Source organism: Pholis gunnellus (assembly GCF_910591455.1).
Source record: "Pholis gunnellus genome assembly, chromosome: 20".
Taxonomy (NCBI): Eukaryota; Metazoa; Chordata; class Actinopteri; order Perciformes; family Pholidae; genus Pholis; species Pholis gunnellus.
In genome coordinates, this window is record NC_136547.1 from 7,505,815 (window position 1) to 7,577,903 (window position 72,089).

The 72,089-nt window shown below is 40.5% G+C and overlaps 3 protein-coding genes across 3 annotated transcripts; all 3 read left to right on the plus strand.

Moving 5' to 3' along the window:
- Positions 1-1,604: 1,604 nt before the first annotated feature.
- Positions 1,605-10,893, plus strand: tfr1b (transferrin receptor 1b). The gene is made up of 19 exons (XM_079181812.1): positions 1,605-1,664; positions 3,093-3,136; positions 3,295-3,496; positions 3,680-3,890; positions 4,357-4,494; positions 4,849-4,933; positions 5,036-5,158; positions 5,257-5,346; positions 5,437-5,576; positions 5,706-5,875; positions 5,975-6,094; positions 6,378-6,463; positions 6,550-6,613; positions 6,689-6,756; positions 6,845-6,912; positions 7,688-7,778; positions 8,108-8,335; positions 8,455-8,604; positions 8,721-10,893. The coding sequence occupies exons 2-19, from the start codon at positions 3,104-3,106 to the stop codon at positions 8,931-8,933; spliced, it is 2,280 nt and encodes a 759-aa protein (XP_079037938.1). The 5' UTR covers positions 1,605-1,664; positions 3,093-3,103; the 3' UTR covers positions 8,934-10,893.
- Positions 10,894-15,364: 4,471 nt separating this feature from the next.
- tnk2a (tyrosine kinase, non-receptor, 2a) lies at positions 15,365-27,632 on the plus strand (the record flags this gene model as incomplete). The annotated part of the gene is made up of 19 exons (XM_079181631.1): positions 15,365-15,481; positions 16,626-16,788; positions 16,896-16,966; positions 17,298-17,504; positions 17,600-17,749; positions 17,846-17,941; positions 18,739-18,920; positions 19,028-19,154; positions 19,295-19,441; positions 19,896-19,990; positions 20,514-20,708; positions 21,592-21,683; positions 21,992-22,036; positions 22,140-22,378; positions 24,026-24,229; positions 24,311-24,939; positions 26,137-26,272; positions 26,848-26,943; positions 27,501-27,632. The coding sequence occupies 19 exons, from the start codon at positions 15,365-15,367 to the stop codon at positions 27,630-27,632; spliced, it is 3,123 nt and encodes a 1,040-aa protein (XP_079037757.1).
- A 20,361-nt stretch (positions 27,633-47,993) lies between these two features.
- tmtopsb (teleost multiple tissue opsin b) lies at positions 47,994-71,896 on the plus strand (the record flags this gene model as incomplete). The annotated part of the gene is made up of 4 exons (XM_079181126.1): positions 47,994-48,381; positions 57,043-57,371; positions 66,330-66,563; positions 71,582-71,896. The coding sequence occupies 4 exons, from the start codon at positions 47,994-47,996 to the stop codon at positions 71,894-71,896; spliced, it is 1,266 nt and encodes a 421-aa protein (XP_079037252.1).
- Between the last annotated feature and the right edge of the window lie 193 nt (positions 71,897-72,089).

The following is a 72,089-nucleotide window of genomic DNA, read 5'->3' on the forward strand; positions in this document are numbered from 1 at the left end:
GACCCGTAATGTGCTGTGCAAATTACAGCACACGTCTCACGGAAGGTTGATTGGGCATTTTCTGGTATTTAACTGTAACAGCAAAGGCTAAGAGCGTATAAACATGATTTCTGCAACGTTCACCAAATTGAATTCAATACATTAAATTGAACGATTTGTTGGTCGTACCGGCCAAAGTATGAAAATATGATGGAAACCAGCAGGTAAGATGTGACTTACAATGATCATTATATCAATATTAAGCAATGATTCCTAATTATTTAATGTATTAAATTCACTTGACCTGCAGCAGGATAAGTTACAGACAATGGATGGCTATAGATTTAGCAATGAAAATATGATCATTCATTTAAATTGAAAATGAAGTTTTCGCTTACATGCCTATTATGAGACGATTAGCTTCCTGATGCCCAAATGTCCCACACTTTAAAGTGTTACATTGGAGCCCTGCTATGTGCTGACTGGTGAGAAACCATCTGTGATGACGATGCAGAGTGAGATCATATTACCGTAAGTCTCTGAGATGTATCATTTCCCATCTGAGGGGATTATTCATACAGACCATAGCTGCACTGTAAAAGAGCCTCCTTCACCGATGAAGAACAACTTCAGATACATCCTAGTTAAATGTACACCACTGAACAAAAATGCATTACTGTGCTGAAGTAGCTCTTGGAAATGACAAGGTACAAAATGTAAGCCATACCTTGGTGTTTCAGTTTTACCTCTTTACTTAACACTGGCAATGAGGGAGATCTTGGGTTGACAATAATGAGAATAAATATGAAACAAAATGTAAATCAAACCCTGTGTACTAAAGAGAATTCAAATCAAACACCATTACTGAGCTTGTTTACAATATATTTAGCTCAGGCTGATCTGAGGGAACCACAAAGTGCATCTTTGGGAAAAACCACATTAATGGAAATGCTATTGACTCGTTCAGCCCATAAAGAATTCATGAACAGTTACTGATTGGTTTGGGAAACACTCAAAGGTGGCACCACCCCAATAGTGAAGAAAGTCACAAAGCCTAAAATAATTCAATCACATGTTTGTTTAGTGTTTAGAAGTCTTAAATATGCACTCTAAATTCATAACAGTGGCGATGTATCACAAAAATATCTCTCTTCCTTATTATTGTGTACCGTTAACTATATTATAATGGCTTGTACTGCAGAAGTGATATGCTCTTTTTTTTCTTTCTTTAATTTAACAAAACATAGTTACATGAACAGCTTGTACATTGAAGATGTTACTTTTTGTAGATTAAGGTTAGGACATTTATTTTCATAACAACATTGTTTTCTTTAAATTACAAAACTGTCATAAAGCCATGATGCTACATCTCCGGTACAGTAGATGGCGGCATTAACCGTAAACGTTGGTTTATGGTCACTATATTAAAGACGAAGAAGAAATAATGACGACGGGACGTTATGCGGAAGTGCCACCCCCTCAAGACCCGCCCTCTGAAGCTATCATGCGCTAGGATTGGCCAGACGTCCATGCTGAACGAGATACTGGTAACCTGATTGGTTCCCATCATATGGCCTGACCAATAGGCTGTCCTGTCCCTCACCGCGACGCGACAGGGCGGTTCATGAAGAGCAGTGACAGCAGCTCACAATCAAGGAGACACAAGGTGTCTGAGCGGCAATAAGGTAAGACAACTGACATTGACAGACCTTTTTATTCATTTATTCGTTACAAAGTCAACTTAGTTGTTTAGTTGCATTGCCTGTTTACGTGACTCTCCAGCTCAAACGAAATAAAAATGCAGGACACAAAACGTAAAGCTAACTAGCTTAATTTACAAATGATGCTGCAAATGTCACCTGTTTTGTGATGAGGAAGTATGGAGGAGTTTAGATGTGATGCAACCTTCTGTGACCACTCCCAAACGGTTTCTTTACACTCCACGTTCACCTGTAACAGTGTTTATTTAATTTAATTAAAACAACTGGAAGCTGATGCTCATAACCAAATGATTGGGTCGATATTCTCATGAACTGATGCAATAAAATAATACAATAACAACATGCAGCATACATATTTAAATGAGGCTTCCTCCTGACGTCGTGTCAGGAAATGAATCTGCAAACCTTTTGATAATTCAGTAATAATTGTAGTTATGTTTCACGCAAAGCTCAAAATGTTTCTGATGACAATTAGCTGAATATTTTAGTTTTATGACATTTAGTAAAATAAACTGCCAGAATAATTGGTAATTAAAATAATTGTATTCTGAGATGGACATTTTACAATTTACAAAACTGCAACTAATCATTTTAGTAGTTCCATTAATATATTACTTGATTGTCAAAAAGTTAATTGATATTGATTCAAAATTAATTTGTCAATCAAAAATGTCGATTTGTTCATTCTTGCATCTCAGAATCTGAGAATTTGCTGGTTTTCTGTGTTTTAAACGAAGGTTTGTTTTTTAAATCATTAAAAACACACCGTCAGATAGAGCTAATCAAGAAAATAATCAGCAGATTAATTGATAATGCTGCGATAGAAGCTGCATCTTAAATGAACTCAAACATAGTATTTGCATTCTTTATTGTCATTTCTTGGTACTGGGCTATAATTAGCAAAAAGCACAAGGAAGTGTTAGTGTTTATTGCACAACATCAGGACACTCTGAACGTTTATCTCTTGATATTGAACCATTAGCTGCTATTTCCTGGTTCAGCTCAGTAATGAGGAAGTGAGTTAAACCGATCAACGTGTTGCACCAGTCCCTGTGAGGAGGAAGAAGATATAAGTAACACCACAGGTGTTTCTGTCAGTTGGAACAGACACTTCTTCTTAAGCTCTGGCTGACGCCTTTGTGTAGTCTGCGTCTGACATGTTTATAAATGAAACGCCGTTGTGATGTGGAAACAATGACTGAAGGTCACTTCTTCCAGCTATTATCTGGCCTTCTGTTGGTTTCAGGGAAGAACAAATGGCCTGTTTTCAGAGAAAATGCGTCATCTGTCTGTTATAAACCCAACTCACTGCACATCCTATCCCCTCCTCCCTCTCTACTTTCTGCTTTTGTGTTTCTAATTTGTCTCTCCCACTCTCTGTCTTTGTAACAGCAGCAGCAGCGATGGATCGAGTGAGGTCTGCGTTCAACGGCATGGTAAGAGTTTACTTGTTACCTTCTTTACGTGAATGCAGGACGTTCACTTGAATATGAATGGTGATGACACAGCATCAAAGTCACACTTAAGTGGAGACCAGACAGAGTCTGGGCTTTAACACTGGTCTGGTGGGTCTCTCGTCTTCTCCTGCCTCTAGATCAAGAGCGAGCGCTACAGCAGGTTCACTCTGCAGCCGGCCGAAGACGGAGAGAGACACATCGAGGTGAAACTGTCGGACGAGGCCTCTGAGGCGGAGGACCCGTCGGGGGGATCCCCGAGCTTCAGACCGGCTCCTCCACGTCAGAGCCGAAGGACTGTCTGCTACCTGGCTCTGGGGACCCTGCTGATATTCGTCATCGGTAAGACACGCTCATCATCATCTGAATCATACAACAGATGACTAGGAATATATTAGGGGAGACATTGCTGTTCATGTTTTACTGCAGACCGGTGCTAACATCTGAGAGCCAGTAGAGTTGGAAAGCTGCGCTAAAACTTTCTTTTAATCCACTCCTCGTGTCTCTGTAATGTTTGTCCTCCAGGCTACTTGCTTGGTTACCTCAGCCACCGTGAAACTCAGGTGCAGCAAGTGAGCTGTGGCAAAGAGACGGAAACGGACGCTCCACTGGAAGTAACGCCAACTGCTGCTGCACCAGCGGTTGCACCAGTTCCGGAAGCTCAGATGGACTGGGAGGACGTCACCCAACTCCTCACGCAGAAACTCACCAGCCAGGCCTTTGACAAAACTCTGAGGTACGCTGAGTCCTTCCAAAGTACATCTTATGTTAATGTGTTGATGATTTGTGAGTCTCAACAGCCTTCCACTTCCTGTGAGGGGGAGAGGAATAATCCATATGAATGAACTGGAAGAGAGGGATCGGATTACATTTTATTTTTAGAGAATACAAATGAGACAGAGGAAGGTTACAGTGATTATGTGAGGGATGATACCCAACAAGCTGCGTGACTGTAATGGATGACGCTGATACCAAAGAAGTTCTCAAGCGTCTCAACTATTCATGATTTGAATCGTCACACAAAGTGCAGGAAGGGTAAACTCATACAATGCTGAACTACCCCTGCAAGATGTTTTGACTAACTAGAACACTACACTGTGAATTTTTGGAGAAGTCTCTGTTCGCTCTGTTGAAGAAGCAGCAGCAGATGTGCATCTATGACGGGCATGGAGAGTCATTTCATGCCATTTGTGTCTCTGCAGTGACTTTGATTTGCCCAGACGTTTGGCAGGAAGTGCAGAAGACAACCAGCTGGCGAGCCGCATCTTTGATCAATTCAAGGAAGTGGAGATGGATCCCTGGACTGACATCCACTACGTTCAACTGCAGACCCCAGACAGGTATTTCTTATTTTAGGGATCTATCTTTGAAATGGTGGGAGGATGATCAATCATAATTAAAGTATTAAGATTATTATTAATTATTATGTGGTTGATTAATGTATATTAATACTGCGCATCAGTAGTATCTCCTCTTTTTATTCTTGTTATTTATGGTGCATCCTGTTCTGTCCTCGTCTGTCTTGAGCCGCAGCTAAATCATTCAAAGTGTACTTTCTTAAACGAACGTCCACCCAGGAGCATGAATTATAAAAGGCAGGGAGCTTATAGAAAATAAGCTGCCGTAGAAAACACTCTTAACTTCTAAAAACAGATTCATGATACTGTAACAAGCTTTTGACTTCTTACCTGCAGCAAGCGTCCAAACCGTGTCCTGTTCGGTTCAGATGTCTTCGAGCCTACAGGGTATCTGGCCTACAGTGCTACTGGGAAAGTTCAGGTGAGTCTTCCTTAAATAATCAACTTCAATTAAAAGTCTTGTAAGGCTCAGTAAACTGGGGATTTGTCACCTTTCTTAGCTTACGGCTGTCTGTGTTCGTAGGGCAAGCTGGTGTATGGCAACTACGGCCGTCAGGAGGATCTGGATGTTCTGCACAGCAAGAACATTGAACTGAGCGAGTGTGTGTTGCTGCTCCGAGCCGGAAATATCAGTTTTGCAGAGCAGGTGACAGCAGATTTTGACGGCTTCTTCTTGCCCATCGTTTGTCTTTTCAGGAACTTCACTAAAAGCTTGTTGTCCCGTCTCTGACTGTGTTGCTTCAGGTGGATAATGCTGCTACGAAAGGAGCCGCTGCTGTTCTAATCTACCACGACACTACAGACTATGTAGCGGACACGGCCCTCTACGGGCATGTAAGTCTGCACCTGCTAGTTGTGTAGCATGCTGTCATTAGCCAAGTATTGGCAGTATTGTGCATTGACTTTGTCTCTGTCCTCATGCAGGTCCATCTGGGTTCAGGCGACCCCTACACCCCAGGATTCCCCTCCTTCAACCACACACAGTTCCCCCCAATCAAGTCCTCCGGTCTCCCCAAAATCCCAGCCCAGACCATCACCGCCAACATGGCTTTAGCTCTTCTACGGTAAGGACATACACTGAGGGGAACAGCTGTTCATAGAGCGCCTGGTTAAGCATTAGAACGAATATCATCAAGTATTAACCCTGATTTATAATGCTTACTAAGTAATTAATCATATATCTCTCTCTTTAGGAAAATCGAAGGTCCTAAACCGGATGCAAGCAGCGGTTTTAAAGGGGGCCTGGCGTCAGTGAGTTACAAACTGGGAGGCAGCGAGAACATCACTGTTGAGGTGAACAACGTTCTGGTCAACAAGGAGATCCACAACGTGTTTGGAGTCATCAAAGGATTCACTGATCCTGGTACCTCTCTCTCCTCTCTGTCGTCGTCCACAGTGGGATTATTTTATCTCCGTCGTACATGTAGGATAACGTTTTTGTTGTCTGTTTGTGAATCTGCAGATCGCTACGTTGTACTAGGAGCTCAGAGAGACACCTGGGAGACCGGTTACGCCAAAGCTACCGTTGGCACCTCCATATTGATGGAGCTGGCCAAGGCCATTCACGAGATGGTGGAGAAAGGTAACGAATACAAGGGATTCATTAATATGAGAATTAAGCAGTCTGTTTCCTCCATCACAAGGGATCTTTTAATAGCCGGTGTTAACAGGAGGAATGATCACAGCAAACAAAATCCTGTTTCAGTGTTCACCTGAGAGACTTGGAAGTTACATTTTAAAGGAGGCACACAGACGTAACCTCTTAAAGGGACAGTGTGTAGGACTCTTGTGGTTGCAGATTGCCATCGACAGAGTTACAGCTTCTTCTCCTGCAGAACATGAATGATGTGTTTTCTGTTTTCCAGATGGGTTCAAACCCAGGAGAAGCCTGGTGTTTGCAAGCTGGAGCGCTGGAGAGTACGGAAGTGTTGGCGCCACCGAGTGGTTGGAGGTAAGAACTGAAATAACAAGAACTAGACATACAAAATATATGTCTCCTGTACCAATGTTCTCTGTTATGTGTGTGTTTGCTCTTAGGGTTATATGTCCTCTATTGACAAACGTGTTATCAGCTACATAAGCCTGGATGGAGCGGTCATGGGTAAGTACAGGACACGCCTTCATTACATCTCGCATGTTTTAAGGTTTCCGGTGGCTGACTTTATCTCCTCTAAAGGTCGTGGGAGCTTTATAGCGTCAGCAAGTCCGCTGCTCTACAGCCTCCTGGAGAACACGATGAAAGGGGTAACGACACAACAACAGCTTAAATCTGATCAACTTCTGTACAAACTCGAGGTGTTTGCATTCATTTTAATTTGCCTCGTCCATGCAGGTGAAGAGCCCTCTTGGTTCTGGCACTGTGTACGATATGGGGGGAAAGAGTAACTGGATGGCCAAGACGTAAGTAGACAACCAGTTCTTATTCAGTCAGTCAGTCAGAACTTGAGGTTTCCTACTGGAACTATTTCAGTCATTTTGTCAGGACAGTTTTGTAGTCTTTAGAAGTTAAACTCTTTAGCGATTAACAGCCAGTTTAAAAGCCACAGAAGTCAAAGGCTGGGTACCGCTTGAAGAACTCTAGTGCCGATAAGATGCCAGAGTTTTGGTCCCAATACAGAATATGGAAAAGTCCAACATGCGTTTCTGTTCATCAAAAGAAACCACAATTCTCACATGTTGATTTGTCTAAACGTGAGCAGCCGGACAAGAGCTTTGCTTAAATAACAGCAGTCTTGGCACATTTGATTTATGCTGCAAAAATTGGAAATCGATAATTCAGTCTGTATTCCCGACTTCCAATCTAAATGCGTCCCATTGTATCTGCTCGGGAAAACATGAACGCCTCCAGATACCTGATCTTTGTACGTCAAGTCTCTGAGCTTCACCAGCATCTACAGAGGACCAATTACCACAGCATCACTAACCATTGAAGAGAAATGTGTACAAAGTAACCATCTTCAAATGAACAACTCCGTAACCCTGTCGGGAAATATTTCTGAAAATGATATTTAAGACATTCCTATGATCTGCGGTGACCCTGTTAATAGAGACGGGAGGACTAAACTAGTACCGCATGCTCTCAAAGAAGCACAAATCAACATAAAGAATATCTAGATTTGATCATCCATCTCTTTGCTGTAGAATAAAATAAGCTGTTTTACGTTACTGTGTGCAGACTGAGGCCAATGTCAACGGACGACCCCGCCTATCCCTTCCTGGCCTTCTCTGGAATTCCCTCCATCTCGTTCCACTTCATCTCTCCCAACGTGAGTCTCCATGCAGAACAATCGGTAGTTATAATAAGATGTACACAACCCTCCTGTTGGTAGAGCTTTGAAATGAACGAAACGGTAATCATCATAGAAGCAAACGTACAAGTTTTAACATCAAGATAATGGAAGAAGAAACCTTCCTCATATTATTATTATTAATCTGTTTTTCTAATGTAAAAGTAAGACTCCATCATTTTTCCTCATTTGCTCAAAACATTCACATGTGAAATGCAAAAATGTCCTAAATTCTGATCACAGAACAGTCAGTTAATCCACATATTTGTGCTGTTTTTGTGCACATTATATTGAATTTGCGTCTGAAGACTGAGTCCTACACTTACTACGGCACCAAGCTGGACACCATGGATCACCTGGATTACCAAACCAACCATCACACCAGTGACATGGCGGCGGTGGCGGCACAGTTTGCCGGCCAGATGGCTCTGCGGCTGGTCCACGACCACCTGCTCCGCCTGGATGTGAGCCGGTACAGCGGCGTCCTCACCAACGCCGTGCGCCGAGTCTACGGACGCATCAACCAGCTCCTGCAGGTCGGTTTCACATCCATACGCTGGTTGTTTCCTTTCCTGTTATTATGTTTTGTCACCTAGCTGTTAAGACCGGAATGTTTCCTCTTATAAATGTGTTTGTGTTAATGTTTGTTCTGTAGTCTGGGCAGCTGAAGGGAGTGAATCCCAACTGGCTGAACCGAGCACGCGGCTCCTTCAATCGCGCCGCCAGCAGCATCAACACCGACATCCTCAACACCGACGTCAACGACAAGGAGGCCTGTCGCATCCTCAACGACAGGATCATGAGTGTAAGACGCACGCTGTGACACCTCTACGTCGTCGCATGCATATTCATTCAATCTTCTATCATTAGAACATTTCCATCACCTCTCAGATGTATGATGGTCTGCGTTTATGGTTCCAGGTTGAGCACACCCTCCTCTCGCCGTACGTGTCCCCCGTTGAGACTCCCTTCCGTCACCTCCTGCTGGGTCGGGGCGCCCACACTTTGGCGTCCATCGCCGAGACCACCGACATGGAGGACCTCCGCACACAGCTGGCCCTGGCCACCTGGAACCTGCAAGGGTGTGCCAACGCCATGGTGGGAAACATCTGGGACATCGACGAGCAGATCTGAAGACGAGCCGGGGGAGGTGTGAGCGTGGGTGTCGTGTGTGTGTGTGTGTGTGTGTGTGTTGGCGTTCAATCCAAAGTAAGCAGAGGGAGGAGCTCCAATATCAGCACTTAAGCACATGCTGTCAATCAGAGGTCGAAGCCCCGCCCACAAAGAACCAGGAGGAGATAGAAAACTATAAAATACACTTTAATGACTTGAAGAAAAATGTACGCTACTGACCGATCTGCCGCCTCTCCTCCTGGCTGCACATTGAAACAACATGGCTGCGACCTCTCGCCAAAACACTGGGAAACCTTATTTATACTTAAGTTTTATTTATCAGTGGCAGTGCCCGCTATAAAGTTATCGTTTGTCTTTTTATACGACATTATCGGAAGCAGTGTCTTCCATAATTATGACGGTTATACCGTCTCATCCTCCGGCAGCATCTGCTACACAAATGACTCCTCAACTGTTGCTGACTAAATGAAGCCCCTGATGAAAGATATTTAAGGCCTTTATTCTCCTTTTTTGAGTGGAGATTTTTCTGGAATTACTTCAAGAAAATGGCGTATTTTCTGTCACCGTAATCTATATTTAAAACGCATTAAAATGAAGGGTAGAAAAGAGTTTTTTTGGATATTTCGAAATTCTCCAACAAGCCCAGAAATTAAGACTTGATTTAATCTGCACTTGGTGGCAGAATAAACAATAACAACATAGTTAAACCCCCTTCTTCTTTAGCAGAAAACTGAGCTGATTGGTTCCATGATTTGCAAGAAAGCCATTTATGTTGCACAGTGTTCTCTGGGGCAGTTTATAGTACGATAAAGTTATCGGGAGCAGTGTCTTCCATAATGACGACACGTTATCGGGAGCAGTGTCTTCCATAACGACAAGCAGTGATGGTAGTTTTTGCCTACCAGTGTATGTGTATGTGTGTGTGTGTGTGTGTGTGTGTGTGTGTGTGTGTGTGTGTGTGTGTGTGTGTGTGTGTGTGTGTGTGTGTGTGTGTGTGTGTGTGTATTTATCGGGAGCAGTGTCTCTCATATTTCACTTGGAAGAGTGGAACAACTTATCGGGGACAGTGTTTCCCAGAGTTTTATACTTGACATCTTCGTTTTGTCATGATTTTTGATTATGCGTGTGTGCTTCTCATTTGTTTTTCTGTATCATGCTACAACTCACCCACAACAGAGATTATTAGATTTCAGTTTTGTTTGCGCATCCAATCAATCGACCAAACACACAGAACAATATTACATATGATCGCTCATTATATCCACTAGAGTTAGAAACAACCTTGTGTTAGTGACTGTAAAGATACGAACATACACGACTCTCTTTGCATGCGTTTCCTCTTCACATTACTGTGTCGCTTTAATGTCAACACACTCGGACCGGATTATAAACTTTTCAAAGGATTTAGGGTTAAACTAATGTGTTTTGGTTCTTTTTGTTGTTGGTTTTTTAGGTACGAAACATTTTTGTATCCAAGCTGCTGATATTTATTTGAGCATTTTGTTCCTATAGAAGTCAGTCTGTACTTCCACCAGAATATAAAACAGAAAAATAACAACTGTAATTGCACAACAGTTTGTAAGTAAATGTGTTGAAAGAACAGTTTCAGTCCGTCAACCCAATTCAAACCATATAATGAACTCCAGGATAACATTAAAATCCACTTTCTTTATTTTATCATGCACTCGAGACCAAACAAAATGTTTCATATTTTACATTATTACATGTTTGAATACATTAAATCCTCTCCTGGTGTCACCTCTGTTGTGCTCGATACTGTTACAGCCCGCTTTTATTTTCCTACAAGAAGTTAAATGTTACTTAATCCTGAGACGGGAAACTGGGAGGTTAGGAAATAGATGTTCTGCTGACTGTGTAACTTAAACACTGTTTCAAAAACCTGTTCTTGAAATCGTATTTCTGTGATCTCCATGTTCAGTAGAAAAGTGTAATAAAACATTTCGGCTTAGCATCCAGCAAATCTGTGTCTGATTGTCTATCGTGCTGAAGAACAGGAAATCAGATCCCTTATTTATCATTCAATGCATTCTTGTCTGAAAGTTGTTTTTGATTTTGCTTAGTTTGTATCCTTCCTCTTTTAAACGGTTCAGCGAATAAGGAATCTAATGACAGTGATTCAGTCTGGATCTTCAAGCAGATGTGTCAACAGCAGTCCATGTGTGCCACTCTTATATTAAGCAACATCCTTTTAATACTTCTGGTGCTTTGCTTTTCAGATATAAAAGCACAATTTGCACCCAGTGGTTGTGTTTTCCAACCACCAGAGAAAGTGTAGTTTTGCTGAAGTCTACATGTATTGGGCTTCACTAAATCTAGAATATCAATAACCATGTGTGCCCCATCTAAAGTCCATTTTATTTAAATGCTTCACAAGTATCGAACACATGTATCTACTTAAAAATAAGAAATAACAAAACAACTGACAGCAGCATTAAAAGGCTTAGTACACATGAAACAAGAATAAAAACCGTGATATATCTGTATTAATAATTATAAAAATAAATATATTTGTTTAAATGATACGCTTAATGATCAGCCTGCGCTTTTATTTTGAAGCCTGAACCTGCCAACAGGAAGTACCAGAGCCAGCCGCTCTGTCCGTGCGTTGCTGTTGCGCACGGTGACGCTCTCACATCCCGACACAGGCGCACTGAGGAGCGTACCGGAATTAACGGAGGAGAGAGAAGAGCGATAACGGATTACCGCTGAATTTAACCGATTCCCCGATAAACAGCGCGGCTCCCCGCGGGGCTCCTGCAGGTGAGAGGTGGAGGACTGACCGGAGGAAGAGGGGCTGGTCTCCCGCAAAGCGCGCCTTCACAGGTTGGTATACCGGAGTTATTTATTTGATTTTTTTTCTTCTTTTTGGCAGCTTGTTCCTCTCTTAATGTGCAAGATGCGACATGTTGCACCAAAACACAATAAATGAATGAATGAAATAAAGTGAATGTGTTGAGTGACACTGTAACGGTGAGATGTTTACTGACGGACAGGCAGGTGGAGACTTAACGTGACTGAGGCTTATCAGCTCTAGCAGCAACCTGATCAATTAACATGGTAATAAACAAACTATACCTGTTGCTCTGCATGCAGAGCTGACCTGGAATCACATATAAATCATGCACTTTAAATTGTTACACCAGACTACAGACATCATTTTAGAAATGTTCCCATTTCCACCCAGGAGATGTTTAATTAACCACCTGACACACAGAAATAAAGCCTGTTTTGTTTATTCAGTTAATTGTTCAATTACATTGTTTTATTTTGCAACATGGAGCTTTTATGGAGTCTTCTGCACACACAAGTTGTCATGGGGGAATCCCACAAAGCTCCCAAATTTCAGAAAAGATAAAACAAAACAAAATCCTTTATTTGTTTTGTGTTGGTGTAAGAGTGACACAGTTTCAAAACCAGCTTCAAAAACATGTTAATGGTGAGCATTCACACCTGCAATTTCATTATGAAGACACTGAGCATTTATTTTTGGTTTCTTAGCAATTGAAGTGAAAATAATTCAGTTTGTGCTCTGTGTTTTCCACAACAGTTTATCTCATTTAACTATTCTTTATTTCTTTTCTGGAATAAAAGCAGACTCTGCTTCTCTTTGTGTGTGTGTAGATGTGGGGTCTCTCCATCCGTGGCCTCCTCCAGGTGAACTCCAGGTGACCTCAGTCACTCCTGACTGCAGCATTAAGCTCCTGATCCACCAGAAGACGTCTGCAGGGTGAGACCAGTTCAACTCACACACGGTTTGAGATTAGAGAGAAACGTGTTCGCAGCCGCTCCAAAACTTCCTCTTTTTCTTCCTCGTTTTACCAGCAAATTACAATTTTACTATAAAGAGGAACATATGTGCAATATTACTTTCATTATACTATGTGCAATATAAATTTGTACTACTTTTCAATAGCATTGACAATATAACTCTCAATATCATGCTCAATATTGCTTTTTATATTTTAGTTTGTATTAGGCACTGGTGCTAGTATTACTACTTATACATTTTTACTATCGTATTTAATCTTTGTTGTTTCTACTTTAGATGCCTTTTTATTTACCTTACTCTTATTGCTATTCTGTTCTATTTTGCACTGGTGTCAGTATTACTTATTGTTATTCTATTGTTCATATATTATATTTGTACTCTATTGTTTTTATGTTCTTCTGTTGTAATCTTTAATTAAACTCTGGCACAATCATTTCCTTCTGGATTAATACATTTCTATCTTATATGAACTAAATCTCGCCAAAGAATACAAACAAAACGTCCTTTCTTCTTTAAGTAACTGTGGAAATTAGCAACAATCATTTGATTAAATTAAGTAGTCGATTGACAGAAAATCAATCGGACTCTACCTTGATAATCTATTAATACTTTCAGTACATTTTCAAGCAAAAATATCAAAGTTGATCTGTTTCCAGCTTCTTAAATGGACAGTTTGCTGTTCTTCTTCATCATATATGACGGTTAATTACATAACTTAAGCTCTAAAAGGTTTAATTTAATACATTTCAACTCCTCTGTGTAATTCATCAGCATGTGTGCTGCTGTTGCATGTTCCCTCTCTCGCATTATTCTCCCTGCCTCTCTACTCTGATGTCCAGCAGGAAAGCTGCTCTGAGTCTGTCATTAATCACAGAAGCACAATAAATCATCTTCCTCATGGAAACGTCTGACTGAGTGTCGCTCCGCTTCACTCTCTATATCACTGAATCTAAGCTAAATTTAGCTTTCCTATTTTTAGAGCATCGCCCTCGATAAAAACACACACACACACACGGAGAGATGAAAGCTCTGATTTTGTGTTCTTTTAGGCCACACACACATACATGTGAAATGTACAGGCGCACATTGTACGTGTCTGTTAGCATGCCTTTGGTGTCAAATGTGGCTAATGGCGTTAGCTCAGAATCTTTCTCCTTCTCAATCTACACTATTAAATTAGTTGTGTTTTATTATCTAAAAGCTAAAGAATCATATTATCACAATACATAATTAAAATATGATTTGTTACAGTTGAGCTTATTCTATTTTGCATGAAGCTCACAGGAAAGCTCAGTGAATGAGCTTTTACTACACATACCGACATGAACTAATTTATTCCTTGATGTTATATAAATGGTGTGCTTCGGCTGCAACAATCTGTGTAATTAATATTCAGGAAAACAATTCAGTGAAGGTAGTATTTTCCTGTGCTCTGCTGAGGTGAATATAGTAGTAGGTGTAAAAGCTATTATCCATTATAAACGTAGAAAAGACGGATATTTTGAATTATTTAGACAGTTCAGATGTCACTAATATCAAATACAGCTGGACGACTACAGATGTTGCAATCATTACCCAAACATGGTCTTGAATCTTGGGGTTGGAGTCTGGATTCTAAAAATACTGACGTCAATTTTTTGCCTAAAAAAAACTCACATTTAAATGTATTTTTTCCTTGATTAATTTCTTAAACAGTGGATCTAGGCTTAAAACTAATTTATTTATTTATTATCATGTTTCTTTTTTTGTTTTCAATTAATTGATCAATTGTTTATTCTAAAAAAGGCCAGAAAATAATAGAAAATGGCAGTCATCATTTTCCAGATCTCAGAGTTATGTCTTAATATATATATATTTTTACGTGTATAATTGAATGAAACCATTTCTTTAAAAAATGGTCCTGAAATCAGTTCATAGCTGATTTTTCCAAAAGTACCACGTCATATTTTCATCCTCTAATGATGTGATGCTGGTTTTTGGTTGATGTGAAGCAAAGCTGCTGTACCAGCTGCATGTCTGCATCCATCAGATGCATGCTGGGAAGAGTCTCCCTATTATTTCTCTTTGGCCTGGCCATTCATCCATTCACCCATCCATCTGTCCACCTATTTGCATCTACGTTCTCTCCCCTCCTCTCCTCCCAAGATCTCTCCCCCTCCCTCCCTCCCATCCTCTCGTTGGAGCTGCTGAATTATTTATCGTCAGACGGTGCAGCTCGGGCGGCTGAGCCAGAAGGAGGTGGAGAGCTATAGAGCGAGGGAGAGATGGGGAGAGAAAGGGAGAGAAAAGGAAGTATGGAGGTGTCCGACGCTGCAGGGAGCCGTGAGTCAGCAGGGAGAGAAAGACCCAGTGGGAGGAAGGACAGAGGGAGTTTATAGATAGCTTTAGGTGATACGACTGGAGAGAGAGGCGTCAAATGCCTCCCGGTGTGTTCGTGAACGTGTGTGTGCATGCGCCTATCGATTGAGCAGAGAAGGTCATGGAGCAGAGAGGAGATTAGCAAACTAGAGTCGCAGCTAACGCCGCCTCTGAATAGCAGCTAGACAGAAAAAGGAGTGTGAGAGAGAGAGAGAGAGAGAGAGAGAGAGAGAGAGAGAGAGAGAGAGGGACAAGGCAGAGGACGAGAGGAGCTGCATACAGTATGGGGGAGAGCTATGTGTACCAGCGACTCCCCTACGCCAGAGGAGAGGAGGAGGGGGAGGATGAGGACGAAGAGGAGAGAGACGGGAGGATCAGAGAGAGTGTCGGGGGACAAATGGTAAAATGTGAGGTTGTGGGTGGACATGGCAGTGGTTCTTCTGTGATAACAGTATGTGTGTAGATGCAGTGTGAGATAAAGCGTGGGCGTGTGTGTGTGTGTGTGTGTGTGTGTGAGTGAGAGAGGATGAAAGTGTGTTTGTGAATGTGTGTGTATTGATGATTGACTACAGACTATTCTCCATTTGATTCTTTAATTTAATCCAGTGGTTCCCAACCTGCTCTTCACTAATTCAGGCTTTTCATGCTGTTATCTGACTAAAACAATCCAGTTTATTTCTCATCTAATCTAGTTTGGTTCTCTGAAAGCAGTTTGATTTGTTAATCCCGGATGAAGTTATCTTGAGTAACAGCGCGCTCTTATTTTGAATTAAAGGCTTAACGGGTAGAGAACCCCAATCAGGGTTAATACGAGTGGTTGAGGGCTGCTGATCATGCGATTGCAGCTACATGACATAGGTGTGTTGGGAATCCTCCCAGCATGCACTGGGGCAGCACATTATTGGGCCTAAGTCTTATTTTATGTGTGTTTCTGCATTGTAACGGGTGTCTATTGTGTTCTACGTCGTCTCAGTGACATTGTTTGTCCACCAGAGAGCACTGACAGGTTTGTTTTTCAATAAAATGTCCCGCTCTGGCTTTCTTAAAACAAATTTAAGAGATCCTTATGGATAATGTTTGTTTATGTCAAGACTTTAAATCTTAAATATTGATATCAGTATTTGCAGAGAAAGAAATACCAACAAAATTCGTTTAGCTTAGCTTAGCATAAAGACTGGAAACGGGGGGAACAGCTAGCCTGGTTCCGTCCAAATGTAAAAAAAAATCACTGCACCTTTAAAGCTCACTAATTAACATGCAACATCTATTGAATCCAAGTGTTTACAACTAAAGAGGTTGTGGTTTTTTAGGGGTTAGAGCGGGAAAACTTTTTTTTTTAATATTGATTTTGTAGCTCAGAATAGCTGCTCCATTTCCATTGCACATTACAGTGTGTCCATTGACATCACACTCAATAAACTATTTATGCACACACGTTTTTGCTTCATACTAAAAACACAGTTATGCACCTGTGGCGCTCTGTCAATGCCTCCTCACATGTATAGTAACACAAGGTACACGTCTGTGTGTGTGTGTGTGCACAGATGCAGTGTGAGGAGGGGACAGAGTGGCTGCTGGAGTTGCTGACAGATGTGCAGCTGCAGCAGTACTTCCTGCGGATCCGTGATGAGCTCAACGTCACGCGGCTCTCTCACTTCGACTACGTCAAGAATGAAGACCTGGAGAAGATCGGCATGGGACGCCCGGGTTCGTCTTATTATTATTATATGTTTAAAAAATACGACATTCAAGTTAATTTGAAAGTCCCGTCGACATACGACATGTTTTCAGTGTTTGTGATGGTTTTGGTGCAGGTCAGAGGAGGCTTTGGGAGGCAGTCAAGAGGAGAAGAGCCCTTTATAAACGCAAGTCCTGGATGAGCAAGGTGCAAACGCACACACACACGCACACACACACTCTTGTATTTGGTAATGTTTACTCTCTGACTCTGTAACCCTGATATTAAACCACCAGCTGAACAAAAGCTTGAATGCCAAATGAGATAAGCAACATTCTAACTTTCAACAAATTCCTTCTATTAGATAACTGAATTCCAAGGCTGACAAAAAGCTCACACGTTTGCAGAGTGACTGTGTATATTTAAAGAAAGTGAAATAACTTTCTTATCACTTAAAATGTATTTCATGGAATGAAAATATAGATCCTGTATTTCGTTTTAGCAGATCCATAAATATATTCTGTTCCTGGGCTCGTAGGTGTTTCCGGTTAAACGGCCCGATGCCGACCCCCAGCAGCCCCTCCCTCAGGGGGCGTCGTCCGGCACGGCACCAGCCAACAGCGAGCCGGGGGCCTCGCTCACCTGCCTGATCAGAGAGTCGGAGCTGCAGCTGTTAGAGCGGCTGGGAGACGGCACGTTCGGGGTGGTGCGGAGGGGAGAGTGGACCGGACCCAACGGCAGAGTGGTGAGAAAGGAAACGCACACATAACGGGATGCCGAGTGTGCAGAACGTATGAGAAGGCAAGCTCAGGTTATCGTCTCTCCCTCTCTGTCAAATAGTTGTCCGTGGCGGTGAAGTGTCTGAAGGCCGGTGTGTTGGACTCGGACGGTCTGGACGACTTCATCAGGGAGGTGAACGCCATGCACTCGCTGAGCCACCAGAACCTCATCCGGCTGTACGGCATCGTCCTCACACAGCCCATGAAGATGGTAAGACACACACACACTCTCATTGTTCATGCAAAGGTAGACACCTGAGCCACAAATAAGGTGTGTAAATACTAATGAACAGTATTTTGTGTGTAGGTGGCTGAGCTGGCCCCGCTGGGTTCCCTGTTGGATCGTCTGAGAAAGCGTCAGGGTCACATCCTCATCTTCTCTCTGTGTAACTACGCTGTGCAGGTCAGTGTAACACTAAAAAGATTAAACACAAAAGAGAGTAACTGGAAGTGATAAACCCTCAATTCCATCTGATGTTTGGTGCCCAGAGATGTATGGCTGGTTTATTCCCAACAAACCACTAATGCTGCTTCCACAACGTCTGTGCTTCAGAGGCGTTGTGTAAATACTGTGATGTAAAATACTGTGAAACAAATAATTATCATGCAACAAATGTAAATATTCTAGTCGCATCCAGCACAACATGAAGTTTTGTTCTAAAACATTAAAAATAAGAAATAACATTTTACTCCATATGTTAGCAAAAACCTTTCTTACCAATGAAGGATATGTTCCAATCCTGTACTTAAGTAAAAGTACCAATACCACACTGTTAAGATACTCTATATATAAACTATAATAAATACTATAATAAATAGTCCTGATTTCAGAGCCATACTTCAGTAAAAGTATGTAAGTATTATCAGCAAAGTGTAGTAAAAGTATCAAAGTAAAAGTACTTATTGTGCAGTGAAATGTTCCCTGTCAGTGTTTTACTATTATTTATGGTGTTTCTGGATTATATTACTACTGCATTAATGTGTATGTTGCATTTTAACTGCTGTAGATGTTATAGGTTGTGCTAATTTTAACTCTTTTATATACTGTTGGGTAGTTTAATCTACAGCAATACATCAGTAAAGAGTATAAAGTTACATAAAATGGAAATACTCAAGTACAAGTACCTCAAATGTATACTAATGAGTACTTTGAGGAGATGTATTTAGTCACATTCCACCGCTGTCTCTGTCGGTGTGTAGGTGGCGTGCGGCATGGCCTACCTGGAGCAGAGACGTTTCCTCCACAGGGACCTGGCCGCCCGCAACGTTCTGCTGTCCACCAATGAAACGGTGAAGATCGGAGACTTTGGCCTGATGAGAGCACTGCCAACACACACCGACCAATACATCATGGAGGAGGGCCACAAAATCCCTTTCCCATGGTGAGAAGAACGTCCAGTGATTCAAACAGTCCTGGTGTTGCTCTCCATCGTTTATCTTCCTCCCTGACGTTTTCTTTTTCTCTGTCTTCGTCCTTGTCTCTCTGCAGGTGTGCCCCGGAGTCTCTGAAGTCTCGTAGTTTCTCTCATTCGTCCGATACCTGGATGTTCGGGGTCACTCTGTGGGAGATGTTCACCCACGGACAGGAGCCGTGGCTGGGCCTTAACGGGAGCCAGGTGCCTACATACGCACACGCACATCTTTTCTAGTTTGCCGTAAAAGTTCAGGGGAGGAAGAAATTCATGTTTTGGATCAAAATAACCATTCACCGGGTAATAATGACCCGTCAGCGTTCTGTTATTGTGTCTGCGTGCAGATTCTCCACAAGGTGGACGTGGACGCCGAGCGGCTGTGTAAACCGGACGACTGTCCACAGGATGTTTACAACGTCATGCTGCAGTGCTGGAGCCCCAAACCTGAGGACAGACCGACTTTCATCGCCCTCAGAGACTTCCTGCTCGAGGTAGTATTCAGATCATTTACTTAAGTAAACGCAAATATCACACTCAAAATACTGTGTTACAAGTAAAAGACCTGCATTCAAAATTTGACTTAACTTCAAGTTAAAAATAAAAATAGCAGAATTGCCCCTCATTGGAGTTCATAGATGTTACACAGATCTCTGTTTAAACTCATACACACCACAAAAATACCTCTTTAAAGTTGTAGCGATTTAAAAATGAGAGATTTCTCATATCATAATGTGTTCTCGTAGCTCCAAAAGTAGTTTGGCACAAAAGTTACTCTCCGAGCAAACAAAGGACAATACAGGGAAAGCAAGCGCAAAGGAATAAATCACCATTACACAAGACGACATGAGGTGTTCTGTGTCTTCTGATCCTGCTGATGGCAGTAATAAATCATGAGACTTGTGGAGCGGTTTGCTCAAACTGTAAGCGTGTGTTTGTGTTCTGCAGACCATGCCGACGGATATGAAAGCGCTGCAGGACTTTGAGGAGGAAGACAAGCTCCAGATTAAAATGAACGACGTCATCACCATCATAGAGGGAAGGTCAGTTGATATGCAACACGTGCTGTATACCCGAGAAGAATGTCAATTTAATTTGCGTACACAAAAGCAGTATTTTAACGAAATTACTGTTTTTTGAAAGTCTTGCTTGTGTGTGTCAGTGCAGAATGAACATCATCCTTTCAAGACAACAAATGCATCTTTTGTTGACATTGGATTCCTTGAATTGTGGGAAATTATTGTAATTACTGTCCTGTTACTGGCTCATTATAGAAATATTGTCACTTCTGTGTGTGTGTGTGTGTGTGTGTGTGTGTGTGTGTGTGTGTGTATTGCTGCCCTAATGAAAACCCACAAGTCAGCAATCATCTTTGCTTGATTTGCTGCCATTGGTACATTCACCATGTGACAGAGACTATTTGTTGCACTCAGGAGACTCCCCTTATTAGTAAATGATGTTGAATATGAGGAAGCGGTTTATACAAATCAGACAACATGTCATGTGGTAAACAGAGTAGAAGGTATTCTGTTTGTTGTCCTCATGTGTCCGTGTGTGTGTTTTCAGGGCGGAGCACTACTGGTGGCGAGGTCAGAACAAGGGGACGCTGCGTGTTGGTCAGTTCCCTCGTCACGTGGTGACGTCGGTCGCCGGTCTGTCCGCCCACGACATCAGCCGACCGCTCAAACACTCCTTCATCCACACCGGACACGGAGACACGGACCCTCACAGGAGCTGGGGACATGCAGATCGCATAGACAGGTTAATAATACTCACTAGTTCATAAAACATTAGTTTTATTCATATGATGTAAATGAAAGGTTTTAGTCTAGTAGGGAAAAAACGCAAAATGTGCAACTAAAACACTTTTTGAGCTGGGGAAAAAACATCCAGTGTGGTCCATGTTGAACCCTGTTTCATCACAATAACAGATATTTCATGTTTATCTATGTTTGTGTAGTCATAAACTCTCAGCTCCTCAGGCGAAAGAATAACATTTTACAAGCCAGAATAGATAAACACCACATTTTGTAAGAGTAGCAGACTGCTTTTCTAATCCTTGAATAATTTATCTTTATCTAAAACCACTTTGATAAATTGGAGACTATTAAACTAAATAAAGTATTACATTAGAATGACTTTATTGTCCACCCTTAGTGGAAATGTGTCTTTGGTTCCTCCCAAGTACAGCAAAGGTACAAACAATACACACAACACAGCATGAAACACAAGCTGTACAAATATACACTATAAAATAGTGCAAATGGGCTGTAAGCAACAAATAAATTACATCAATTATGAATTATAATAATAATACTATCAAGCTTGAACCATGTGCTTTTGTAGCAATGCTTGTTCTCCACTGGAGTGCAGCAGTGCATCAGTTCACCAACAGATGATGTACTTGTTAAGCTGTTTTTAAGACCGAGCTCAAATCCAGAGCAACTGTTCCAAGAACAGAAAAAAGCCTCAATTCTCTAATCCACACTTTAACTGGCAGTGATTACAGCAGCAACGTGTGTCGCTTACTGTCGTAAATCACATTTAATGTTCCATTTTGTAGCCTTTATATAGAAACCGATGCTGAATTAATTTGCGGCGGCAGCTTTCTTTGAATGTGATTTACTTGTCTGCTCCCTTTCAGTCTGTATTTGGGGAACCCCATGGACCCTCCTGACATCCTCGGGATGGACCCGAGCACCGCCAGGCCCACCAAACTCCCCAACCGCACCAAGAGTAAATCCATCTCTTCATTTAAACACACACACACACACACACACACACACAGTGGTGGAATGAAACTATGTACGTGATGATCTTATAGAAAATGATATATTGCTGTAGATTAACCAACCCAAAAGTATATAAAAAAGTTGGCACAAAACTAAACATCTACAGCAGTAAAAGGGACGGTAAAGGAATATTTTCTGTGGCTTTTGTTGTACACATGCTTCTCTTTTAGAAAACTGAGCTCATTCTTCTTTCAGAGTGGTTTTAACTCACTGAGTGAATGCAAACTAAATGTCTAAAACTCTCTTTATCAGAGCAACCTCCTCCTCGTCCGCCTCAACCTGCCGTCCAGCTGAAGAGTAAGTGTTTCTCTTCCCCTGTGCAGTCTGTCGTCTACAATCTGTCCTTTTAAATACATGATTCCTAACTCTGGAGTTTGCATGTGTGTGTGTGTGCGTGCAGAGCCGTTCTACGACTCCGTGATGGACGACTACGACGACGACGCTGACGACAGCAGCGCCTCCTCGGGGCTGAAGAGGCTGGGAGTGTCCCTGGGGCTGAAGCTGCGACCCTGGGAGGCGTCCGGCGTGCGCTCGGCCAAAAGCGAGGTGTCGCTCATCGACTTCACCGATGACAGCTTTAGCTCGACCACGCCCTCGCCGCTCACTGAGACGCGGCAGCCGGATGAGGACACGCTGAAGGTGCAGTTAGAGAGTGAAGAGGAGAGTTGGATGTGAGAATAATGTGCTGTGAGTTTGAAGATAAAAGGAGGGTAAAAGCTACGCATGTGTGGATGATGGAAGGGCACATGTAAGCAATTAAAAGACGGTAAAGCTTAGTTGTGATTCAAATGTTTTCTATTTGCTGGTTAATTTAACAGGGATAGTACACATTTAGATATATACGTTGTTAAACCACCTGCGTTCATCAAAAGGCTATTTTACATCTACAGTCCCTGGACAGATTTATTGAACAAAATTAGAAAGAAATTGCACTTATTGAAACATGCAAAGCAGACGCATACAGTACACAGGCATGAATAAATAAAATGATTAATGCTTGTGCAGCAGTTGCAGTAGGCAAAATATATAGTGCAGGTATAAATACATATTAGTACAATAATGGCAATATAGTCACTATTGAATAGTCAGATAATATATTTACAGAATAAGCAGATGGAGGTATGTTGTATTATAGATCATATATATACTCGTCATGCAAACAACTCCTAGTTAACCGGATTTTGTAATCTTTTCTGTGTCAGGTTATTTAGTGTGTGGCTCTTTGGGCCAGAAAAACACCTTCACCATCAGATAATGCTGATGCAGCAGCTCACTGCAGAAAAACAAAAAAAACACAGATTCCTGCTGAAATATATCCACTGCAACATAAAAACACATGAAACAACACTGTGTGGTCTGTATAAGGTAGCGTTGTTATAACAGCTAGCACAGCTGGTCGCGCAGACGCTAGCAGATTAGCTTGCTGTAGCTGTCGTGCTAGCTCGGTTAGCCCCGTTTGTGACATGACCCTTTCGTAACAGTTGCTTTCTGTTTGTGCAATCGTTTATCTCGCTGAAATTGATGTGAAGGATGATATGCATTTTTCTGGAGCAGCACATACTGTTTCACATTCATTCATTCGGTAGTTTTTCGCACATGATTTCCTATCTGGGGATTTCAGCTATCTCTTGAACTTTTGGTTCTCCCATCGCACGCCAACACAAATAGAAAGCAATTGTGCTCCAGCATCACATAATCCTGAAGTCAAAGACAAGCCCACACTGTCTGCGCTCTCAAAAGAAATGTCTGGAATCATTTAGTGCCGTTAAATGAGACCGAAGGGGGTGCAGTGTGATGGATTCATGCTCAGTGATTGATCATGTGCATTGTAGTGGTTTACTTTGGGTTTCAAAGGAATGTTTCATTGTCCTCTAATCTTATGGCTCCCTTCAATCACCTCCACTGAGCTGTAATTCATGGTGGAGTTTGAATATGTTGTCTAACATGTTTACAACATAGAAATGTCGTCATCTTCGCCTTTTGTGACGTTGTTTAGGAGTTGAGCATGCAAAAAGGTCGAGGGCTTATGGGAAATGGTTTTCGTTAAAGTCCACGAAGAACGAGAAATATTCAATAAACAACAATACCAGATTGTTTTTTGTAAAACTAGCCTCTTTACCGAGACATGTGAAGCCAGCCAAGGCTGGATTTTTGGTTGTAAGCATTGTTACAAATGGAAAAGATCCCAGAGGTTCTGCCTACACGTTGGATCCATATGTATAACCAACGCTTAACTTATCTTGTGCATCACTTTTTTACTTCATTGTCCATCATTCTCATCCTCAGGACACTCCGTCCATCCTGGACTGGCCTCTCCCTCAGCCATCTTACGACGTGGTCGCGACGGAGCTCGAGGACCAATCGGACGACCAGGAGGTGCGGTCTATCAACAAGGGGTTTACCGAGGAGCCCGCGGCCACGCCCAGCGGCACTATGGCGATCAGGAGCGAGTCGCAGTCGGCCGACCTCTTCAAAGAACTACAGAGAGAAGTAACGAACGTGTGGTTTTCAAAGTAGTCTTTGATTGATACACACAAACAGACAACTGCTAATATTTCTGTCTGGGTGCAGGTGATGGTGAAGCTGCAGGTTCCGATGTCAACAGGCCGCTCCCTCCCCTCCTCCCCGCTCCCCATGCCTCTGGCTCCGTTGGGCCCCCACCGGCAGATCTACCTGCCTCCTCCCTCCCCCACCTCCACGTCCTCCTTCTCCTGCTGCTTCGAGGACCGGCCGGTGCTGCCTCCCCGCAGCCCCGTCCCCCCGCTGCGTCCCTCCAAGCGCAACCTCACCGCCCGCACCACCCACCCGCAGCCGCGCTCCAGCTCCATCTGCCTGGGCGAAGGGGAAGACACGCCCCCTCAGATCCCACCCAGAGACCACGCGTTCTCTCAGCCGGGCTCCCGCTCCTCGTCCCCCCTCCCACTGGTTCCGCCGCTGTCCTCCTACCCCATGTCCCTGCCTCCTCCTCCTCCCCTCTCCGTCTCCCCACGCCGGGCATCCGGACACCTGGGTCCCCTTCTGTCCTCCAACTCGTCCTCCTCCTCTGTTCAAGCTACATCACGGCTTGCAGCTCGTGGCTCCTCTTACGCATCAAGCTCCTTACTGGATCCCCTCGCCTTTAGTGAGGGGCGTGGCCTTTCCTCACTGGTTGACAGCTCTACTCCCGCCCCTCTGCCAGAGCGACCGGCTTTTCTGGAAAGGTGTGTTTCTGATATCAAACACTGTTCAACTATCTTGGTTAAGCCAGCAATATAATAATATATTATAATCAGTGTTTTCACGTTATTGCGTCGGCCACCGTAGTTCTCCAACACGCTTGGCACACAGGAGAAGTTTGCATCTGCTGTCGTACACACTAGACCTTTAAAGTGACGAGAAGTGTGTAACTGTCAAAACATCTTAAAATTCAAGTTTATACAGAATGCATTAAGAGGCTCGCTCTATTAAAGCGATACTTGAAATATATGCCAATAGCATCAATGCCTCCAAGTCAATACGAGACATTGTTTTGTTAGCAATCAGCAACCCACAAGTTTTCTGCATGTTCTACAATAAATCAGCTTCTCCAGCTCAGTCTGATTGTTCCTTAAACTAAAAGTTCATGAGGTATTACAACAGTTTACAAACGAAAGCTCACGTAACACCCAGAGAGAGAGAGCAGCCGTCACTCAATACAGAGGAACAAAATGCTGTCTGACTGACGGCCTGACTGAGCTGCATTTGTGTTGCTCACTAAAGCATTTGTTCTCTCTCCACATTGAAATGTATCGAGCTTATTTGAATTCCATCTGTTCCTAATCTTCCTGTTTTACTCACAGTATAATGATATATTTCACATCAGCTATTTTACACAATAAGAGATTAATAAAATAAATGGAAAAATATATAAAAAAAACTAAAATAAAGCGTAAAAATGCAACAATCAGAACGGCAAATACTGATTACAAGTGGTTTCGTAGCCACAATGAGAAACACTGTACTAAAAGGTGATCAAAGTGGAGTTTGATGCACATTTAAACTGGTTTATCTTGCAGTTTTTGTGTGAGATGCAACATTTTAAGTTTGATTCTTCTTCACTTCTAGAACACGTATTGGCATTAACAGACGTTTTTATAAAAACAAAATGGTCTTTTATATTGCTTTTCTTCGTTTAAATAAAACACTTTTAAATTGAGTTTTAAAATTCATTATTAACCTTCAAAACAACCAAACAACTGACAAGAATATTGATCCTTACGGTCCAGTTAGTAGTTGTTATAGAGCTTTTGTTCAAATCATAAATACATGTGATACATACAAGCTTTGAGTCAGTATATAGATGAAATATAAACATTGTTATCTGTTGGAATCATTGATTCGTACCTAATTGTTAAAAATGTCTCCATATGTTGTGTCAGATATGGAGCAGCCAATATGGCGGCTGTCAAACCCATGATTCAGCATCCTGGCGGAGCAAAACCAAACTCCTCCTACAACAACAACAACGGGCGAACTGCAGCTCCCAGCATGCAACGGGAGCAGAGCGTCACGCAGGTAAAGGAGAGGCAAAGGAAATGTTTTTATTTTCTCTTTTCCTCCTCATTGCTTTATCTTCACATAGTTTTTTTAGTAAACAACACGTAACTTTTTAAAAACATTTAAAAGTCCCTGTATTGATTAATTTTATGCTGACAAAGCAGCAGATCTCCATCATAGTCAGACTTTATCTCCTGCTCCTCCACTGTCTGGATGATTGTTTTAATGTTAATTTAGGATGAAAATCATAAAGTTTATTATACTTTCATAACAGTTTGACTGTAAACTTCAAAGTGCTGTCGGGTAATTCGAAAAATATGTTGAACTTGATGAATTGCAAATTTGATTCATTGTACAAGTGACTGAGCAAGTTTCAGATTAAAACCGTAAATCTGTTTGTTTTTTATGTTAAATTATTAATATATACGTTTCAAGGCTTTGTAATTGTTTACAGTTTAGAGGATTATGTTAAAAAAGTCATTTTCCTGATATGGAAGTTAAAATTGTTTGAAATACAAACAAACCATGAGTCCAGTCATGTTTCTTTGAACTTTAATCCTTCATTCATTATACATTGATGTTGTGATTGACAGGTCCAAGGAGCAGTACACGGTGTCACGCTGGAGGAGTGTCAGGCAGCTCTGCAGAGTCACAACTGGAGCGTCCTTCAGGCCGTAAATCATCTGAAGGTAAACCGATACACATCTGTCTACACATCTGTTGTGTCCTTCAGTACAGGTTTTTACCAGGTACAAGAATAGCCTTTGCCAAAAAGTTAACATATAAAGTTCTTGTAAATAAGCTGAATTTCTTTCTCTAGATTTCAATATTTTCGCACTCTTTTACTGGAAAGAGTAAAGTAGTTTTTTTTAGTACATTTAGGCAAGAATTCCCAGGAAATACCAGTATATCAAATCCCCAAATACAAACTTACAGTACACATGCTGATCCAAAAAAATAGAGGAGAAGAAACAATTAGGCAATCCAGACTTATGACAAGGTTTTAACCATTTATTGCAGCAATATGCATTTTATTGCAGCGGTGTGGCTCTGCTCATGTGACGCTCTGGACAAAATCTGAGCAAGCTTGACACACAGAATGTCCCTGAGCTCAGCTGTGCTTCAAGTAGAATAATATCAACACGCTCAGGACAATCAAAAATACACGTAACACAAGTGCAGTCCACACTGAACACCTTGCCGACCTGCCTGCCTAAAACGCCTCCTCCCGTCGTCCGTGTCGTAGGTGGAGCAGTTGTTTCGTCTGGGCCTGCGCTCGAGAGCCGAGTGCGAGGAGCTCCTGCAGCGCTGCCAGCTGAACCTGGAACAGGCCAGCACGCTCATGCTGGACACATACGGACCGCATCGAAACAGGTAGATGACACCTGAAAGGACAATTTTTGCTCATTGTTATCCCTTTACTTTGCTATTTTCATAGTGTTTGTTTGCACACAATCTAAATGATTAGCAAACATATGATTGTATTTTTATTTAAATATTTTTGGCAAAACTAGTTTTAATTATTTTTAGTAAGCTGCTCAGAGCGAGTGAAGTTAAACAGGTCATACAAATCTATTTTATTTTGCTGTGAAACATCTCCTTTAAACAACTGTATTCATTCAAGTTTCTCTCCAAAAATGTTACCAGATTACATTTGAATACATCACGATAGCGTTGTAATTTATTTATTTATTTATAATCTTTGTGCAATACTCATTTTTACAGAGTAGAGCTTGAACGCATCATAATGGTAAAAGTAACCAAAACAGTGACCTAAAAATAATTTTAAAACTCTGAAAGGAACCACAGAGTTGAGTGATCATTTTCTGTGCGCACATAAAATGTAGTAATTTATTATATAGCCACAAAATAGTTATTAGTCCAGCTTCTAGTTTAATCTTTTATAGTATTTTAAATTTAGGTGGAAAAAATAGATTTTTCACTTTTCCTCAAACATCTCAGCAGAAGATTTTCAATTACATTATAGATTTTCTAACATGCGCCCTCTCTCTCTGTCTCTCTCTCTCTCTCTCTCTCTCTCTCTCTCTCTCTCTATCTATCTCTCTGTGTGTCTCTGTCTGTCTCTCTTTCTGTCTGTCTCTCTTTATCTCTCTCTGTCTCTCTCTATATCTCTCTCTCTGTCTGTCTCTCTCTCTCTATATATATATATATATATATCTGTCTGTCTGTCTCTCTCTCTGTCTCTCTGTCTCTCTCTATATCTCTCTCTCTGTCTGTCTCTCTCTCTCTATATATATATATATATATATATCTCTCTGTCTGTCTGTCTCACAGGAAGTGACAGCCGGAGGACACACTCGGCGGTAATGAACCACTGATGAGCTCCTGATGTAATTTGGATCAACACGCCAGAACTCACCGCTCCAAGCACTCGAGCCACAGCGATGCATTCTAATGAATGGAGGAACATAAAGCAGAGTATGTGCCTCACTGTATTGTACTGTGAATTCCTGCTCTTACCTGCGTCATACACACGCATGCTCATTATAAGCTAACAGAGCAGCTAGTTGAATGTGTCACTGTTACTTGAACAGTTGCTATTTATGGTTTTTTTTTTTTTATTATGATTATTACGTTAATAATGAGAAGTTATGCTTCCGCTGGTAGCTACTGCAAACCTTTACTGTGTGTGTGTGTGTGTGTGTGTGTGCGCATGTCCAGGTGTGTGTGTGTGTGTGTGTGTGTGTGCACGCATTAGCTTATATTAATGCTTAAACACTGTAAATGCCCATGCCTTTCTGCTGTTAATAAAGGTATACAATCAGGGACATGTCAGCAAACGGTTCAGTTGTATGTTTTCATGAAAATGTACCTATAAGATGCTGTATTGTATACAGCATAAAACTGAGTGTGGATATTTTTGAGGACACATTAACTGCTGGTCAGAATAAGATTTATCTAGTTAGCAAAGTGATTAATATAAAAGGGTATTATGAATGTACCTTTCATGTTGTAAACAAAGCTTTTTAGGCTTTTTCAAAAGGGGGGAATTTGATCTTATCGTAAGCAATAAGACTCCAAAACAGAAATGTGAAGATATCTAGAATCTCCTCATGAACACAGGGTGTTAGGCGCCGATATGAACCTCCTCAAGTTAGTTATTTAAATAACCTTTTAAATGTAAAATTACAGCTGCATGATAATCATAAACACATTCAACAGTCATTCACCTGATTTAGTAGGCGACTGCTATGTGTTGAGTGTGTGCATGTGTGCTTAGCGCTGCAGGTAGTGATAAACGTCGTCGCTTACTAATTACAAGCAGCTAAACAGATAGGAATGGACAACAGATTGTCTATTGTTGCAGCTACTTTGCATGTAAGAGTGCGTCGGTGTGTGTCAGACCCCCCCCCCCCCCCCCCCCCACTCTGCTGTATGTGACGCTGACTGCATTATACGTTATATAGCAGCTTATCGATGGAAAATGCAAATATGGCCTCCGATGTTTTATAATAAAGTGAAATTTGAGTCCCTCTCTTTTCAAAGCAGTTTGTGTTCTCTGTTTCATGAATGTTAAAGTCTGGCACTGTGTCAAGTAGACTGGATTTAGCTGTTTTTCGGTGTTTTGCGTACAGCTTTTTTTCCTCCTTTGCTCATCTGCCCACCTGCTCTGAATCAGCCTCGTCAGTTGTTCCCAGACAATCAGCTCCCTGCTGGTTCTCCTGCCTCATCACCTCATTCCCCCCACCTGCACTTCATCCTCTCGTCAGAGTAGTTTGCTTTTTAAGTCGAGGTTTTCAGTTTTGAACCTTACTGTGATTAAAAGTTACTTCTCCCAGTTCCTGTTGCCGTTAGTAGACTAATGCCTTAGGGTCCATCTGCTCAACTCTTCATGACAATAAATATTAAACAGCTAACATTAAAGTCTCCTCTCGAGGCCATTCCACACATGAGGGTACAGATAAAACGGTACAGTCGTGGTCTTTGTAAAATCCAAAGAAAATGATGTTTTAATGGAAACACTGAACTTTAATCAGTGAGCAACTCTTTCCACAGGGGTATAGAAGACCAAATATGACTTATAATGGAGTAAATAAATAAATAACTGAAGAATACTATGGTCAAATAAACTGGAAATAAACAAGTGAATAAAGATACAATATCTTGGAGTGTTTGTTTGATCTATAATTTGATTTATAGAGTGAAAATAAATCAGGTTTTTTATTTTCATATAGTTTTAAAGGTCAATATAGTACAGCAGGTGAAAGCAAATTACACTGAGGAGAAATAAATCCAATTAAGAATAATGATCAAGTAACAACTTTTGGATTTTCTGCTTTTACACAATGTAGATAGAAATGAATTTCTATTGAATTCATCTTAAAAATCTTTACAAACTTATTGTATTAATGCCTTTTAAAATACCTTTTACATATTCATTTTAATTAATTTATTTTTTTGATTTATTTACCCATTTCTTAATTTACTTTTCTCTTAATAATAAATACGTTTTTGATCTACATAACTCCGGACACCTTGAAAATGTAATCAGAGGAAATGAAGAAGAAAAACTAATATTCACATCTGTATTTTTGCCTTGAATACTTTGACGAATAAACACGTTCGTGCACAACAAATGGAAGTGATTGGAACATCGTCACTGCTATTTATTATTTTCCACAGGAAGTTCAAGTCTAAACAGGATTACTAAAACTGTGAGCAGAGAGACGGGGTCAAACAGTTCCGGAGTTCTTTCTCTAATGGAAGTCTTGTCTCTGCCTCCTCAGGGATCAAACCTGTGACCTTTCCATTATGGGACCTCCAGGCCCCCCCACCTCCAATCTCCCTCACTTGCTCACACACTCCCTCGCTTCCTAAATTGATCGCAGCTGCAGTGCATTGTGCTCAGTGTGATCCCTGGACTGCCCCAGACGCTCGCTCTGCACTTATTTGCTACAGCAGTAAGCACTCTGTCACATTCCCTGATGAACACACACACACACACACACGCACACACACGCACTTTTTGTGTCTCACACACAAATATGGAGACGAGGTGTCACGATGTCCCTGCTTCACTTCATATAATGGATGTACAAAGTGTTTTTGTGTGGGATTATGAATGTTTTTTGTAATTCATGCTTGTGTGTTTAAAACTGACAGGTGTCAATAGTCCTCGTAGGGTGTTAATCTTACCCGCTGTGTTTGTTTGTGATTTTGACTACTGAACTATGTGCATTTTACTGCAGATACAGGTTACACAAATTATAGTTATTTTCATTATTATAGAACACATTCAGCAGGTTTTGCAGCCTTTTTGTGTTTTCTAGTTTCAGTTTGTTTTCTCACTGTTTCCATTTTCAGTAGGGTTTGAATAAGATGTGAAGGTGTGAATTTGGACAGCTGCACCGTCTGTGTGTTTGATTGGCATCAAAAAGCCAATGCACCAGCTGTATTTTAGCAGTAAGCCAACTAGCAATGGATGTCTGTGGGAGTGTGTTTTTGTTCAGCTCAGCCTCTCACCGAACTGAACATTACGGCCTTTTTTTAATCTATCTATCTATCTATCTATCTATCTATCTATCTATCTATCTATCTATCTATCTATCTATCTATCTATCTATCTATCTATCTATCTATCTATCTATCTAGACTTCTTTTTGCAACCAGAGGAGTCGCCCCCTGCTGGACTTTAGAAAGAATGCAGGTTTAAGACAATTCCTCATTGGCTTCTTTTTTTTTTTAGAACCTGAGGTTGCTGCCCGATCAATTCGCCACACCCGGGGCTCTTTTGCTTGCTGCATCTTTCCATTGACTTTGCATGCAACCAAAGTCATATTTTAAAAAATTACAATGAATTTCGAGCAGTAAATCTGCCAAGATTTTCATTGTAGACTGTATACTGTACGAGCAGCACAAGAGCCGAAGCTAAGCAACAGAGCTAAGGAAAGCAGGACTTAAAGAAAAGTTCCTCAGCCAACAGAGATAATAATCTTTTGTTTAAGTTCTGAATAAAGCTTAGCTAGTCTAATGTAGAGCGGCTAAGCTCAATCAATCAAGAACTTTATTGTCATTATGCAAGCACAATCAAATTGCAGTTGTGTCTGCCTCAAATAGTGCACTTTTACGAAGAATAGCATCAATGAGATCACATTCAATGATGGCAGAGCATCACTCTTGTCAGACTGAAAAGATGTCGGAGTTCAGTATAAGTCTTTTCATCTCTGCCAGAGTGGTCTGCTTCATAAATGGTCTTTTTCTTCTCCGCTTGTGTGTTTGACTTCATATTAACCTTGAATAACACAAAAGAACGTCGTCAGAAAATCACATGTCTGTCTGTAAAGATGTTCCCATTTCTGCAACCACGGACAAGTGCCTTGGGAAAATTACCCCCAAGCTTTTCATTTTGACATATCAATCAATTTGAAAGAATATGTGTGTGAAAGAGAGAAATAATTATCAGACAGCAAGCTCAAATATCATTTTTATGATTAACAACTGGTCTTTTCTCCTGCTACACTGAAAGGACGACACCTCTTCGTATTTATTAATCTATATCATTTTCAACTTCTGTGTGATTGATTATTGACACCTACCTATTACCCCAAGATATATTTCTATGGTGGGACGATGTATGTTGACAGCTAGAGAGCGATTATGATACCTTTCGAATTGGGAACCTCTGAAACTCATTCGACACAGTAATCATCTCCACCAAGACGATCATGTGATCGCTCGCATGTGTGCCTGTGTCCGTGCGTGCATGCTTCCTTTGGTGTCTGTCCAGGGCTAATCTCACACTATGCTGCAGCAAACTGCATACTAGTTTGGGTGGACAGCTAGGGATGGGTGTCGTTAGGATTTGATCGGTTCGGTTCCTTATCGGTACTCTTATCTGTTCTTTTTGACAGAAAAAAGACAATTGATTAACAAAAGAATTGTCATTGCTTTATTTTTCTTGTATGTGTACAGATAATCTTTCTTGAGCAGCAAAACAAAAAGTTCCAAAATCTTTAAAATACATTCGCAGCTAAACAATTAGCTAGACGATAAGCGATGTAATATTGCTGGTATAACCTTCCTTACTTCCGTCAAGGATTTATTGCATTTGTGACTAGAGTTATCAGCATTTACTCAAGTAAAATGTAGCAGCACTTTGGATCTTTTGGCTCTCTCTGCCATGATGTGTGTCTCACGCTGTACTGAGCCGGAGTCGGTGTGTGTCCGACCCTCGGGTAAAGACAGCCACAGAGAGAGAGAGAGCAGGTTTGCGACGCTGCAATTTTCCGCAGAGATCTCACTCTGTAACTTCAAACACATCGATAGAAGAACCGTTAACCTCGGACCTTGTCAATACTCCGTTTTCCCATTTAGAACCAGGTTTTGGGGGGCATCCCTAATGGCTGAACGCTCAATGTGAGTCGTTGTGGTGATTCACGTTCAAAACACCTTTTATTGCCTATTTTATACTGCCATTGACTGCCTGCTGACTCCTCACTGACTACTCTCGACTACTCGTTCTTGTGGTTCTTAGATGTTAAAACCGCTTGAACACAAAGTGTTGAAAACGCAAACTCAAGAGGTCCATCTGAAGGCAACTTGAGTCTCTCACCTCAATCCATTCACAATGCCGCTATTTCCCTGTTCATGTGTTCCCATGTGAACATCGAACTCCCTCTGTCTGCCCTATGTTATCTTCAACCATCTCTTGGGGCCAATCCAGTCAATCACATAACTGTCAGAGTTTAAAGGAAGAAACAAGCTGAATCCGGCACTCATTATAATGAAATCACAAGCTTTAGTGACGCAGATCTGGACCTGAAACGTCATCCTCTCATTGTATTTGGGTTGTTTTTGAACTGCGACTTCGAGGGCAGACAACTTGGAGGCAAACGGGGCTACCGGTCTGTTTGTGTTCCTGCCAAAGCAGAACAAACATAGGCAACCATGCCTGACTAGTGCTCTAATGAGTGTACTTGAAAGGGTCAACATCTCAAATGAGCAAGCCAGACACAAAACACACACACACACACACACACACACACACACACACACACACACACACACACACACACACACACACACACACACACACACACACACACACACACACACACACACCTACACACACACACACACACACACACACACACACTCACTTCAATTAGAAACTGATTAATTGCACATTTGTAGGAAGAGACAGAACACACTGAGTACTCCCAAATTACCAACCCTAAATGAGAGTATCTCTCTGCAGGCCTGAAAGGCGCATTTGTTCACCCACTTGCGAACAAATGCGCCAAACAAAGGCAAAAACAATCATCTACAGAGAAACTTTTTAAACAACTCAGCCGGCCCGTTCTCACTTCTAACTCTTCAAATACGGCAGCTTGGTCAGTGGCCCTACGAGTCAAACCATGACGTTCTACCTTGCTGTAGTTTTGGCGGGAGTAAAGGAGGAAGTAAAATCAGGTAACGCAGTATAAAGAGCGATATATAATCTGCAGTCAGTCAGTGCATGTGTAAAAGAAAGAGCTTGTTTGTCTCACAGTCCAAGTAAAGAATAAAAAAAAACACGAGCCATAATAGTATATTTGCTTTGTTTAATTGCTATAGATGTTAGCTCTGCTTTCACGCCACCTGGATAAAAGAAGACGGTCTGTCTTTATATCTTCACAGCATGGCTTATATTAATAGATTTCGTGATGGCGGGGTTCTCATTCATGATTTGTTGAATTGAATTGTTCTGCCAATCTTCACATGCTGACGATAAAGAGTCCATGAACGTTATACAAACTAACTGGCTTTGCTTAAAGTAAGCACAAGCTGTTCAACATCCATTTTTATTGTCGATCCTTGTGGCATTCTTGTGGTTCTTTGATGACAAAAATGCTTGAACACAATTTGTGTTAAAAATGCAAACTTTAAGAGGTCCGTTTGAAGGGAACTTGAGTCACTCACCTCAATTCAGGCCACCGAAGCTGTAAAGTTTGCCCGGGGAAGAGGTCGGGGTTGATGGATGAACCGGACTTTTCATAAAGGTTTAGCTTCTAGCAGTGTATGAGAACATCGCAGTCCTGGTTACATTGCTCATGTGTCATACTCCATAGCTCCCATGGGTTCAGCCTTGATCTCCTAGTTTACCCGCCTCTGGCTCATTCCCGAGTTTTTAAAAACCTCACTGTAGTTCGGTTGCCTTATATAATTGTCATGGTCAATGTTCTTGCCATATGATGGTTTAAGTACAGTTAAGTGCAGCGTCATGCTGGCCACTGACTGGAATATACTGTGCTTGATTAGTGGAGAACTGGATTTTGAAAGTAATTTTGATGCTTTTACACCATTGAAGCCTATTGTTATTCAAGTCGTAGCTCATGCGCCTGCCGTACTCTGAAGAAGATAAATACAGTAATTTTTCTGGCACTTTTCTCAAGGCTATACATGGGGTGATTGACACCTTATATACTTTCCTTGACCAAAGCACATACACATCTCCCACTAAAAGGGAATGTGATTTCAATCACCATATAGGAAGGCCTCTCCGAGCACCAAGGCACTTTTGTTGCATGCATCCTTCAAATAACAAGAACTACATTTTATTTGTCTTGATGGTATTTCTTCAAGAGCACGCCAGGGTTGCATAGTTTCTTTCTCTTGGTGGGGGTGGAGGGTGTTTTTGTTCTTTTAATCTAATTAGTTTGACAAATAGAAGATGTTGTTATGTCGGTGTGAGAAAACAGCGAGGTAGAAACTTGCTGTGAAGAAGAGCGACAAAGACTTTCTGCCACCCGCTCCAATCGTATTAGCGACATGATGTTAACAGCGTACATTTCAATTTGCCTCATGTGCGTGTCTTCTTTTCTCCAGCGGCAACATTGTCTGCATGTAGGACACAGGCAAATTTGATTTCATGTGATTGAAGGAAGGAAGTAATTGGGGAGAGAGAGAGAGAGAGAGAGAGAGAGAGAGCGAGAGAGAGAGAGCGAGAGAGCGAGAGAGAGAGCGAGAGAGAGAGAGAGAGACTCATCCTTGAACTGGGCTGAAATCGATTGTGTCATACCGAGAGGAAAGTGTGTTCTCCCCGAGGAGAGGTAAAAGGAGTAAAGGACAGAGTGGAGGCAGGAGGTGCAAGAAGGATAAAGTATAAAAGAAAAAAAACTAAATCACTCAAAAGGTGCAGAAACACACTGTGGCATGAAGCATAACTGTGTATGCCTGCATTAAGGTAACCCTCATGGCACCTACATGGGCAGAAAGCATGTTTGGCTTTCAGAGACCAACAACTCATCATTCTTTCCCTGAGCTTCTGTTCCTTTTTCTCTTTTTGAGATTTTTCGGGTCTTATTTGATTATTTTTATACACATTATTTCTGAGATCTATCTGAAGGCTGTCTTGCTGATTTTTTTCCTCTAGAAAACTTAAAGAAAGGAAAACTAATTGAGGTCTCTGTCACAGATTTAGTTGAGTTGGCAGGAACAATAGGAGCACAAGAATTACATTGCACATCAGGAACGTCATCTTCCTCACCTGTCACTACTGAGCACCAGCTGACCTGAATTACCTGCCTGCCCAGCTGCTCCCCATCACTTGTTAGCTCCAGTATGAATATAGGCTATGCACCATTTGGCTGTGCTTCATACTGACTTTAAATCTAATGTCACACAGCTGCAGGCAGTAAACACGCTGTATGTAAACTTTAATCTAAGCTTTAAAGTGTTGACAGTGTTGTAATGTTTGGATCCATTCACAACAAGTCATGTGAAATATGTTTATTTTTTTTACAGTGGTACATGTGGTGCCTATCAATTCATGGGCCATTTAATCTACAAACTATTTTCTCGAATAATCCTTGGGTTTGAAAAATCACACTTTCTCAGAATCAAATGACGTTTTAAAATGTCTTTTCTACAAATATTCCAAACAAATATTCAGTTAACGATCATAGAAAACACAGGAAACAAGCACATATTCACATTTAAGAAGCTGGAAGCACAAAATGTTGGCCTTTTAAAAAAAATCTATATTAAAAATAATACCAAAATATATGAATTCATTGTTGATCGGAGTGGAAACCCTCCTCAGAAAACACAAAGCGGCACGCTGTCCGTCTGAATTTGGAATCCGTTTCCTTCAGATTTCCAGACTTCTTCAGACTTTGCCTGCCTGTTTTGATGATGCTGGCTTTTTGACATTTGCCTGCCTTCACCCTCTAGCTCTATTTCCCTTATCTATCTTAACATTGCCCGTCTTTTAATCAAATAATAATTGCTTTACCACAATACACAGCCCCATGAGTTTGCACAAGAGTTCAGCTTCCTGAGGAAGACACTAGAGGTGAACGGGGTAAAACATTGAACTAATATATATCGCTACAAAACTTCAGTTGATTACTGACATTGAGACATATCTTTTTTGTATTACAAGTTTAAACATGCAAATGAAGCATTATCTTATCAGAGAAATCTGAACATTAGATAAAACCAGGTCCAAAATTATTATTTCATGTCAAAGGTTTTTACAGAGGGAATATGGATGTCTTAGTATCACTCTGTATATCAGAAAATACAGCCATAAAAAAATGCTATAAAAACCCATATAGCATCAGAACTGTAAAAGAAGAGTGTAATGAATGGAGTAACCTAAAATGTTTAATATGAAGGAATTAATTCAGACTTTGAAGGCACGTCAATACCAAAATGTAACTGCTAGATGCTTGCAATAATGCTGACAAAAGAATAAAGACTGAGATGACGCAATCTAGTTCTTTCTTTCTTTTTTCAGTCCCTTATTAGTGTAGTATGTATCGAAAAAGTACAGGTAAAAAACAACTACATCACATCAGTGGCAGTCAGCTAATGCGGTCATTATGAGCGGGAGATACAAAATACACGGGAATGAAACTAACCCATTAATTAAAATTAATGAGGGGAGAAAACAGGTTTGTTAGTGATCACAAGTCATTCGGAAAACGCTGTCACCAACATTGTTTTTTTTTTTAAATCACCTCCTATCTCAGAAAACAATCGGAACAGAAAAATAGAGCTCGATATTTCCAATTAATAACAGTGTAGAAAGGCAAGAAAACAAACTGCAAAGATAAAAAAAGAGCGTTCCAGCTGGAAAGGTAATATTTCCAGCATTCTTCCTGCGACAGATTTCCATAAACACTGGGCTAATTTATACATTGTATTTTTCACAACGGGGATATAAGGGGTTACAATGGGTCTGGATCAGGGCTAGCAACTAAAATGTTGCTATGAAGCATCACCAACATGCTCTATCATTATGTAAATTAATGCATTTCATCAGGCGTGTATGGAGACCTCAAGTGTTGTTGACAGGCCAAGGCTACAAATGGGTTGTTGTACAAGGTTGCTCCTATATGGACAATAGTAAATGTCAATATCTGTTTGGTCTCATTATTAAGCAGTTGATCATTAGACCTTTGAACCTTGAATAGGATCCATCTTCCAATATAGAACATGTAAGGTGACAGAACAATACTAGAACATTTTTCCATGTCTTTTCGACTACAATTGAGCAAAGACCGAAGAAAAGAAAAAAACTCACTGGGACTGCTTACAATTTTATAATTTCACAAGTCACATTCATGCAAGTCCTCAAGAAAACTGGGAGGAATTGGAAAACCCAAAAGTATTTCCCCAGTTCAAAAATATGCTCGTTTAGTGCTTTGTAATTAGCAATCACATAATAAAATGCATTTAAAAAATGGGAAAAATACTTTTGATCCATATTGGAGTTAATTCGAATTTTTGGAGAAACTATATAAATGATAAAAATAAAAATAGCTTTTTTTTGCTATTTTCATGATTAATTCTGAGAAAGAAATTATTACAAAAGGAAACTGAAATAACCATCTTTTTAGTACTTTTTCACCTAAACAACATTAGGCTGTGTCTCTGTCTTTCTCCTCTTCTGCTCTCCTGTAATCACAAGCCAGCACTTGCCAGAGGTCAAAGCGTCATGGTGGTGGTTGATGTGGGTAATGGTGTGGATAAATGGACACTGATGCTTTTCCCAACTCAGCCACTCACTCACGGTCAAATGAATCCCCTGACACGCTGAGAGACAGAACCCAAGAAGAAGAGAGAGAAAGCAGAAGTAAACACTACTGACTTTCATCTCCCTCTGTCATTTTCTCTGGAACCAAAAGCTTTTCACTTTGAACTCTTTGATGGAAAATGTCTTTGGTCATTCTCAGTTTGATGCTGGCAGTGTGCGAGATGATAGGATCCATACGCTAAGGAAGTGCTTTGCATATTTGAAGTGTTGAATTTTTCCGTTATTTATCTAAATGTTATGCATTTAATATGGAAATAAACATTCTTTGAAACACTCAAGGGGTTTGCTTTTCCAACTGGTAGTTTAAATGGTCCAATATCGCAGTAAAATGTGATCATTTCAAATCACAACAATGAGTTATACCTGAAATAAGTGTAAGGAAGTGGAGAGAGAGTCTTTATTAAGTATAACTGTAGCCTACAAAGGCGTGATTTTTGCAGGCCATATTTAATCTTTTACATATCCCGGTTAACATCAATAAAGGTGTATCGCAACACTACTAAAAATCAACAAAACGTAACATCTAGTCAGAGTCAGTAGCCCGTCGAAACCATATGATTGGTCACGTTTCAACGCGTCAGAGCGCTGAAAAAAGTATAGTTAGATAGTTAGCCTAGCTTGCTAGCTTCCACTTCCAAGATAGTTAGCCTAGCTTACTAGCTTCCATTTTATTAGTCAAATACATATTTAAACAAATGGTCAGCCCAGATATTGAATGTTACATAACCAACATTATGTGGGCTTGTTGGGGGATAACATCTTGCATCAGTGCTTGTAGGCAATACAGGGCTGTGCTTCTGTCATTAGCAAACCACAGACGTTGGCAGCTTGTGTTGTAGCTTTTCAATGCCAGCCCTTAGATGTTAGTCAACCGCAGCCATAGAAAACGCCTACCCAGAGGCCTGAAGCTTTGACACGGTTTCCACAATTATTATATCCAAACTTTTTTTTTTGCTTTATTTTTTCATTTGAAAAAGATTAAAGGGGAGGCTCTGAGAATTTAGATTTCTATAAGTTTAAATTACTTTATTTTTAAACCAAATAAGGTGAAATAAATCATATTTTCCAACCAAATATGAGAGAACAAGGCCTGCTTCAATAGTAGCAGATTGTTGCTGAGTCTGCAGATCCTTTGATAATAAAAAAAAATGTAAAATCCAATTTTTAAGATTTCTTAAATTTACAATTATCGACCTGTAGTGGTGATAACGGAGTGGTGGCTGCAACAGATAAATAACACGACAATCAGTTTAATCACATTAAATATTCAATCAACTAATTTATAGGGTTTATTTAATTTTTTTTTGTCATTTTGTTTCTTGTTTTTTTCAATATGTGCTTTATTTTCTATTTCCTTTTCTCTTACATATTTATGTGATGCAATAATACACCAAAGCAAAACCTACCAGCAGTAAACCGGATTCTGATTGTCAAAGATGTAATAAATATGAATAAATAAATAATAAAAACAGTGAAAATAGTGAAAAACAGTCAACGTCTTACTTAACACATGCAGCTTTAGGGTTAATGAAGAAGAGAAGAGCAAAAGTAGAAATTGGACATGGTCGTCTTTTTTTCCCGTCCGTGTCATCTAATTGATCAAAGCAACCTTTTCCACCTTTAGGCAGGATATATGGTAAATCCCTCCTTCCTGGCCAACACTTGCCACTCATCTCGATGAGCTAACATAAGATTACACCCTGCCTGAGGCCGGTGTGATCAGCATCCATGAGGAGACACGGCAGCAGCAGAAACAGGAGGAGCAGATGGTGAAAAATTACAACATCTGCAGAACAACGTTAATTGGGTCTTGTCTCTGGCATATCTACGTGTGATTGTTCCTTCCTGCTGTGTGCCGTCCTATAACTACAACCTAACACGCTGTCTTCCATCAACACACATCGTATACATCCCGAAGCGCCAATAACATCAAAGAAATGATTTGTTTTATAATAAAGCCTACTTGTATATTATTAATGTGATACATTTGCATATCAAAGCTTAGATTTGGAACTAATTAATGCTACAGTGAATCCATTGTGTCTCCTACACATACACACATACACACACACTTCTACAAACTAATTTCCAGCTCAGAAATAAAGCAGCTCCCATTGTATTCATGCCATAGGGCTTGCCATGAAAACAATATGGCTGCCAAATTACTCTTGGTAGCCATAGAAACAAATACCTGTTTATATGGCCACTGCTGCCTTCTCATTATAGCACATAATGCAGAAATGGTAAACTGAGATGATGACAAGCTTTTTGCAATAAATCCTCTCAAGGCCAGCCTTACACGTTGCCATGTTGACCTTTTTTCACTCTCCATCTGCGATCCTGCAATAAGGTCTTTTTTTATTGCTCCTGCTTTCCGGCCTCACTTCGTCTCATACACCTTGATAGCGCGACTCTTACCGTTAATGAACGTTATTGACAATTTGTCTACAAATGCAGTTCTGCATGAATGTGTCAAATCTTGGAAAACGCAATACATCAATATTCCATCCATATATCTACTCTCATCTTAGTTACAGGGTTGCTAACCCATTTCATAACCTTCAGCCATTAAAACTACTTTGATGTGTTACACCACATGTTGAGGTGATATTTGAGTGATTCAGGCGATCAAATTTAATGAATTCCCATCACTTCATGTCTCCACTTGACCTAGAAATACCAGTGATGAGCCTCCTGTGGCTGCACTCAAGTTTATCTCGATCTGGTATCATTGCCTGCATTTTATCTGCACTTAGCGTTGCATCTAGAAGAGCATAACTTAAACATTACACCCTCTTCCAGGAAGTGAATATAATGGTATTGTCATACAAAGTGATATACATGTGTTTACTGTGTATTATAACGATGAGTATTGACTACCAAGGTAAGTTTAATTGCAGTAGTTAACTAAAAACCTACCCATTGATTGTCCCTAAAAGTCTAAAACACACCTAAAACACATCTTATTAATACATTCCAGGAATTAAAGGAGGTTTTGTTTGTTGAGTCAAGTTGTCACCCATTGGTTTGTGGATAATGGTTTTGAAGCCTAGAGTTCAGCATTTTGGCCGTCGCCATCTTGGTTTTTTGCAACCTGAAGACACATGAGAAGGTGAAAAAAAGTACAACCGAATGCTGCACTTTCAGGCAACCAAAATGTTACAATTAACTTTCAAGAACTGAAAACACATTGTAAAAGGGTTAAAGTTGTAAGACAAAATGCAGATAACTCCCAGACTGGACAGTACTGTGGTAGCAACCTTTCAATCACAAGGTAGCCCCGCCCTAAAGCATACCATAAAGTCATGTTCACAATGTTTACTGAGGTAATAAATCAAGTGAGTAGTCATTTCCCCATAGAATTCTATACAATCAGACTGTTTTTTGCAACCGGAGGAGTCGCCCCCTGATGGCCACTTGAGGCACTTCAGCATTGGCTTCGGTTTTCAGACTCGAAAGTGGCCGCCTGATGTTTGCAGTTTTCTTCCTCATTGCTTTTATTGGTGCATTGCTACATTTCTTGGCACATTGCCACCACATATTGTTGGAGAAGCTTTTGGCAGGACAGTGTATCACACATGAACGCCCACATGAACCTGTGTGCACCAAGTACTCAGAGACTCGCTGCTAAAGCAATACTCCACACTAAATTACCTTCTTTTTTTCCCCCCATACAAATAATCTCAGATTCTTGTTGTCATGTATTGCTGATACAGGTGATTGTTCCAACAATACTTATACTATATTAGAAACTGCTTTTTCTGCTCAAAACTGGTGTGTATGTGTCCCTCATCTCTCCTTAACAAGTAATACAGAAACATCCATCAATCACAGAGACCATGAGTTCTATATTTCACATTATTACATTTACCTCACCCTTTGACAGGACACACATGCAATCATTAAGTGATGTAGTTTTCATGTAAGCAACCAGTAAAAAGGTGCATCATCGCTGCAGGTTCCAGTCAAAGGAGACCAGTCTGATGATTAAGAGCTTGACGGCTGCATCAGTTTGATTTCAGCTCAGTGTAGCTTCGCCAAGCCAAACATAATCTAGCGTCAATGTACCACCAAGGAGGTGGCAGTTTATCATAACATAATGTACTTCAAAATGTTTTCCTAAAGTCTGCATTGCGTGTGTGTGTCCATATATCCACATTTTAGTTTCAAAAGGAGATTCAATGTATTTGTGAATCCAAGGAATCGTTTATCTTATGTAAGGAAGTCCGGTTTGGAGGTGAAACCAGGCTGATTGTGTTGGGATTCCTTTGATTCTGGCTTGCAAAAAAGCTTTGATGATTTTCTTTGAATGTCAACAAACCTCACGCTGATGGGTTTCCACATCACACTGACGCACACACACACACACACACACGCACACACACACACGCACGCACATGCACGCACAAAAGCCTTTTACAAATAGCATAAGAGCCTTTTACAAATAGAAATATATACAAAAATGATTGTTGAAAATGACTCGCTAAATGACTTTGGTTGCTGTGGTGCTTTAATTGATGCTCTGTGTCCTATGCTGACTTAACTAGAAGCGTATCCGTAGTAATTTGATTATTCTGATAAAATATATATATATATTTTTTTACAAATTTGATCAGGTTCCTCTAGTGGTGAAAAGAAAACGTAATAAAAGTTAGAAAATTTGATTGCTTTTTGGAAGAACAATAAGCCTTGTTGTCGAATTACTGAGTTTTTTGTTTGCTGACATGCATTAGTCACAATTGAAGTAATATTGTCAAACTTGCTTTCACACAGAATGCATTCATTTCCCAAAATCCATGAACATTTTTTTTTTATTGCAGCACATTTTTCAAATGCTAGAACAATGTTTTCAAAACATTTAAAAACAGAATGAAGATGCATTTCTGCAGCAACCATGCTGAGATATATAGAAAGTCTTAGCAGAATTGTTACAGTAAAATGTAATAACTATTCCAAACACAGCTGATTTCAATTTCATCTGAAAGCCTTCCCAGGCGTTGGGTTTTTAGTTTCTGCATCAAATAGACAAAAGGGGACAGAATATTGATTCATCTGAAAATTCATTGAAACTTCACAGATAAAAGTTCGTAATTTCTGAAATGTTTGTTTTTTGGGTCAGTATGATAATGTAGCCTAAAAGGGGTTCTTAGTCTTTTGTAACTTAAAAGAACAGTGTGTCGCATTTAGGGGGAACCATTGGCAGAATGTATAATTGTAGCAGATGACGACTGAAATGTGATAATACCGGTGATGATAAATAGTCTTTTCTTTCCAATTTGAACTGATAAACTTCTTCCAGAATCCTCCAGGTCACTATTGAGGTCTGATACCTGGTTTCTTTCAACAGACTCAGAGGAAAACACTGTAAACATTTGCCATTAAAATGTACATTACTTAAGAAGCCATGTTTAAAATGTCAAATTTAAATTGTTGTTGTGATTGTAGTGTTTGCTGTTTGCGCCAAATAAACACTGTACCCTTTTCTCATTAGCAAGAAGTCAGAAGAAAGGTCTCTTCTAGACCCAACCTTGACGCTGACCTGTGATTTTGACAACTTTACCCAGGAGGCAAAGGGGTGGGGGAAAGTGGGCAGTTGTGTCTGTCTGCAGGATCGAAGGCCCACTGCGAGCCGAAACATCTCCACATGCTAAGAGGACATCCAGCCGATCTTTGAAACAAGAACCTAAAGAAGCCTCTTCGTTCACTTGGGCTCCAACTAAGACTGAAGAAGTTTGAATCTTGTAAAATTTAAATGAAAGATAGTTGTTAAGATGGGAGTGGTTTGCTGTTTGCACCAAATATATACTGCACCCTTTTCTCATTAGCAAGAAGACAGAAGAAAGGTCTCCTTTAGTCTGGACACAACTTCTACAACTTCTGCCACGTTTCCACAGTAGCTGTAAACAGACAAACCAAACATGACAAAAAGGAGTAAAATAAATTGGGCTGTAAATATGTATTATGCCACTGACCAAAAAAACATTCTCCTTTGATCCATCACTGCCTGCCATTATAAATCCAAATTACGTATTCAGGGTCATATTTCATTACTTTGCTGGTGCAGGGTTATCTCCCAAATTACTTTTTCCATTTCAAAATCTGATCCATTTTGTGCCACTGCATCCAAAATGTAGATGTACAGATAACTATCTTTGTAATTTACAACAACAACAAAATAAATAATTTAATATATCCATTTGGCTGAGTATTTGCAGCCCACTAGATTGATGCTCTGATGCCCACCAGTGTTATCCACATGATTGTAAAGAGTATGAAAACAAAGTTGTAAAGAAAACATTATTTTCAGAGAATTAAGCCTATGATATTGTATAACCCCAATTGCACAGCTATATGTATAATGCATTGGTAAAAATGACATATTCTTAATCAAAGGGATATTAGTCCCTTGAGAGACAAAGGTTCTGGGTAATGTGTCCTATACTTAAGTGTTCATGAACACTGCTACATTTTTTATAAAGCAAATTTCATTAAATTTAATTATATTGTTAATAATTAATTTCTCACTAGAGGTGTAAGAGTGCAACTTTTTCAAAGGTTACCTTTGAAATCAAAGGAAAGTACAAATGGCAACGTGTGTTATAAGTACATGTGTTTCAGTACATTACCTGCATCATAACTGCAAGGCCTGTCATTTCATCTGACTGCTCCCACCAGAATAACGGCATAATAGGTGCTTTATTTAAATTGTTAAGACTTATGTCGATGCTTTCCTGATGGCGACAAGCAATTGACGTAGCGTAGTATATTTGGATGCAAAGTGAAGGCTTTCTCATTGCCATATGCAGATATTGTAGAAAAAAGCAGTTTGCAAGAAGAGTTGACATACAAAACAAAAAGTCCAATACTGCATCATCCAATACTGACGTTCATGTCTGGCAACTGGGTTTGAATAATTTCTGTTTTCTCCACCAAGAGCTGATACGATCAGTCGTTTAGTTCCAAAGCAGAAAGTACTGTAGTGGGATATTGAGTCGCCGACTCAGCCATCGACATGTTGAGAGCCGTTGCCCATGGTCAAGAGAAGTCTCTGCAATGTTTTCTTTTTCTGATTCAATTTACAGTGTAACATGAATATAGTCAAACAAAAAAGACTAAAAAACTAAAGATCCATTAGGACCAATGGAAGGATGACATTTGAAATAAGCCAACGCTCAGAAACTATGTTCAAATCAAAGAGGATTACTTAACGGACCATTATATAAATGTAATTTACAGAGAGGGCAGAGGTCCCTATGTGCTACCTAAACGCTGGCAATGGAGGAAGGCAGATTTAAAGGTATTCCTGAAGAGCAGCGGTGTGTTTTTTGTAATCTCTGGGAATCATTTGATTGAAAAAATTCAGTTGAGCAAGCCGGATTTGTTTTGGTTGTCTGAATGTAATATGTTGAGTTGGCTTTTTTATGAGTAGATGTTTTTTGCTGTTACAAGATTTCTAGAAAATGCTTTGAAACAAAGACAGAGAACACTGTATGCAACATAAAACGATAATTTTACTATGGAATTAGTGGAACTGTTTGCTATGACGGTCATGTGGTCATCCTGGTCATTGTTGTTGTCCAGTCTTGTAAGTCCATATGGGCTGGACACCATCTGGGGCAGGACACTCAAATACATAAATCAATCAATCAATGCACAAGGGCAGGGATTGAGCTAATACCATTGATGCATTACTATTTATATTATTATAATTATAATTACATTTCTTTACCCCTTACATCAAACCTTAACCCTATAAGCCGATAAATCCCTCTGATGCTGGAGAATATATTTCATATATCAATTGTCTTGATTTACTTGGTTTGAAATAAGGATTGGCCTACATAGTATTTCAAATGAGCCCATGAAGCAATCAGTCCTTGTCCCTTTGGCTATGACAGGTTGATCCTTGCAGGCACCGTATAGATTATCTCCTGTTGACAGGAGGAATCTCTGATTTATTATAATTAGATGCATGTACAGTGGTACAGCAGTAGTGTTTGGATCGATCATGAAGGTTTACACTGGTTAATGTGATGAAAAGTGGAGTTTTGCTGTCTACACGCACCTGTCACACATCATTCCACTAAGTTTCCCTTAATTATCCTGGCGAATTCTGTTATACAATGCTTTCATTGACAGTCTGAGAACATCACACACATGCATCCTCAAAGATATACACACACACACACACACACACACACACACACACACACACACACACACACACACACACACACACCTACATACACACAAACACACACACACACACACACACCCACACACACCACCTCGCTGCCTCGTGTTGAGGGTTTTCGTCCCCCAGCGCGTTAAAAGGTGCTTTGAGTAATAAAAGCTCAGGCGCACTTAGCGCTCCACCGGTCGCCGCGCAAGAAAAGGAGCGCTCCTCTCTGGACCCGGGACGCTCGGCGGAGGGGCGGATCTAACATGACCCCGGCATCTGCTGTCTGAAGCCTCACTCGATCGCCAAGAAGCTGTTTTGGACTTGACAGCCCACCGTTTATTAGTTCTTCCGTTTATTAAAAACTGCCACATGCGCGCACGGTGTAACAGAGGATCCCCCCGTGCGCCTTCGCCTCTCCAGATGGGTTAGTGGAGTCCACAGCACCGAGACCGGATGGTTCCGTCCTGTGGTGCAAACTTCGGGCTGGTGCAAACTTCGCGGCTCAGCCCGGTATGATCGTTTGCAACGTGAGCCTGAGCTGTGTGCACTGTCCCGGGGGAGGAGCCGGTGGCACCGCGGCGACCGCGACGGACGCGTACGAGGAGGCGTCCGGTTCTCTCCCTCCTCCGTCCCTGAGCCCGAAGGGGCACCTGGTGGTGGCGGTGTGCCTCGGCTTCATCGGCACCTTTGGGTTCCTCAGTAACTTCCTGGTGCTCACGCTGTTCTGTCGGTACCGGGCTCTGCGCACGCCCATGAACCTCTTGCTGGTGAGCATCTCTGCGAGCGACCTGCTGGTTAGCATGCTGGGCACCCCGTTCAGCTTTGCGGCCAGCACCCAGGGGCGGTGGCTGATCGGACGCGCTGGGTGCATTTGGTACGGGTTCGTTAACGCATGTTTAGGTAAGCAACTGTCTTCATTTTCTGTGGTGTGTGTCACTATCAAAGAAACACACTAACGTTACTTATTGACGACTTAAATCTGCATATCTCATTTTACTGTGTTGGGGAAAAAAAAGTCAGAAAGAGCCTGTGTGTATTTTTGGACACTGCCTTCTTTTCTCAAACATTAACTGTAAATGTTGCTAAAAGTGTGACAATCTGGTCCCCCTAATGTCTTTCTTTTTTAATTTGACCATTCTGCACACCATGCATTTTTATCCAAAACGATTTAAAGGAAACAGAAGTCAGAGCATTTGTATCAGTTATTCTCCATTAAATAGGGATTCCAACATGAAAACAGAAAATTCATCATTTTAAGGCTAAGCAGCAGCACGTTCCTTTATAATATACTGTCTAATTTTACTTTCAATTACAGTCCTATTAAGTTGTGAAGGTAATGCGCTGTTCACTGCTGATTATGTGTGTTATTGAAACATAACTTCCTGCAGACATAAATATCGTAATGTCATAGTTCAAACTTGGTCACAGAGCTAAATTTACTCTTTTAGGGAAGAGGAGCGATGCAGAACAGATGGACAAAAAAAAAAATCACAGAAACATGGAAAAAGCATTTCTGATAGTATTACATAATGATTCTGATCTTGTTCGGTTCTTATCTTGATCCTCAGGGGTTGTGTCTGATTTTAAAATGTGTGCATACAGGATTGTTGACAGAGCTCTTCACCAGTGCTGGGAATCAAACCTGTGACCTCTCATTTACAGGACAATCTCCCTAATTACTGCCATGTCTTGATTAATGTTAAAGAAACTAGGATCCTAATTTTCTAGCCATTGGAGCGAAGACAACCAGAAGAGAGATGATCGGGGGGGGGGGGGGGTGATCCTGCTATGTTTGTCAGCGTTTTCATGCTCTCACTGAATAGACGATTTTCTCCTCGTAGCTAACTTAAGTGAACAATCTGTTAATACACTAAAAGTACAGACCTCTCTTCTCCTTTACTCACCTCCTCCTCATCTGTCTTGGTTACTTTTACTGCTCTCTTGGTATTGTTGCTCTTAAATCTCCTATTTTCTCTTGGGGGTATACTGTAAGGTGCAGTAAGGTGTTGTTGCTCTTAAATCAGTTTTTTTCTCTCTGGAGTCTGGACATAAAGCAAGGTGTTGTTGCTCTTAAAAACGGTTGTTTCCCTGTGGAGTATGGATGCACAGTAAGGTGTTGTTGCTCGTAAATAAGTTGTTTCCTCTTTGGAGTATGGACTGGAGTATGCGCAGAAAGGTGTTGGTCATCTTAAAATGAGTCGTTTCATTTTTGGAGTCTCGACTTAAAATAAGTTGCAGTAAGGTGTTATCGCTCGGTGTCCCTTGGGGGTCTGGATTTGCATCGAGGAGTTGTTGCTCTTAAATAAGTTGTCCTTGCTGTGGAGTCTGGACTTAGAGTCCAGGTCGAAAAATGGTCTGAGGAGAGAAGGCGGAGTACTCAGTCTTCTATCTCTTCCCCATCAAATTAAATGATTACAACTCTATTTCTTAATAACTTAATGCTTTAAAGTTTGAATTATGGACTGGGCTGATCATTGGCTCTCTGGAGTGGAGAGATGGGCACCCTAGCATCAAATATGTATGAGAGTAGTTTGGTCAGAATTGATCAAATTGTGGAAAAAACGGACAAAATGCAGCCCATTTTGAAAATAAATAACCTATACGTTCAAGTTAATTCACGTTGTACTCTGGCAGATGGAGAGACTGTAAGCAATGTGTAATTGTAAGTCAAGCAGAATTTCAACCTTTCACCATTCAGAAGTAGGTTTGAACTCTGCAGAGTTCAAACTGAATTGTGTTTTTTTAACTGAAGAAATGCCTGAGGAGGAGATTTAGCTTCTATTGCACTGCCTCTTTAGAGTGCATATTTAGCCACAGTATCTTTGTGTGCATCAAGTGGCTCAGGAGGTAGAGCGGTAGGCCAATAACTGGCGGCTCTTTCCTCTGCTCCTCCAGTCAGCATGTCGAATGTCCTTTGGCAACATACTGAACTCCAATTGCTCCCGATGGTTGTGACATCTGTGTGTGTGCGTGAATGAGCATTTAGATTACATCCTGATGAGCAGGAGGCCCCTGTATGGCAGCCTCTGCATACATTCAGCGAATGAATAGGTGAATGTTAGACACGTATTGTAAAGCACTTAGCGAGTGGTCGGAAGACCAATAGAGGCACTTTACGAATACAAGTACCACAGTAAGTGACTTCCTAGTGTTCTGTTTACCTATTCAGGGTTTCTGCAGAGTTCACCAGTTCAATTTAATACCGCATCGATTCCAATTTAATACATGTTTCAGAAAACAAAAGTATGGACGCGGCTGCTAGGAGTTGTGGTCGTATGGGGTCAGATCAGTCTCAATAATTGCAAATGCACACAGAAAGACTCACAAATGCAAACAGAAAGATTCACAAATGCGCACACAACAATTCACAAATATGTTCGATTTACAAATGCACACAGAAGGATTTACAAATATATTCGATTTACAAATGCACGCAGAACAATTCACAAATACATTCCAATGCACAAATAAATAAATTACGATTTATATAAATGTAAAAAAAAAATCACAAATATATTTCTGCATTTGTATGTCTCTACTGATATGAGGTATCGTAGAGCTCTGGGTGAACATAGACGGCTACAATATTTATTTCCTGATTCAACAAAGCTGCCAGTCTCGTGGGGAGGGGAGGGGGGAGCTGCGCTCATGTGATTGGTTGAAAATGAGGCTGACATCTGATTGGCTACAGATAGGTCTATGTTGAAAAAAACGCATTTGTGAATCCAGCGACGTGAGATGAGTCTCATAAATCCACAAATAAATGTGAAGCAATTTACAAATAAATGCAGTGCGATCCACAAATAAATACATACAAATCCACAAACAAATACATACAAATGCAGAAATATATTTGTGATTTTTTTTTACAATCGGCAGCAATCTAAGAACTCACTAGAAGGCCGTGAAGCTTAAGAAGGAGTCCTTTAGGTCTTGGCTGGCACAGGGGTTTCCAAAAACAGCAGATGGGTACCAGTTGGCCAGCAGCTGTGGTGGTTGCCAAAGCAAAAACCCCAAAAAAGACAATGTAGAAGGACTTTCAATTGGCCTCAAGGACGTTCTGGCAAATCGTTAAACAACAGGCTTGGTTCAGGCTGAAGAGATTCTGATGAGATGCTGATGGCTCTGGACATTGTTGGTCTTCTTCAGTGTTGCATAGAGGTTGGGGGACAGTGCCTGAGGAGCCTGAGAGTTTTTAAAAAGGGGTACCGGAGAGTGAGCTCCAATTATTGGGGTATCACACTGCTCAGCCTCCCCGGGAAAGTTTATCATAAGGTGCTGAAAAGGAGGCTCCAACAGATTTTTGAACCTCAGATCCAGGAGGAGCAATGCAGACTCACCTGTGGAACGGTGAACCAGCTCTTTACCCTTGCAGGGCTGTTGTAGGGGGCATGGCATTTTCCCCATCCAGTCTCCATGTGTTTTCTGGACTTGGAGAAGGCTTATGAGCGTGTCCCTTGTGGAGTCCTATGGGGGGTATTGAGGGAATATGGGGTACCGGAGTTGTTGCTATAAGCCATCTGGTCCTTGTATGTAGTTTTGTCTGTATACTGTACACAAAGGCAAACATGGAGGTTTGCAGCTGAGAAAAAAGGTGGATTGCACCCTCCGGGTTGGGAGCGAGTCACTGCCCCAAGCAAAGGAGTTAAGGTATCGCTGGGTCTTCACAAGTGATGGTAAGATGGACAGGCGGTTCGGTGTGGTGTCAGCAGTTATGTGGGAATTGTACTGGACTATTGTGGTAAAGATAAGTTTCTTCTGAGGGTGGCTGGGCTCTGAACACGCTGGAATAAATATAAAAAAGATAGATAGATTTAGATTTCTATAAATGCAATTTAAGACTTTTTATTTTAATTTTATTTTATTTAACCTTTATTTAACCAGGAGAGTCCCATTGAGATTAAAAATCTCTTTTTCAAGAGAGACCTGGCCAAGACCGGCAGCAGCATCAGAGACACATAGTTACAGACAGACAACACAAAACAAGACAAGTTAAAAGAAAGTAAAAGTTAAGAGAGTAACGTAACCGAGTCAATTTAAAAAACATTTACATTTTTGGGAACCTACCTCTATTGCTTTCAATTTTGATTTAAAAGCAGTAAATGGTATCAGTTCTTTCAGTTTTAAGTCCTTTTGCAACATATTCCACGATGAAGGTGCGGAGTACACAAAAGCCCGTTTTCCCAATTCCGTTCTGGCTTTTGGGACAGTGAGCATGAGGAAGTCCTGGGAACGCAAAGAGTATTGTCCGACACTTCTCTTCATGATGAGGACACCCAGGTAGTTCGGGAGCAGGCCAAGGATAGATTTATAAATGAAGGTGTGCCAATGACTGAGCCTCCGGGTGGTCAAAGCAGGCCATCCAACCCGAGAGTATAACTCACAGTGGTGAGTCAGAGCTTTGCAATTTGTAATGAACCGCAGTGAAGCATGGTAAGCTGTGTCCAGCATCCGAAGGCAGTTTGTGGAGGCGCGCATATAAAGAAGATCGCCATAGTCCAACACAGGTAGAAAAGTAGCAGCAACTAATCTTTTTTTTACATTAGTTGAAAAGCACAGCTTATTTCGAAAATAAAAACCCAGTTTTAACCTCAACTTTTTCACCAGGTACTGCACATGTGGCTGAAAAGTGAGGGAGTCATCAATCAAAATACCCAGATATTTATAAGAATTAACAACCTCTATTTCACCTCCTTCAAGAGTGACCACCGAAGGGATATTCTGTGGCCTACTCCGATGGTTTGAAAACAGCATAAGTTTTGTCTTATCTGCATTTAGAACAAGTTTCAGTTGAAATAGGGTATTTTGCACAACATTAAAAGCATTTTGCAAACCTACCTTTTCCTCCTAATGTTTGTCGTCTAACATTTTCAGACCAGAAGATACCTTTCTCAATAAAAGCAAACTTTACAAAAAGCAAACAGAGGCAAATGTAACTTCTTACTTCCAACAGTTATCAATAGGCCCCGAAAAACAGAAATGGATCTACTCAGGTTGGCAGGATGGATGTAAATACAGAGCTGGGACTTCTCGTTTCACACTCTGCATGTGCTGCGATTACCCAGACAACACTGGAGCTACTGTACTGAGCAGCCAGGGTCTGCAAGGAAGCTTGTAATCAACCCTCATCAGCTCACCATCTTCTTCATGTGATCACAGATGATGTGTCTGTCTCTCCTACTCTCGCTGTGTAAGTTGTATGTCTTTTGGGCATTTTTTTTTTTAACTGGCATGAAATTAAGCAGGGAGCATTTAATTGTACATTTACAGGGAGTAAGTGTATTAGTAACACAATATACAGTTTTCCTCACAACATATGCCTTACTTTTACAAATAGTTGGCTTCTCAGCTGTGAAAACCAATTTATTCATACCGCTGAATTTCCCCCAACCAACAGTCCAAAACACAAAGATAATCAATGTCATGATGTCACTGCTTTAGGGAATTTCCCCACCCGTCACTCGATACTTTCCCTTTTGTTGTGCACGCGTGAAAAAGTAAAAAAATAAATTAGATACCTGAATACCTGATATTTCTCCAGGACTAATCTAACTAGGGAAATCAGGTTTCACCAATCGCCTACCTCCAATCATACGCATGAGTTTTAAGATGCTATATAACAAGATCAATCTTGTTACTTGCAGTCAGTGCGATGTACAACGCTCTCTTTGTGTGCTGGAGGTTTTGCTGAGTGTGCAGTAATATTTGGTGAGGAAAGGTCTGATTTGGCACAAATGTTAAAGAAAGAAGCAAAGACGGAGACAGAGGTGAGGAAGAGAGTAACACAGGGAGGGAGAGGGTAATACAAATTTAGAGAGAGAGAGAAGAGTAAAGTGGGAGACAATGAAACATGATTAGCTCCCGTGCTGACTCAGGCGTAGGACATTGGGTCATTCATTTACCATAAATCTATTCCGCACCACTCTGGAGCAGTGTGAAGAAGAATCAAGCCTCAGGTGAAAAACCTATTAACAGGCATGATGGGGAATCATAGTGGGCCATGTTTCCAATCAAAACTAACATTAGGGACTGATACGTCGGCCCCTGAATCCCCACCAGGCGCAGCGGAGAGGGACTGTGCAATCATTACAGGAAAGTTTCCCTGTTGCTGAGGTAGCAGAGGCTGTCCATATCCAGATTTATTTATCCATGATTTTACAATTTCAACACAGATTTATTTTATTGTGCGTCTAATAATCTTGCAGGTTATTAATAAAGTTTGTTGTGAAATAATTTGGTGTCCTGATCCCACAACCTCTGCTCTCATTAACCTTTGGTGCTGTGCAGGCAGCATACAGTCGGTTTCTCAGCTTTCTTCTGTGTTGAAAATAGCAGCAATAAACAACATGACAACTAGCTAGTGAACACAGTGGAGCATTTAGCATCTAAAGACACACGGTATTTCCCTCATTTGAAGTTGGTGGAGACCATAAAAGAGCAAAGTGAATGTTAATCAGGTGACCAGGAGGAAAAATGAATGCTAATGTCGCTCTGTATCTGCTGGAGGTGCAATAGAAAACGTGATGCGATGATATCATTCCCGTTGCTTGATTTTCCGCTTAATCTGCTGCCACCCAAGTGGCCCACAATAATGCCTCTCCATGGTTATGTATTTTCTTTAGCACACTGTGCCTGATTAAACCCACTGGTTCCCAACATTCATGGCTAGTAAGTACTTTAATAATTAACAGTCTAACCGTTATCAGACAATAATAATTTAGACCACCTAATGCTTTCAGTTAAACAGTTAAAATGCCATGCTCAATTCCAGCTTCATACTTGTTTACATGCTAAAAAAAACGTTATTTTTCGCATACTGTGTCTGAATAAACCTGTATTCACCCTTTTGTCTGAAATGCTCCGTTTTAAGACCCCCTCCTGAAAAAACACAATCTGCTCTGATTGACTTAGGCTTCACCTTTACAAAGGTATTTTTTCGAGATGTGTGTGCCAAGGGGAGCCACGTCTGAATGGCTTGTTGAATCACATGTATTATGATCCAGACATCCCACAAATAACTATTCTAATGGGTTTGCGGGTTGGTAGGCACTCCGGATACCCAAATGTATGTGCACAACACTGAAAATGTGTATTAATGATATAGCCCCTTTAAGACTCTGATATGTATGATTTGAACATTTTCATTTGGCGGCCCCTAGTGGTGATATGTGAAAACAAATTGGTAATCAACAATCCATCCTACAAATGTATTCAACTGGAATCATTTGAAATATTCAATAATTGTATAAAACATTCTACACACAAGGACATTAATGGGCTTTTGTCCTTTTTCTTTATAGCTCAGTTTAATGTTTCAATAAAAAAAGAACTGATTCAATCTTTTATTATTTTAACACGGTATGTTAATGAAGTATCTGTTTGACCCAAAGGGGTACTTCTGAGTCCATGTGTCTTATCTAACCAGAGAGCATCAGTCATGAATACAGAGGGCTCTTACTCCCTCTTCGCCCACCTGCAAACACACACACACACACGCGCGGGCACACACACACACACACTTGTATTTTCATGACTTTTGGGGACATTACATTGACTCACATTCATTTCCTGGAGACTTATCTAAACCCTAACCATAACCGCTACCAGCCTAAACCTAACCTTACCCTGACTTTAAACCAAGTCTTCACCCTAAAATGTAATGATTCACATTATGGGGACTTCCATTTTGTCCCCATAAGGAAGGCGAGTCCCCACAATGTCACTTTGTAAACAGATGTATGTCCCCATAAGACGGGTAAAAAACGGCCACACACACACAATCATTCCCATTTTTCTCATGATGTGTGTGTGTGTGTCAGCAAATCTGAATTCTTCAGTAGCCTACGCATAGAGGTGCAGGGATTATTATCAGTCTCTGTCCCTGGGAGACTCATTGTAACGGAGGTGAAGTGTCCCTGGACCAGCACTTTAGCAAACATGTGCTGATTAGCTCTGATTTAGGACTCAAGTCAGTCCACCAACAGTGTACTCCAATAGAACAAATTCATAATTCACAGGTAGTTAAAGGCTGTTCAGCTGTCTGTCTCCGCTCCTCAAATCAATGTTTCTGTGCATATATGTTTCAGTGTGAACTTATTTTATAACCAGTGAGGATGTAATTAGCAAGAGAGTCACTTAGCTCACAATAAACTTATAGAAAATAATATATTTCATAATAAATGTGGACTTTTTAGTTTCACATTTCATTACAGCAACAACAGAAAATGAATTGTTGACAAGTTATATATAATTTAAGTAATTTTTTACGCAAACATGCCTATTTATGTTGATGGGTCGAGGGAGAATTTTCCGCTTTATCTCTCCTTACTTTGATTCTCTGTGGATTTCTGTTGGAAACAGCTGTCATATTTGTTGTTCGCTCCCTCAGCTGTGACACGTAATCATACGTAAACATAGAATTGCATTGAAGAGATCTGCCCCACGATCACCGATACCCGATCCAGCTATTTGAGTCAGTATCGGATCGTTGCATCGCCAGTTCTGCTACTTTATTTTGTTACACACCTACTGACCCCTTTTCCTATACTTCTTCTTCCTCAGGCATCGTCTCCCTGATCTCCCTGGCCGTCCTGTCTTACGAGCGTTACTGCACCATGATGAAGCCCACCATAGCCGACGGCAGAGACTTCCGCCCAGCGCTGGGAGGGATCACCTTCTCCTGGCTCTACTCTGTGGCCTGGACTGTACCTCCGCTGCTGGGCTGGAGCAAATACGGGCCCGAGGGTCCAGGTACCACCTGCTCGGTGGACTGGAGGACCCAGACGCCAAACAACGTCTCCTACATCGTCTGCCTGTTCACCTTCTGTCTGGTCCTGCCGTTCGTCGTCATCCTCTACTCATACGGCAAGCTGCTGCAAGCCATCAGACAGGTGACTTTAGCATCCATCAAATATAGTGTGAAAATGTGATGGAAAATATGTCATTTATGTGTTTCATGTAGTCATTTGAGGAACATTAAAGTCTCCTCATCGCACCACACAGATCTGATGGTTACATCTGCTGCCATGTTTCTCTGTCAGTGATGAATGACAAAGTCTCATGATTCATGTACGTCAGGATTTATTTGCTTTGTTGCATTTTGTTTTAATCGATACACAAACTTTTCCACCTCAGCAAAGTACATTTGTTATGCAATATTTCAACTTATAAAGAAATAAAAATTCCACTCACGTTTTTTTTATGTGCAAATTTAGAATTAATATTAGAACAGCATCCTGATAGATTAGAGCGTGTGAACTCTCCTTTTCATGTAATGCTGGACTTTGACTGAGATTGGTATTTTGTCTAACCTTTTCCTTTGCACTCTTGCTTGCAGAGCGCTAACCAGGCTTCTGTTATGGAGCATAGTGTTAGTCCAGGGAGAGCACTCACATCGGCTGATTGGCCTCAGTGGCTCATTCATTAGCCGCTTGGCCACCAGATGACGAGCACAGCCAGTCACATTCACACAGGAGTACACAGCTCGGCCAATACAACCTGACACTTCTCAGCATCAAGGAATGGTCATATTTCAGCTTGTTGCCACACTCGCCCAGAAATGAAAGGTGTGATGTCTGCACAGTCGCAAACTATGAATGAGAGAAATGCTACATATTCTAGGCTAGTAGTGTGATAATGTAGTGTATACATAGTGATGAAACATGCTAAAATAAGTTTTCCAAACACAGTGCATCAGTCTTTCTTTTGGCCAACCGATCACATCGTTAAAGCTCAAAAAAGATAAACTCTGACCTGCGAATCATCCGTGACAAAAGGAATTGCATGCTTGGTTTTTGACCTTTGATTCCAATTTAATAGAAATTAATTTAAATATTCGTAGGCCAGAAATGAAATGTAACCATACTTTTACAGATATGTTAATACAAACACAATTTTTCCTGCCACAGCATCTTTCTTGCTTGTTAAGCTTTTGTTGACTTTAAGTTCATGTGTTCGTTCAGGCAGATTCTCAGCAAAACACGTGTTGCAGCTGGATGTCTTTAAGAGCGTCCTTAAGGAGTAGGACCTTCTCCACCAACACTGTAAAATGATCAATTTGTTTGGGTATTTCTGACTGCGAGGTGTGGCTTTTGTTGAGTTTGCGTTGCAGTAAAACAAAGCTGAGAAAACTAGTAGGTTAGAGGAAAGTTGAGGATGGCACCTTCTGGTGGGAGAATTTCAAAGAGTTAAGTTAGAAGGCTGTGCGTCGCAGAGGTTTTGTCTTCAGGCTGGTGTGAATGACAAGATTACAGACGACTGTCGTGGTTAAATTTAGAGGCTGCAGACCTTCACACACTGTCAGCTAATCACTAGAGACAAAAACTCTTAATTTAGCTGGGTTTGTTTCTCTGCGTGCAACAGGGCTGCAGGGACCACAGACACTAAGGTCATGCCTTATTGTTTCATGTAATGTTGGGGTTTCAATGATCTGGGGAGAAGTTTATAGTCTACAGCTTCACATAAATGATAGGCAGTGGGTTTTAAAAGTTGATCATGATGTTTTTAAAGTCAATATCTTTAAAATGATGTGGTAAAGTATGTGATAAAAGCATTTGACCATCATTGTTGGAGATAAAAGGCAATTGAACAACATCAATTTGTCGTTGATGTCCAAAATCCTGGATGTGTATCTCTGTTTGTGTTAGTAAGAATGTAAATGTCAGGTGTTCATCTGAAAGTGTGGCTGCTTGCTTTTTCCGTCATTTTGATGATGAATTATTGCTTTTATGTAATCTGTTTGGCTGCCTCGTGGTATAGTTACTGAGTGTTTCTATGAATTAGGCTTGCCTCAGTGTACGGTTGTGCGTCATACGTCTTCCCATAACTTTGTGCGAGATGGTTAAACGTGTTTGTTCCTGGCAATGAACCACACTTTGTGCAGGTCTTGTGAGCCCTGTGTGTTGATGTGTTGATGCTGTTTGCACAAGAATTGAATTAGACACACCATTTGCTGGATCATGTGCCATGCCTCTGTGGGTCTCTACAATGCCTGCAAGCACACTGAACTGTTTCTGTTGTTGCTTTTTGAAACTTGGTCTCGTTTAAAGTGTATTTGTATGAAGTTATTTGAAATTAAAGGGAGAGTAACTAAGTTTTCCTGAATATTGTAAAATGGCGCTCACTAGAAGGAAGTGGAAAGATTACACGAAAGGTTGTTGCAGTTTGTTTCCATCCATACGGCACCTGTTATGGTTGTATGAACATTAAATAATGCATTTCTTGTATTCTTAAGATTCTAAAGCATTAATCAGCTGTGAAAACACAACACTGTTAATCATTTCAATAGCGGCATCGCCCAATGGATGGCTAAGTCCATCACTATCCCAACAACTATTGTATGGATTGCACTAAAGTGTGAATGAATGAATGAATCCTAATGACTTTGTCCTTCCTTGAATTGGTATCCAGCATCACCAGCAGGTTATAGTTTTCACTTATCCTGAGACATATCTCAACATACACAGGATGGATTGATAGTAAATTTGGTACGGACATTCATGTCTCCCAGAGGATGAATCCTAATGACTTTACTGATCCTCTACCTTTTCCTCTAGCGCCACCATGACATTTACATTTGTGTTTTTTCGTGAAATGTCTAAACAACGCATTTACTTTGGTTTATTACCCAATGCCTGCAGAACTAATGACCAACAGATTCAGTTGTTTTTTGTGTTTTTGGACGATTACCAACTGATTAGTGAAAATAAACATGGTGAACATACCTGCTTGACATCAGCATGTTTGCTTGCTTTGTCATCATCAACATGTTTGCATGCAGAGCATTTTGCTCTTAGCTCAGAAGTGCTCTATTTATAATTATTGATCTATAATATATATTCATATTTTTTAAGGCAAGACATGCTTGGCTAAAACACAATTTGCCATGCACTGGTCAATTTTGAGACTTTCAGAGTAGTGAAGAGAACACATCAAACAGACACATTTATGTGCTTATTTTAGTACTTTTTCTATTTGCAACATTAGATTTCTTCTAAATTCACCAACGATTACCTTAAAGACCATGAAAATGAGTTTTTTTCTCACGCCAGACATCTCCACCTCAGTAGGACTTACATACACCAAACTGTCCAGTATTTTGAAGGTTTTTGCAGAGGGGTTTGTTCATATATCATTCATAGCCCGATTTATGTAACGTTGTATTCCTTCAAACGTGATAAATGGATTTAGTTATGTCTATTGATAGTATTTGCTGATTTATGGAGTGATAGAAATCCAAACTCTCTTACTAAACTTTCTAAACTTTGACTTTAATATGTCAACTAAATTATTTCTGTTCTGGAAATGCATGCATATTATTATGTATTTATTATTAATATTTATTTATATAAAATATTCCTCCTAATAAACCTTTTCTTGAGTTATTTCTAAGCTCATTCCAAATTTGTGTGACAGTCAGATGGAACAGAACACGGAGTGCAAAATATGAATCATGTTCAAATCACCTCAAGGGAGAACCGTAACAAAGAGCAAGAGACAGGGCCCTTAAAACATTGTGACTCAGAAAACAAGAGGCACTTAAGCAGCAGGTTCAACCAGCGGTGGTGATGTGTTTACGAACAGAACCACTGCTTCCTGCTGTGTAGGAGAAGATTTGCTCTTGAGTTAAGTCTTCATGCACAAAACGATTTCCCATCAGTGATCAGTGGTCTGCTGAAATTAATTTGAGCAATTTTCCCTTGCTGGGGATGAGATGTTCTTCTTCATAGCAGTCTGAATTTGACCTTTAGACTGATATCCTCGTTTGGTGCAGTGGCAGATTAATTCACATCTGCTGGAAGTCGTCATTAAATGCCTTAAGACAGAGGGACTTAAGACAGAGAGAGAAAATGACTCCTCAGACTCTGTTGCTTTAGCTCATGATGCCTTCTGAATTAATTAAACTGAGGTAAATGGAGCCAGATGTAGTGAGAAGTGCAGATGGCAGATATGTTCATGGATCCTCGTCGACAGGTTTAAAAGTTTCAGGAAATAACTTCATTAAGTTCTGCTAAATAATTCACTGATGCTTTATGGATTATAAATGATTAAGCTTTTATTGAAAATAACTTTTGGGATAGCAGATGTAAAAATCATTTGCCTTGTTCTGTTTTGATGCATAGCCTCTGGACAACAATCCCCCAAAACCAACTAAAAGCAAAGTAAAAGCTACTCTGCAACTCCCCTCTGCACTATGGAGCATTTGACCATCTTTCACTTCATTGTCATGCTTCTTTGAGCCTAAACTTCACTTTAACTTAGTTTCCCTCTCACTGCTGTCATCAGTGTTGTTTCCAGCAGGAAGCTGTTATCATCAAAAAATAGATACCTGCCTGAACCAAATGGCAGATCTAGATGAAGCTTATATACACTCTTTTTTTGACCTCATCAAATAAACTGCTGACTAAAATAAACAGATTCAATTACTGTCCTTTCCAGTATTTGTACAAATGCTTTGTGGGACATTTGAGGAAGCTGTTTGTGATTTTGATGAATGACAAACCCCAATTTTTGCGAGCCTGAAGGCAGACAGATAACTGTCTTCTTTGCACGTGTTGGTTTTGCGTTTGCCTCATCTTGCTTCAGGTAGTAGAGTCCACAACACACAGAGCTCATTTCAATCTTAAATTCATAGCTGCTGGCGATCCACTGCAGGTTAATAAACTACCATCCTGTTTACCGACCTGATGAAACATCATTAAGACAAACATGTTGCCAGAATCTCAAAAACAACAATCGTATTAATTAAACCTTCAGTTAATGAACTGATAACAATCCTAAATATTTTCACAGCTTTGTTGTGATGTGGTGATTTTATAATCTAATGTTGTGTGAAAATCTTTGGCAGAGTTGTTAATTATTTTTCACACAGACAAAAATAAATGCTCCAGGTGCTCAAGAGTGTCCAAGTTCTGCAGCCTGCATATTGTTTGTATGCGTGTGTGTGTTTGGGTTTGCATGTGTGTGGTCTATCAGCTGCCATGGTGTAAGGTTACCTGGGGTGAAGAGTGAAGATAACCCCCCTGCCAACACAGCATGCATCTTTCTCAATTGCAAGGCACACACACACACAAAGCCAGTCCCAGAGTTTTGCAGAACACAAATTTAATCTCTTGTGTGTTTATAAAGGTATGTTGAAAACTGACACACTGCACAAGAGAAAGAAACGGAGGGGGGGGGGGGGGGGTGTCTTCAAGCTTTTACCATTTTCCCTCTCGCTGTGAGCTTAATTTGTTTTTATTTGGTATTCATAACCATTTTATTGTAATAAAAATATAATACATCTTACAGCACTATTTTCAGCATTAATGCACAATGTGATTGAGATTATGATGCAGTTGTGCAGCCATTTGCATTTTTTATGTCTGAATTATATGATTTGTTTGCTTACGCTTGTAATACAGCAGCAACAGATTGCTGAGCTCCTTAAGAAGTTACAAATCCCCAAAATAGATGTTTAATTCAATACGTCGCCGAGTTTAAAGTACCTTTTTCAGTGCAGTTTACACAACTGTCAAAATGTATAATCATATTTGATACAATAAAGTAGGTTTTTAAATTCAAGCCAACAACTGGTGATTTAGCTGAAAGATTGTATCAGCTGTAGCCGGCTATAGCTAATTAGTGCTAACTCCAGCTGACTTGCTTTAAAACTATAATCTACAAAATAATTTATTGCTTACATTTTCAAACAAAGGCTGCAAGGATGAGGGTTGAAAAACAGCAGACGTACAGTCAATCATTTTCTTACAGTTTTGCTCTCCACACTCCATACCCTGACATCTTGTTTCAAATATTGATTAGGACTATTTCTTCAAACCAGTAAAACATTTGAGGTATCAATTATTTAGAGTTTGACACTCAAAAATTCTGCTTCATCAGGATGGTTTGGGTCAGACTTGATTGACAATATATAAGGTAACAACCCCATAACTGTCATCATATTATCATTCAAATATTGATAAATCCGGAGGGCTCCACTGCAATAAATATTGTATAGTATAGAAGAAGAGAACAGGGACAAAGAGAAATATGGAGATCTTTTACGTAGAACAATCAAAATGGTTGAAACTTTGACAGAAAATGCTGTAATCCTGTCGGAAACCGTCGTTAATAAAAAGCTGAATAAGAGCAAAAGGCGGTTCATTTCTTTCACGGCCCTTAATAAAATATAAAATCTCTTACGTGACGTACTTTGTTGGATGTCCTCCCTTCAGTGTGATAGACAGTCACATCGTAGACTTTCCACCTATTCAGGTCTGACTCCCAAAGCACAGACTGCTTTTCTAATCTGTTTTGTTTGAGACGACTGCACTGAATATTTAACATTGGAGCATTTGGGCAACCACACAAACGTTTCTACTCTGAAGAAACCATATTTAAAAAAGGAACTGAAAAGTCATATTTCTAATAACATGTCTTAAATCATAAGATACGTTAATGACAACTTGCTTAGTTTTTAAAGTAAAAGCTTTTGGAAATGCTCGTCTTTGCTGTCTTGCCAGAAGTTAGATGAGAGGATCGATACTGCTCTCATACGGTAAATATGAAGCAAGAGACAGCAGGCAGTTAGCTTAGCTTAGCATCAAGCTGAGGACAATCCAAAGTTTAAAAGTTCTGCATACCGGCTCCTCTCCAGCTCACTAATTAACCATAGACTGTGTATAAGAAGTGCACATAGTCATTGTGACCTCACCAATTGGTTTTGAAGCTTTGAGTTTGGCGTTTTCGCCGTCGCCATCTTGTTTCTTTTAAACCAACAATCGGACTTGTTTTTGCAAACAGAGACGCTGGCAAGTAGAGAAATTGCAAGTTTAAGACACTTCTGCATGGCTTCACTTTACAGACCTGTAATATTAATACATATAGCCAAAACGAGTCATTTTTTTGTCAGATATCATACGAACCGTTGTATGAGGATACGTTGAATAAATGACAGAAACTACACACACAATCTTAAGGGAGGAGGAGTATCATGTGTGCCTCCTGACATAAAGATCCGCCTTCTTGAAGTTAATGACAATAACATAAATGACAATATATAAAAATAAATAAAAAAACATATTACCTCTGAATGTGACACTAGATTGAGAATTTGACTATATTCCAGCACTGATGTGTTCTTCTTCGCTCTCTTAATTTGACTCTCTGACATGGTAGAAACACATTTTCTTCCCTCTGTAAGTTGTTTTCTAAATTAATAGAAACCAGTTGTTGCCTGGGGAGGTAAACAATCAAAAGTTATGTAAAGTACAATTTGCAGCTCAAGGGTTAAAATATGAAAACCAACCATATGACCTCATGAAACTGAGAAACGTATCACAACAATATACAGCGTTTAGGGAAAGATATCAAGTTAGCAAGAGTATTACAAGAGTAATATAAACACTGAAGTGCGAGATGTGCTTTTTATTAAATGTGTATCTTTTTGTCTGTGGCTGATGCATTACTCATGCACAGCTTTGTGTTACATTTTGCATACAAAGTGATTTGTTATGCAAAAGCAAGATTACACATAACTTTAAGTCGTTATTAGAGACGTCCAAATGAATAATTTAAACCAAACAGCATGAACCCCAAACTCATTAATTATTCAGATTTAGTTTTATTCATATTATTATAGTGCCCTATTTTATGAGTATTTAACTTTCCTAATTCAATATTTATGTTGGCAAGAGGAGGATGTGATAGTCTGGGTTTAAATTGCAGCTCCTTGAAATGAAAACTTGAATATATTCAGTTCTGTTGTTGTTGTTGACGTAGATCTCTCTGTCAATGTATTGAATGATGTATTGATTGTATGTTTTCTCTGCTCTCAGTCAGGTGTTTGGTCATAACGAGCATCTGTCTCTAGCAGAATTTTTTTGCAAATGAGTTATACTGCAGCGTAAGACCAATAAATGAGGACTTCTGCTCGGACCGTTCCATCCATAATCCGGGTTTTGCAGGCTGGACTAGTTCCAGAGAGCAAGATAACAAGGGGAAACAGCTGTGGGGCATGTTCATGCTTGAAGGCTCCCTATGGGAGTGTTAATTTGACTGCATCACCTAAAGAGTGTTGCCTCTCCAGCATGATTGAAGAACCACGGGAGGGGAGGCAGGGAGACGTCTACTTCATAGCAAGACTGAAGTTGTAGATGCTGATTGTTGTAGAGACACAATACACACGCACTCCTGGAATCAGCAGGAGTTGCACTTTTATATGCTGGTTGTAGCCCAAAAGAATGGGAAGAGAATTTACTTTCTTCAGACAAAGTTTTGTTGTTCCTTTACATTTGGATTATTTGCAGCAGGCTTCTATTGGCTGCGTCTTCAGGCAGTTCAACATTATAGACACTGAGAACACCTTCATCCTATGACAGAGATTAAAGTCCAAGTCTTAGATCTTGAAAATATGTAACACTTTAAGAAGAAAAAAGTCATAATGTCATAATTTCTGGAAAAGGTCTTCATATTATGGGAACAAAATGTTTAGTTTTATGAGGAAAAGTAATCAAATTCAAAGAATCAAGTCATAATATTACATAGAAATGTATATTTTGACTTAACAAGTTTCGATTTTGGTCTTGAAAGTGGGAGCAGTCTGTAATCGCGTGTGAACATTTTCAAAATCTCCTTTTTTAGTTTTATCTTAAGAGTGGCTCTAGCTCTGCATCATGTGATCCAACTGTAAGATGTGTGCTGTGTTTTCTGCTGCGGGGGTTTTAGTGACTGTATGTTCAGAGTATTTTATATAAACTGGCCCCAGGTGCAGAGCACACTGACAGAGTGTCTCCTGAACGTTCAGGCTAAACGAACTGGAGTTTAAACTGTTGAAACTGTACAAATGAAGTTATTTTTTCCTCTCGCAGGTCCGCGTTGTGAGCTCAGTGGTGACGCGCCACAGGGAGCAGCGGGTGCTGGTGATGGTCGTCATGATGGTGGTGTGCTACCTGGTGTGCTGGCTGCCCTACGGAGTGGCTGCTCTGCTCGCAACATTCGGCCCCCGAGACCTTTTGACACCGGAGGCGACCATCGCGCCGTCGCTGCTGGCCAAGTTCTCCACCGTCATCAACCCTTTTATCTATATATTCATGAACAAACAGGTGGGTTATCACTCTTTAACGTCGCGTTACCGCTGTCTTTTTCTTTCATTGCATCTCTCTGTGTGTTCCCTCTGTGACTGTCTGTGTGTGCTCTGCCGGTTTTCTTCTTGTAAAACATAAGTCGAACATTCGTATAAGGTGGACACACATAATCATTGGTGGATTATGAGACAATGGGCGCCTGACATGCAAAAAGCCCCATTACCACTCATACACAGACTTCATAGTTGTTTTGTCTCTTTTTGTTGTAGTTGTGTGGCTCTGTGTAGCTGTTATGGATCTCTTTGGTTTTGTGTCACTGTAATTGTTTTGTCTGCTGTTTTGCCCCCTTTTCCCCCATTGTGAGTCTCTTTGTAGTTGTTTTGTGTCTCTGTGATCATTTAGTGTCACTTTGTCATTGCTTTGTGTTTGTTTTGGTCTTTTAGTTATTTTTTGTCTGGATATTTTGCCCTTTTTTGTCTCTTAGTGGTCATTTTGAGTCTCTTTGTGTATCCCTGTCGTTATTTTGTCCCTTTTCATAGTCATTGCGAGTCTGTTTGCATCTCTTTGCAGCTGATCTGCATCTCTTTGTAGTTGCTTTGGTTTTATGTTTTCTTTGTGGTCATTTTGAGTCTCTTCCTCGTTGGTACGTGTCTCTTTCAGTGATACTTTGTAGGTGAAGGCCAGGGGAGAGCCCTGACACTTTGGGCCTCTGGGCCTGTTTCCAGTAGACCCATTTACTAATCCATTGATGCACGTAATGGTAGTTAATATTTAGGCATCACTACTGATGTCAGTGTGTGTTGTTTATTGATTAGAGTGAACTAAACTGCTGTAGATCAGAGTCAAGAGCAGGTCGTGTCTAATTATATGCTCTACTTTGCACACATGATGCACTAAAAGGCATACACACAAACACACAGACGAAAGACAGAAGTGAGACGTTATTATCATGGTGTCGAAACTATAAAAGCATCAACATCCCCCCCACCCCCACCCCCAGTGAGGTTTACATAACTGACATTCAATTGCACAGCACAGGAAAAATGAATGAAAGAGAAGGTAATCTGTTTGATGCCACCAGCCGTCCTAATTGACAGCGGAGCACACTTCAAGGTGCCTTAGGCACCATTTCACCTTCAGTGAATCATTACCACAGTCATTATGAGATTGGCTTGATTAGTAACAGCAAACAAATAGAAGCATCACAGAGCAGACAGCTCATGCATGATTCCACGCTTAATGGGACATTTTGTTAAGCTTGTCCCTCTGTACATGATAATATTAATAATAATAATAAACAGAACAGTAAAACACAGTGTGCAATGAGTACTGTGAGTGTTTATTTGTAGTTCTCGTGAAGTTTGTAGTCTTTCATTTAACCACCAATTCGTCTAAAATAATGTAAAAAGAGAAAACATACATTGATGACAGATGGGGATTAAGTAAAGATGAAGGGAAGAAATACAGAAGAAACAGCGATCAATGTGATGAAAGGAAAAGGAGTTGAAAGAAAGGAAAGGCAAGTCAAGAACTAAAGAACGAAAGTAAAGAGAATGAGGAGGGAAAAAGTGATGTAAGTAAAAGGAAGAAGCAAAAAGAAAAGGGAGGATAGGATGACTAAAAAAAGATGATTGTGGGGGAAGAGAAGGGATGGTGAAGGACAAAAATAATTAGAAAGATGAAGGTGAGATGAGGCATGAGGGGAAGAAAGGGAGAAAGAGAAAGAAAACAAAAAAGTGAGAAAGGAATAAAGAATGAAAGAAAGAAAAGAGATGTAATAAGGAAAGACAAAGGAAAGGGGAAAGGGAGGAGGAAAGAAAGTAATGAGAAGTTAGAAAGTAAGAACGAAGCAGTGATGAATGTCAGAAAGACAGCAGCAATAAAGAGAAGGTGAAGGGAAAAGAGGGGCAAATAAAAAAAAGACGGAATAAAATATAGAAAATTGCAGCTAAAGAAGCAATGAATGAATGAAAAAAACACACACATCAGATGAAAGACGGGTAGAGAAGGACGAGAGAGAAAAGGAAGAAAGTTCTTCTTGTAATCTCCAAAAGGTAACACGGCTTTGATTTTGATTAGCATGTTACGGTGACCTTTCCTTCTTCTCACACTCTTTTATCTGTCCCCGTCTCTTGTTATCTGCTTCTACCTCAGTCCGTCTCCTCTGTAGGACTGCCCGTCTCTTTGTCACTTTTGAGCTCAGGAGACATTTAACTTTCTTTTGATGATGACGGACGGGAAGCCTTTCTGTGCGTGATGATTGAGCTGCTAACTGAACTTTCAGGGCCACAGATAAACGAACAGGAAGCCGCACTGTGTGGCACTTTCAGTCTTCAGTTCCTCCCAGCCCATAACTATGGCAGCAGTGTGTTGAGGCGAGTTGAAGACTTCAAGCGCTGCGCGGATTCATGCCCCGCACCTCAGCTGTCGTCATGGGAATCACACCTTCACTGCTATGAAGGTGCTGTTGCTGATGTCTTTCTGTGAATGTTCATCTATTGCAGCGTTGGAATGTCGCTTAGTACATTTATCGAAGTACTTCTAAATGTATCATGACATTCCAAAGGGAAGTATTGAACTTTATTACTGTACTACATTTATCTGGCAGCTTGAGTTACTGTACATATTAAGGTTTTACAAACAAAATAAGTGAGCAATTTATTAAATATGATATTATCTGAAAAACTGGCATGGCAATCAGACCTGCCTGGGGTTTTCAGAAGGGCGTCTTTAAGACCATATCCACTCCTTCTGTTCCTACCTTTCACAATAAAAGCCCTAGACATATGAGGGTATTTCCCATTTTCTTGTGGTTTATTCCTCACGCCTCTTTAGATGGAATTTGTTTGTTCTGTATTTTTTATTTCTGCCACTATGGGGACAGAGAAGGTGTTGACATGCAACAATAGTGCTTTTTTTCTGACTGGAGGGAATTCCCTTGATACCTCTGCTCCTTTTTATTTTTGAGCTTTCTGGCGTGTGACTGGCAGCATGACACAAATGCTTTTGTCTAGTAAAAAAAGAAAAAGCAATGTGTGTTCAAAGGTGTATTTGCTTCCTTTATTACATCCCGTCTTTTCAGATATGCCAACTTTTATTCTTTAGCCAAACCAAAAGCTTTTCTTTTGCAACGTTTTCTCTTTTTCCTTCCAGAATAAAATGTAAACGTACACAAACCTTTGACAAATATCACCAGGCGGAGTCACGGATACACAAGCACATATTGTGTGTGTGTATATATATATATATATATATATATATATATATATTTATTAACAGCTTTCTTCCCGTCCAAGTGCAGCTCTTCAGTAGATTAATACGTTGGGATTTGGGACACTGGGAGATTTAAAACGGAGTGCTAATGTTGAATGCTGCATAATTTCCTCTGGGTAACAAAAAATTAATTGGCTCATACATGATACTTCAGCCAACTGCTGAAGTATCTCAGCTCAAAGGCGGCATAAACTGGTCTCATTTGTCATATAAATCTCTGGGTGGAAACATGCTGGAGGAAACACTCTGATGATGTAATGAGATGCACCGAGGTGTCGCGTTTCATGCAGCACGCCCGTTTGAGCTGCGGCGCCCTGGAGAAATGTAGTAGACTTAAAGTATACGTGTGGAACCAGAGAGTATACTAAGTACACTACGTTTATCCAGGGGAGCACGCTGTCTGCTGGACTCCCAACATGGAGGAGGGAAGAAGGATGTCAGTGGAGCCAAAGTACTCGTACATAATGATGATCATTTATAGAATAATTAATATGTGTCACCCTTCTACTGCTATTACTATCACTACAAGGCTGCACGCATTAAAGCGAGACAGCGCAGGCAAAACATTGGTTTTCATGCACTGTTCAAGTTTGAATTTTTGGGCTATTTATATATTATACATAACATGTCTTCTTTCAGACTAGTGGAAAGAAAACACATTTCACTATGTGAGTCTGTAGATTTCTGCTAAATCCATAAGTTACCATTACATAATGCCTCATTTGCATATTTAAACATACAATATCAAAATACTTGTAATATAAAAAAAGGTTGTCCTCATGTAAGTAAACAACTGGGAAAGTTTCATGGTGATATCTTTTAGTTAATGTTTTACCCTACTCACCTGTAGTCAATGTTTGATTTCACAATAAATATCTTTGAAGACCGTTTTCTCAAAATCATTTTTATACTCAGACTTCAGCAGCTCTTACATACACCAAACCTGCCAGTTTCATTCCTCTCTATATTATGAATGTTTTTAGAGAGGGGTTTATTCATATATCATTCATAGTTTTATTTATACAACATTTCTTTCCAAAAAAGAAACATGGCGGAAATTGATTTTCTTTCTATGACTGTGATTTATTGAGTGGTACAAATTTGATATTCCCTCTGTGAAACCTTTGACTCCAATATGTCAACGGAAAGAAAGAAATATTTCTTAACTTGGCTTCATCCAATTTTAAAATTTCTGTTCTGGAAACGTATAGAAATTGAACCATATTTAATACAAATGCTATACAATTATAATAAGGAGCTATACAACTATGACTGGTAGGCCTACTTCTGGTATCACCACTAAATGTATTACCTATATTTGATTTATTTCTGTTATCCCTACTTTTACTTCTACAAATACCACGACTAAACATCTAAAACTGTGTACTTCTTTTGATCCTTATGTACTGGTCGGTAATTACTTTTGATGTATTTATTATTTGACTGGTAACTGTTTGACGACGTGTCCATCAACCAATGGGCATCTTTTGCTTTAAACCACTCTACCTTGTTTTACTGCTTCACCTCTCCACCACCACCAGGCTCTCCGATTGGTTGCTATTTATAGCATTCTACCTCTTTACATTTATCTAATTTACTGGTCAAGTCTCCTTTTTAAAAGCTTTTACATTCATGTTGACGTAAGGTGTATTTCCTGGCTTTTACAACCAGGTGTCCTCTATTAATTAATCCCATTAGCTACTAATACCAACTGCCATTATTACTACACACTTCCTAATGCCAGTAATCCTGTTTGTGTGTAGTTCTACAGGTGTTTCAGGGCGTTCCTTAGCTGTTCCACACCTGAGCGAGGCTCCACCTTAAAGACATTTTCACGGCCGACCAAGACGCTCCGCACCGCCCGCCAGGATAAAGACCGCCGCGTGTCGGACCCCGCCCCCGCCCCCTCCTCCGTCTTGCCCACGGCCAACTCCATCCAAAGGTCTTCGCAGGGAGCCAATCACGTGTCTCCGACCCCAACGCCATCTATATCGAATCGACGCTCTGCTGCTTCGCACGCCGCTGCTGCCGACACCCGCAAACCCAAACTAATTCTGGTGGCTCACTACAGGGAATAGAAACAGAGGAACAACAACAACAACATGGAGCTGAAGGTTTACATAAAGTAAAGTGAAGAGCAGGGCGCATGTCTCCAATTAACAAACAAATCCTCTTAATAGTAGAAAAGTCGGAGTCGCCATGGGACTCTTAAATTCACCAGTGCTCTGTGAAGTCGGCAAACTGGGACACACACAATGCCAGTCACGTCCT

Coding starts and splice junctions, on each gene's coding strand:
- tfr1b (XM_079181812.1), top strand. CDS start 3,104: ATGGATCGAGTGAGGTCTGCGTTCAACGGCATG. Junction 3,891..4,356: donor GCCTTTGACAAAACTCTGAG/GTACGCTGAGTC, acceptor GTGTCTCTGCAG/TGACTTTGATTTGCCCAGAC. Junction 6,095..6,377: donor TCACGAGATGGTGGAGAAAG/GTAACGAATACA, acceptor TCTGTTTTCCAG/ATGGGTTCAAACCCAGGAGA.